At 42.6% G+C, this 70,543-nt stretch overlaps 3 protein-coding genes across 4 annotated transcripts; 1 reads left to right on the top strand and 2 right to left on the bottom strand.

The window, feature by feature from the left end:
* Positions 1 to 30,742: 30,742 nt before the first annotated feature.
* LOC103703820 (NEP1-interacting protein 1) lies at positions 30,743 to 33,020 on the top strand. Its single transcript, XM_008786827.4, has 5 exons — positions 30,743 to 31,037; positions 31,732 to 31,910; positions 32,176 to 32,259; positions 32,350 to 32,517; positions 32,622 to 33,020. The coding sequence occupies exons 1-5, from the start codon at positions 30,881 to 30,883 to the stop codon at positions 32,757 to 32,759; spliced, it is 726 nt and encodes a 241-aa protein (XP_008785049.1). The 5' UTR covers positions 30,743 to 30,880; the 3' UTR covers positions 32,760 to 33,020.
* An 8,474-nt stretch (positions 33,021 to 41,494) lies between these two features.
* Positions 41,495 to 50,869, bottom strand: LOC120108380 (protein CHAPERONE-LIKE PROTEIN OF POR1, chloroplastic-like). Its single transcript, XM_039121964.1, has 3 exons — positions 50,460 to 50,869; positions 43,140 to 43,500; positions 41,495 to 41,901 (listed from the first exon to the last, which is right to left on the bottom strand). Exons 1-3 carry the CDS (start codon positions 50,826 to 50,828, stop codon positions 41,726 to 41,728), a joined length of 906 nt encoding a protein of 301 aa, XP_038977892.1. The 5' UTR covers positions 50,829 to 50,869; the 3' UTR covers positions 41,495 to 41,725.
* Positions 50,870 to 53,603: 2,734 nt separating this feature from the next.
* On the bottom strand, positions 53,604 to 59,450 carry LOC103703818 (50S ribosomal protein L30-like). 2 transcript variants are annotated; one of them, XM_008786824.3, is made up of 3 exons: positions 59,179 to 59,450; positions 58,912 to 59,042; positions 53,604 to 53,952 (listed from the first exon to the last, which is right to left on the bottom strand). In XM_008786824.3, exons 1-3 carry the CDS (start codon positions 59,360 to 59,362, stop codon positions 53,944 to 53,946), a joined length of 324 nt encoding a protein of 107 aa, XP_008785046.1. In that variant the 5' UTR covers positions 59,363 to 59,450; the 3' UTR covers positions 53,604 to 53,943. The 2 variants fall into 2 exon arrangements, with proteins under 2 accessions (XP_008785046.1, XP_008785045.1); XM_008786823.3 differs by having other exon boundaries at positions 59,165 to 59,450.
* Positions 59,451 to 70,543: the final 11,093 nt, after the last annotated feature.

The raw sequence follows: 70,543 nt of genomic DNA on the forward strand, positions 1-70,543 counted from the left end.
AGGATTTTAAAGAGTTCTTGTTAACCTATTTATTTTTCTAGAAAAAGATGCAACCACTCATCAATATTTTATTAAGCTCAGGAAATGTAGTATAGAAATAAGGCAATTAAAAGTAGCAAAATAATCGTCATCACTTCTAAAGTTTGGTAAAACACTAAAAGATCTATGCTTTCAACTGGATTTATCTTCATTAATCATCAAGATATCAGATTTAGTAATAATTCTTAAAATTTTAGAATTTCTCCCTTTCTGGATTTTTCACCTAATACTAGCCACTAATATGTCCCAACCATGTGTAAGAATCCTTCAAATCAATAAGCTTTTTCTTCTTTCATCATTTTGTAAAGGTTACACCACTAAGTTTGATAAAACTAAAACATGTTTACCTTGTCTTTCTTTCGCTAATAACATTATAATTGGGTGATTAAATATTTCTCAACTTTATCAAGTAAGTGAAGAACACTTTAAAACCTTGCGATGTGGTTTTCCCAAATAAAAACCTTCTCTTATACTGCTAGTAATATGGTCTTGCAAGTTGCAATGCATCACACTCATCGACAACACTCAACACCTACCAATTGAATAAAATGGGTCGCTCGAGTAATCTTTGTGTCACGCCCTTTTTATTCTTCATCTTTTTGAAGGTATTTGTGATCTTCTTCTATCACAAGAACTTGAACTACCATTTTTTACTTTAGGAGAAGATATATGATTTGATGGATACCTCCCATGTTATTATCTTATGTCTTTTAAGATCAAACTTCCTTAATGCAAGACCTAACAATGTTGCATTTAGAAGATGCTAGCAAATTTACAAATTTTGCCTTGAGATTGGATCTGCTTTTGTTGGTGTCGGTGTGCTACCTCCATTATTTAGTAGCACAAGACTGCCAATGGACCCATCCACCAACAAAGAAAATTAAAAAAGAACACCATAAAACCTGCCACCCTGCAAATCAGCTTACCTTTTTTTAAATTTGGAATGAGGCAACTAGCTAAACCATCATTTCACATGGAGACCTACAAATATATTATATTTATATTTATTATTATTGTTATTATTATAGCTCCTCCTCCTCCTATTATTAGAGTAAATTACAGCAATATCTCTTCAAATTTGGATAAGCAAACTCTAAAATTAACTTTTCTTTAATTCGATATCATAAATTATTTTTTTGTTACAATGTGGTTAAGTTGTCCATTCATTCAACGTGGTTAATAGATTGTGAAACATATCTGTACTCTGACACTGTTAATAGATTGTGAAAAATATCTAAATTATTCAACAACTTCTTATAAATGAGATTTTCTTTGTTTTCTGACCCAATGATTGACCCAAACCAACAAAACCTGTCTTCCCATCACAACAACCGCCGCCACTAGCGTAACAAGAGGCATCATCGACGCCACGGCAACAGTCGCAATCACCATCTCCATCGCCCCAACAGAAGCCGATCCCAGCACTTGCTTTCAAATTTTTCATTTCTTTCGGACCTCTTTCAAGTTTTTCTTTTTCATTTGAGCAACTAAAAGAATCGACGGATCAAGCCTCCCCGACAATCGTGCGAAGAGAATCGGGCTGAGCTGGATTGCTATATCTTGAGGATGAAATCGCTACAAACCTGTACGTAGGGGCCGAATTACATTCTTAGAATGCTGTATATTACACGCCTCGATCCTCGCAAATTTTTTTTTTCAATCTTCTAATTTTATTCTAGTAAATTATTCCTTTATAATACTTGTATAAAATAAAGATATAACAATTTCAAGAAAAAAATACTTTTCTATAAGAATGTGATTTTGATTACACTAATAATTGCTATTTAATCATTTATTAAATTTAATTTAATTGCATAGGACTAAATTTGGTTTTTATTATATAGAATTAGAAAGCTGTAAAAGTTTTTTTTTCTCTACTTACAAAAATCAGTCATTTTAAGAAAGTCATATTGCTTTAAAAATTGTGCAAACAAATTTTTGCAACTTTAAAAACCGTACAGAAAATTTTCTGCATATTTAAAATCTTTGCAAAATTTTCTACATATTTGAAAATAGTGCGGAAATTTTCTGCAGAATAAAAATCTGTGTAAAAAATTATTGTATCTTTAAAATCCGCGTAGATTTTCTACAGCTTTAAATTTTATGCATATTATATTTTGCATATTTAAAATTTATACAGAAAACTCTTGTATTTTTAAAAGTCGTGCAGAAATTATTGTTGCTTTAAAAATTGTGCATATTGTTAGATGTTCTCAAAATACATACTATTAGTTTGAAAAATGTGCAAAATTACAAAGCTATATTATTTGTTATATTTCTTAGTGTTGTTATCTAATTGTATTGATATTGTTGCTCTTTATTGTATTTATTTCAAAACCTAGAATTTAACTCAAAATCTTATAAATCAAAAGGGTACTAATAAAAAGATGAACCGACATGTCTGGATTTGTTATAAATTTGTAAGACAACTCAAAAAAAGTAATGCCATTTTTTTGAAATTTGTCAAGTCTAAAAAAAACTTGATAGATCATTTAACCAAATGTTTGTCTAAAAGTGGAGTCCTAGAATCATCGAAGGGATGGGGCTTAAGCTTACTATTTAGTCACCGACAGTGGATATCCAATCTTTATAATTGGAGATCCCATGGAGGAGGTTCAATGTGGTAGAAACGAAACTGATTGAGTGATCGTATTAGAGCACATTTTTTGGAGTATATATCTTCCCATTCTTGTGATGAGTGTTCTTATCAGTGACAAAAATATATACTAGAAATATTAAGTTATACTCTTAATGAGTCCAAGATAGAAAATCTGCAGGGTATTAAATCATAAATACCTTTGGAGGACTTATCTATGTGAGAATTGTCGTATAGGCACGACTTGAGATTTGGGCTAACCCTAATAAAATTTATATAAAAAATTAAGGTACTAAGCGCAAGGCCTTTAAATGATGCTAACTGCATAAAGACCCAATTGATCTGTACTGTGTGTGTGATAAGTAGAAGTCTGAGTCAAAAGACTTAGTTCAAGGTTTAATGTACTATAGTTCCTTTAGATAGAAACAATTAACACTACGTGAGGTTCAAGTCCATGGGACACCTCACCTACGTTGCCTAATTTTTTTATATAATTTTTCTACATTTAAATCTTTTTTGGGTTTGTTGGAATTTTAACTTTTCAAAAAAAATTAATTTTAAAAAATAAATATACCAACTTCATCTTCTAAATTTTAGATATTTTAAAACTTTAAAACTTTTATCCTTTTTTCAGAGGTTTAAAAGAGTTGCGACTCTTTTGAAAAGAACGTTGGTTTCAGTTTCCGTAGGAATACGATATTTTTGAAATATCGTATCTTCGGAAATGCCGCAATGTATCGGTCACTGGACAGAGTTTATAAATAGGCTTTAGGTCCAGTATTTTGGAAAACTCAATCCAAATTACTACTTCTCTGCTTCCTAAGACGAAAGAGAGAATTCTTCTCTTCTTTTTCTTTTTCTCTTCTTCCAAACCTCTTTCAAGTTTTTCTTTTTCATTAGGTAACTTAAGGAGTCGGCAGGTCAAGCTTTTCCAGCAATCGTACTTGTTGCTGGAAATTGGACCCGGGGGCTACCGCGAAGCCGGGGAAGGAGGAGCTTCGCTGCAGGGACGGTGGTCGGCGGCGCGCCGACTGGTGACGTCCTCCTGGAGGGGTGTAAGTCCTGCAAAAAACCGGTGGCCGGGCTCCCCGGCGCCGGCCCTCCGATGCTTAAGTCAGAGGGGGGCAGATATGTGTAGAGAGCAAGGAAGAGAGTATATGGAGAAGACAGCAGAAATATTTGGATAAGATGAAGAAGATGAAGAGGGTGATATCCTCCATTGTGTCTGTGCTGTTTGCTTCTTTTCACCCGGTCCAGGAAGGTTCTGTCCGGGGGGCCTGCATCCTTTTCCCCCCAGGTTTTCTTTTATAGAAGAATTTTTGTTACCTGGGAGGTGACAGGAGGTTTGTCCTCTTTTGTAATAATTGGGCACGATTTGGCCCATTAATGGCGTAGTGGAGAACAGGACCGAATCGGACCGGAATCAGGGAGTTGTCACGGTCGATCGGACCTGTTGGAGTGGTTGAACCGCCGGCTGTGGTGGGCCTGGGGTCCGTGGATGGTAAGTGCATTTATTACCGAATGAACCGGCGGTCAGGGAGAGCCATACGCTCTGATGGTTCAGTGATCCGGAGATCGTCTTGGGCCGTGCTCATTAAATGACTGGGGGCATCGGAGACTTGAGGGAGTCTCATGCATTAATGGCAGGTCGTGCCGAATACCTGCAGAGATTTTATGCCTTGATGGCTTGGAGATAGTGGCAGGCTATAGTAGAGTCGCGTGTATAGCCGCCGGACCTTTCGAGAAAGCTTGGCGGGGAGGAGTATTAGTTAAGGCATCGGCTCGGCAAGGGTGCCGAGCCGAGCTGGTCGCCCAGAGGGGCGCCCTGTGGCGGGGTTGCTTCGAGTACTTCTGGTCGGCGCCCTTTGGGCGAACACCTTCTAGCCGAGCGCCTCTATTTGGCGCTGTCTCTAGTCAGCGCTTTCTAGTTGAGCGCTTATCTGGTCGGCGTCCGCTGGTCGGCTCTTCCTATCCGAGCATCTCTACTTGGTTATTTTGATTGGGCGCCTCTTGGCGCTCTCTCTCTGGTCGGCGCCCTTTAGTCGAGCGTCCTCCTGGTTGGCATTCTTTGGCCGAGCATCCTCCTGGTCGGCGCTCTTTGGCCGAGCGCCTTTCCGGTCGGCGCTCTCTAGCCGAGCGCCTCCGTGGCGGTATGACTTGGGGTTTTTCCCCCAATACTACCCCCCGACTTCCGAGTTCCAGTTGGCTACCAGCTGGAGCGTGGGAAGTAGCTTTAGTTGGGGCATTACGGATTCCGAAAATTTTAATTTGTTGCGCGTTTTGAATTATCGAGCGCTTTGAGGTGCCTTTAATAGGCGGCGTCTCTCTTTTCTCGAAGAGTCTCATTATTGGGACACTTTTTGCGAAGCGTCCTCTCGTCGTGGGCTCATGATGGGGCCGCACGATCCGATGGGGCGCTTCGGCGTCCGAAGCGCTAGCCCTAATTAAATGCGTCGTTCTGTCTTTTGGACCGACACGCGTCGCCATCTAAACAGGATACAGCATTTTTCTCGCTGATCCGGGTCATTGGGGAGGTCTATTTAAACTCTCCCCTGACCCTCTGTCCTCTTTCTATTGCCTTCTGCTTCTAGCTTTCTTCCTCTTAGCCTCTCTCAGTCCGAAGTTCCTTCTCTCCGGCGTTTCCCTCAGGTCCCTCTTCTTTTTGATTTCTTTTTCTCGCTTGCAATGGGTTCTCTCCCTAGCGAAGTTGAGTCCACCATGAGCGTCCTGGAGGTCGAGATGACCGAAGAGTGGTTCTTCCCTCTTCACGGGTTCCGTTTGGAGCCCGCCAGGCGGAGGGACCGGATAACCGATCCTCCGGTAGGCCAGATCGGAGTGCATCTGGAATCGCTCTGGGCCGGCCTCCGATTTCCTCTTCACGGCTTCGTGAATGAGTTGCTAACGGTGTGCCAGTTGGTTCTGGCGCAACTCACTCCGAACGCCTGGAGGACGGTGGTCGGTTTTCTATCCCTGTGTTTACTGCAGGGGATTCCGACTTCTGTCAACGTCTTCCGGCGACTTTTTATTTTTAAGTCGAATTCGGGAGACGGAGAGTGGCTGTATATCGCCCTTCGGGTGGGTCGGCCACTTTTTCATGGTGCCCCCTCATCCATTCATGGCTGGAAGGAGAAATTCTTCTTCCTTGGTTCTGCACAGTCCTGGGGGTTTGACCCACGGTGGGGACCGGCTCAGCTCAAGTCCATCAACAAACCCCCCAGACTTTCTCCACGTGAGCAGGGGATCCTCGACGCCATCCGCAGCTTCGGGGACGGCATCTTACTGAACGGCCTCATATGTGAGGACGCTTTGGTAAACGTGGGCTTGAGCTCGGCGCGTCCCCATGGTAAGAGTAATTTCAAGGTGTATTTATTTCCTTACTGTTCTAATGTTCTAATCCTTTTTGCCTTTGCAGATATCGCAAAGATGGTGACGAAAAGCGAAGTCCTCTACGCTCGCTTCCAAAAGAGGGCAGCCGAGCTCTCGGGCGAGCCCACCGAGCCGAGGAAGAAGCAGAAGGTCTCGGCGACCCCGGCGCCTCCGGCGGCAGCAGTGGCCGAGGCGGGTCCTCCCCGCTCACTCCGAGACGGGTCCTTCTCGCCCCGCTCACTCCGAGGCGGGTCCTTCTCGCCCCGCTCACTCCGAGGCGGGTCCTTCTCAGCCCGCGCACCCCGATGCTGGTCGGAGGGAGGGCGCGGATTCCGGGGGCTCGGGCTCCAGAGCCTCGATGGCGCCCCCATGCCCGGCGCCCTTGACGCAGATTTCTGGTCGGCAGGACGCTTCAGTTGCCGACCAGGGGAGGAGTTCTGCGGGTCCCGTGCTTGCACGCCCCGCCATAGTTGTGCGGCGGTCAGATCGGCCGCTTGTGCGACCCCAGCCCCCTAGCTCCGAGCCGGGGAGCAGTCAGGGAGCCTCGGGGTCGGCTCCGCTTAGGCCAGCCGATGCTGGCCCCCCGGGCCCATCGGGCTCGGTGGAACAGGTGCCCCTTGCACCCACCTGGTCGGTGCTCGAGGGTGATTCAGCCCTCGAAAACCCTCGAGTAGCGCTTGAGATATTCCGGGTCGCGCTGCTCCCAGCCGACCGGGCCATGATGCAGTCCATGAGCTATAATGCTTTCATGGACTTTACCCGCTGCAACGCCGTCCGGATAAGTAAAATTCTCCACCTGTGTAATCTGTATAGATTTTCTACTAGTGGCGCCTTATGTTTTTCTTTTCGTCTCTTTTACAGCATTTGCACGAGACGGAGATGCTGATGCACCTAGTACAAGAATACCGGGAGAAGGCCCGGAGGTGCCAGCGCGGGTATGACGAGGCCCAGACGAGGTACACGGCTGCCGAGGTGAAGTACCAGGCCTCCGAAGCGAAGTACCAGGCCTTTGAGGCCGAACGACAGGTGCTCCAAGAAAAGGTCGGAGCATCCGAGGGAAGGATTCGAGCCCTTACCGCCGAGCTCGATGAGGAAAAGGGCGCGCATGCATTGGCGAGGTCCGAGCTGCGCGCTGCTGAGGCTCGATTGGCCGAAGTCGAGCAGGCGCTGGCCTCCCGCGAGCAGGAGGTGGGGAATGCCCGCCTCCGACATTCGGAGCTCGAGCGGGAAATAAAAACCCTCGAGAAGAAGGCCACCTACCACGAGGCTCGGGAGCTCGAGGCTCGGGAGCAAGCTCAGAGCGCGGTGGCGCTCTTTCGCGAGTCGGAGGAGTTCCGCGACCTTCTGGAAGAGGAGGGCGTGAATGGGCTGATCCAAGGCTTCCGGGATTTCCGCAATCAATTGCGGCGGCTCCTCCCGGATTTTGATGTGAACTTGCTCCAACCGGGAGCAGGGGTCGAAAGGCCGGATGCGGAGGCGGATGCTCCGGAGGCCGAGGCGACCGAAGCCGCCCTCGAGGCTACTCCATCGCTGCCGAGGCCGAGGAGGTCCTGACTGCTGAGCCCGCCACTCCCGACACTGCCGAAGCCGAAGTGGTCGGGCTCGGGCCTTAGAGTGTAATTTTGTTTTATTTTGTAAAGTCGGGATGGCCTCCCGTACTTGTAAGGGCCGAACCCGAATTTTGTACTTAGCCTACGGGCCTTTTTGAAATGAATACATATTTTTGGAAACTATTCTGTTATAGTCCCAAGTTTTCCTGCTCGGATCCATTTTAGGCTCCAAGGAGATGGGCTCTATGGCCTTTAATTTCGCCCGCCACAGGGTTTGGGTTTAGGTTCGGCTTGCCGAGCTCCATTACTCGGCCCTTCGACCAGCGGTAAAGCAACGCTTGTGCTCAAAGGATTTGGGCTCGGAGAGTCCTTCCGAGCCTAGCCCAGATTTCGACCAAGCTCTAAAGCGGTCACTGGGACTTAAACTTTGGGTCCGAGCCCCACATTGCCGGGGCGGGTCAGATTCTTTTCCGATGAACGGGTTGAATACTCGTCAGCTCGTGACGGGGATTCACCGGGCTTAGTATAATTGTGCTGGTGTCGTGTGTTTTCACGCCGAGGCGACTAAAACATTCTGCTCAGAGTCTACTTTTTGAGGACGTCGGCAGAGAAATCCAAAACATATGTAGAAACATTAAATGAATGGGTACCTTGTACCGTGTGCGTCCTTGCGTCGAGGCGACTGAAGACGCTTCTCTGCTCGGACTCCGTTCTTTGGGGACGTCGGCAGAGATCCAAGAATGGATAAGATAAATGTAAAAATATTAAATAAATGGGTACCTTGTACCGTATGCGTCCTTGCGCCGAGGCGACTGAAGACGCTTCTCTGCTCGGACTCCGTTCTTCGGGGACGTCGGCAGAGATCCAAGAATGGATAAGATAAATGTAAAAATATTAAATAAATGGGTACCTTGTACCGTATGCGTCCTTGCGCCGAGGCGACTGAAGACGCTTCTCTGCTCGGACTCCGTTCTTCGGGGACGTCGGCAGAGATCCAAGAATGGATAAGATAAATGTAAAAATATTAAATAAATGGGTATCTTGTACCGTATGCGTCCTTGCGCCGAGGCGACTGAAGACGCTTCTCTGCTCGGACTCCGTTCTTTGGGGACGTCGGCAGAGATCCAAGAATAGAATAGACAATAGAGACATTAATGTAGAAACATTAAGTAAATAGGTACCTTGTACCGTGTGCGTCCTTGCGCCGAGGCGACTGAAGATGCTTCTCTGCTCGGGGTCCGTTCTTCGAGGACATAGGCAGAGAAATCCGGCGATGGAGAACGAGCCGAGCTCGTCGGCTGGAGCCGGCGGACAGCGAGCCGAGCTCGTCTTGGTCAATGAAGACCGCATCCCAATGCATCGGGGCATCCCGATAAAATGGGGTATCTCGACGTCTCGAGGCATCCCGGCCGACGTCGGGGTAGGAGCACGAGCCGAGCTCGTCCGGTCAGAGAGGACCGCTACTCATAGTCGATGGAGCACGAGCCGAGCTCGTCTGGTCAGAGAGGACCGCTACTCATAGTCGGTGGAGCACGAGCCGAGCTCGTCCAGTCAGAGAGGACCGCTACTCATAGTCGGTGGAGCACGAGCCGAGCTCGTCCGGTCAGAGAGGACCGCTACTCATATCTCGACGTCTCGAGCTTCCCGGTAACCGGGGCATCCCGATAAACCGGGGCATCTCGACGTCTCGAGGCATCCCGGCCGAGGTCGGGGTAGAAGCACGAGCCGAGCTTGTCCGGTCAGAGAGGACCGCTACTCATAGTCGATGGAGCACGAGCCGAGCTCGTCCGGTCAGAGAGGACCGCTACTCATAGTCGATGGAGCACGAGCCGAGCTCGTCCGGTCAGAGAGGACCGCTACTCATATCTCGACGTCTCGAGCTTTCCAGTAACCGGGGCATCCCGACGTCTCGGGGCATCCCGATAAACCGGGGCATCTCGACGTCTCGAGGCATCCCGGCCGAGGTCGGGGTAGGAGCACGAGCCGAGCTCGTCCGGTCAGAGAGGACCGCTACTCATAGTCGATGGAGCACGAGCCGAGCTCGTCCGGTCAGAGAGGACCGCTACTCATAGTCGATGGAGCACGAGCCGAGCTTGTCCGGTCAGAGAGGACCGCCACTCATAGTCGATGGAGCACGAGCCGAGCTCGTCCGGTCAGAGAGGACCGCTACTCATATCTCGACGTCTCGAGCTTCCCGGTAACCGGGGCATCCCGACGTCTCGGGGCATCCCGATAAACCGGGGCATCTCGACGTCTCGAGGCATCCCGGCCGAGGTCGGGGTAGGAGCACGAGCCGAGCTCGTCCGGTCAGAGAGGACCGCTACTCATAGTCGATGGAGCACGAGCCGAGCTCGTCCGGTCAGAGAGGACCGCTACTCATAGTCGATGGAGCACGAGCCGAGCTCGTTGGGTGATGGAGAGCGCACCACGAACTCACGGACATCTTCAGGGAGTCCACGCAGGTACTCCATCATCCCGAGGCATCGGGGCATCCCAACCGTGGTCAGGGAAGAAGAATAAACCTGATGCCATGAGATAATCAGGAAAATTGGTGAGCTCGGAATAAGTTCGCAAACCATCAGTTTATTGTGAAATGAAATTCATAGAATGAAATTCAATGGTTGAATAATGGGGAACCCCTTAGGGTTCTACTGGTGGTACACGCGGAGATTTTCAGAGCTCCAGCTCCGCGGAATGGGAGTCCCATCTAGAGACTCCAATTGATAAGTTCCGGGTCGGCGAATGCGCGTGACTCGGTATGGTCCTTCCCAACTCGGGGCCAGCTTCCCTTGCTCAGTTGGTCGGGAGGCTTCAGCTCTTCTGAGGACAAGGTCCTCTGGTCTGAAAGATTTGACTTCGACCCTGGCGTTGTAGTACTGAGCTGTCTTTTGCTGGTACCTCGCCATACGCACTCGGGCGACCTCCCTTGTTTCCTCGATCAGGTCGAGGTTGCCTCTGAGCTGCGAAGAGTTGGAGCTGGCATCGTGGTGCTCGACTCTTGGAGAGGGGAGCCCAATCTCTAGTGGAATGACGGCCTCCGTCCCATATATTAGGTTGAAGGGAGTCTCGCCGGTGGGGACGCGGAACGTAGTCCAGTAAGCCCACAGGACATTGTATAGGTCTTCGACCCATTGTCCTTTGGATTTGTCGAGCCTGGCTTTGAGACCCTGCAAGATAGTACGATTTGTTACTTCGGTTTCTCCGTTCGTCTGAGGGTGCGCGACCGAGGTGAAGCGATGGTCAATGCCAAGCTCGGAGCAGAACTCCCTGAAGTGGATGTTGTCGAACTGGCGACCGTTGTCAGAGATAAGGATGCGGGGAAGCCCGAATCTGCAGATAATGGACTTCCAGACGAAATCCCGCATCTTCTGCTCGGTGATCCGGACGAGGGGCTCAGCTTCCACCCACTTTGTGAAATAGTTGATGGAGACGACCAGGAACTTCCTTTGCCCGGTGGCCAGTGGAAATGGCCCGAGGATGTCAATTTCCTACTGGGCAAAAGGCTAAGGGGAGCTGATAGAAGTCAAAGGAGCCGAGGGCCGGCGCTGAACATTGGCGTTCCTTTGGCACCGGTCACATCTTTGGACGAAATCCATAGCATCCTTCTAGAGTGTCGGCCAATAATATCCTTGGCGCAGAATTTTATGGGCCAATGCTCGCCCTCCCAGATGGTTTCCACAAATCCCTTCGTGGACTTCGCGCAGGGCATAATTAGCTTCCGTTGGGCGAAGGCATCTGAGGAGGGGAGAGGTGAAGGATCTCCGATAGAGCTTTCCCTCGTATAGTATGTACCGGGTGGCGAGGCGCTTGATTCGGCGAGCCTCTCGTTCATCAGCGGGGAGGGTTTCGTCTTGCAGATAGCTGATGAGTTCATCCATCCAGCTTGGCTCGAGCTCGGTGCAGAGGGTCTGCTCGGGCTCGTCTGTGCTGGGCTTTTGGAGATATTCCAGTACTGCCTCTTTGGGAAGCTCGCTCATGCGAGAGGACGCCAGCTTTGATAGCTGGTCGGCCCTAAGATTCTCCGACCTGGCAATATGTTGAATGTGGAAAGAGTCCAAGATCGAGGCGAGATCCCGTACCTTCTGCAGATACTTCTGCATGGTCGGGTCTCTGGCTTCGAAGTCGCCCACAATTTGGTTGACGACGAGCTGAGAATCACTGAAGGCCCTCAAGTCCTTCACTCCTAGCTCTTTGGCTAGCTTAAGCCCGGCGACGAGCGCTTCATACTCCGCCATGTTATTGGAAGCAGGAAACTCGAGGTGCAGGGCCTGCTCGGCGACCACCCCCTCCGGGCTGGTGAGAATAAATCCTGCTCCGCTACCCCCCGAGTTTGAAGAGCCATCGACATGTAGAGTCCATGTCAAACTCGGGGTCTGCTCCAGCGGTGGCTCAGGTTCAGGCTTGACCTCATCCGGTATGGTGCACTCGACTATAAAGTCTGCGAGTGCTTGTGCTTTGATCGCCGGTCTGGGCCGGTACTCGATGTCGAATTCCCCGAGCTCAATGGCCCATTTAGTGATCCGACCCGCATGATCTGATCTCTGCAGGATCTGCTTGACCGACTGGTCAGTCAGCACAGCCACTGTATGAGCTTGGAAGTAGGGTCGGAGCCTCCGAGCCGAGATGACCAAAGCATAGGCGGTCTTCTCAAGCTTGGAGTATCGGGTCTCAGCGTCCCTTAAGACCCGGCTGGTGTAATACACTGGTTTCTGGAGTTTTCCCTCCTCTCGGACCAGGACCGAGCTTACTGCTACAGGGGAGACAGCTAGATACAAGTAGAGGAGCTCACCCTGTTGAGGCTTCGTGAGCAGGGGAGGGGAAGCCAGCAGGTGCTTAAGCTCTTCGAAAGATTGCTGGCACTCATCCGACCACAAAAAGTTCTTCGGCTTCTTGAGGGCTGCAAAGAATGGAAGGCAGCGCTCGGCCGAGCGGGAGATAAATCTCCCGAGGGCTGCCACTCGGCCCGTGAGCCGCTGTACCTCCTTGACCGTCCTGGGAGGCGTCATCCCTTGGAGGGCTCGGATCTTCTCTGGATTGGCCTCAATTCCTCGTTGTGTAATGATGAAGCCGAGAAATTTGCCGGAGGTGACCCCGAATGCACACTTAGCTGGGTTGAGCTTCATCTGGTACTTTCGGAGTGTGGAGAATGCTTCATTGAGGTCGGCTATGTGGTCTTGCGCCGCCTTGCTTTTCACCAGCATGTCATCCACGTAGACCTCCATGTTTCGGCCTATTTGGTCTTTGAAGATCCAACTGACCAGCCTTTGATAAGTTGCCCCGGCATTTTTTAGACCGAACGGCATCACTTTGTAGCAGTAGGTTCCCCCGTCGGTGATGAAGGCTGTCTTTTCCTCATCTTCTGGCGCCATGCAGATCTGGTTGTATCCGGAAAAGGCGTCCATGAAGGCCAGCAGCTCGTGACCCGAGGTGGAGTCCACGAGTTGGTCGATGCTGGGAAGTGGAAAGCTGTCCTTCGGGCAGGCTTTATTCAGGTCGGTGTAGTCCACGCACATACGCCACTTCCCGCTAGCTTTCTTGACGAGGACCACATTGGCGAGCCATTCCGGGTAGGATATCTCCCGGATGAAGCCGGCTTCAAGGAGCTTGCCGACCTCCTCGGCTGCTGCTCGTTGTCGTTCAGGGGCGGCGCCTCGTTTCTTTTGTCGCACGGGCTTGCAGGTCGGCTTCACCTGAAGCCGGTGGACCATGACCTCCGGATCTATCCCCGGCATGTCTGCAGGCGACCATGCGAAGACATCCATATTGTCCCGTAGGAAGTTGACGAGGCGACTCCTCTCGTGTTCGCCAAGGCCAGAGCCGACCTGCACGGTTAGCTCAGGAAAGTTCTCTCGTAAGGGAACTTGAATTAACAACTCACCAGGCTCCACCCGCTCTTTCTGGGGGTTGACCCGTGCCTCCATAACTTCAGTTGAGGGCTGGTCAGTCGTTGGGGCAGGCACCTCGGCTGGTCGTCTTGCCTCGTGGGTCGCTAGGTAGCATCGCCTTGCCACCATTTGGTCCCCTCGGACTTCACCGACTCCCTGGCTGGTAGGAAATCGCATCAGCAGGTGGTGAGTTGAGACCACTGCTCGGAGGGCGTTGAGTCCTGGTCTTTCGAGGATGGCATTGTAAACCGAGGGCAGGCGTATTACAAGGAAGCTCATACCCACGGTACTTTCACGAGGGGCGAGCCCGGCTGTGACCAGAAGGTCGATCTCGCCCTCTACTGGGACTGAATCTCCAGTAAATCCAATTAACGGAGCATTCATCCTCCGCAGCTGTTCTTTTGTCATCCCCATTTTACAATAAGCACCAAAATACAAAACATTCGCCGAGCTTCCATTATCAACCAGGATGCGTTTTACATCAAATTTATTTATGATCATGGAGATGACCACGGCATCATCATGGGGAGTTTCGACTCCCTCTAGATCATCATCTGAGAAGGAGATGGCTTCAGAGGTGCGCGGGCGCTTTGAGGAGGCTTCTTCCCCTGAGGCTTCCTCAGCCGAGGTCCCGCCTCGGATAGTGTTGATGACGCCGGCGATGGGCCTGTTGGCATTTGAACCTTCAGGCTGTGCTGCTCCTTCGGCTGGCTTCTTCCCTTCACGCCGGCCTTGCACAAACCGATCGAGCGCCCCTCGGCGAATGAGTGCTTCGATCTCATTTCGGAGCTGATAACAATCCTCGGTATCATGGCCGTGATCCCGGTGGAAACGGCAATACTTCCGGATATCACGCCGGATTCTGGTGTCTGGCTTCGGAGGTGGGAGCCGGATGCAATCCCGACTCTCAATCTCCATGAGGATTTCAGCCCGAGGAGCATTGAGGGGAGTATACTTTTCATACCTCCCTTCAGGTGCACGGGCCTGCAGTGGGAACCTCGGGCGGAGTGGTGACCTCTGCTGCGGAGGTGGGAGCCGAATGCAATCCCGACTCTCAATCTCCATGAGGATTTCAGCCCGAGGAGCATTGAGGGGAGTATACTTTTCATACCTCCCTTCAGGTGCACGGGCCTGCAGTGGGAACCTCGGGCGGAGTGGTGACCTCTGCTGCGGCGGTCCTCTCAACCGGGGTGGACTCTTCGGGCGGGGCGGATTCTTAGCTCGTCGCGGAGACGGGCTTCTGGGCCGGCCGCGCTCCTCGCGGCGTCTTTTCTTGGGGTTCTGCTCGGTCCCACCCCGCCTAACTGCCACGGCCTCTTCTGCCTTGGCATACTTCTGCACCCGAGCGAACATTTCGGTGAGGTCCGTGGAAAAATTCTTCTCGATCGAGAAGAGGAATCTGTAGGACCGGGCTCCAGTCTTTAATGCCGACATGGCGATTGACTGGTCAAGCTCCCGGACCTCCCATGTTGCGGCGGTGAACCGGTCCAAGTCTCCTTGAAGGATTCTCCCTCCGTTTGTTTGATATCAAGGAGGGAGTCGGATGTCCGCCGCTGGGGCTGGCTGGCGGCAAAGTTGCCAGCAAATTGTCTGCCGAGCTGCTCAAAGGAAGAGACAGTACTCGGCTTCAGCCCGGTGAACCAAAGCCGGGCTGGTCCTCGGAGTGTCGCCGGAAAAGCTTTGCACATCATGGCCTCCGAGGCTCCTTGTAGGGCCATTAAGACCCGGTAACTCTCCAGGTGGTCAAGGGGATCGGCCTTGCCGTTGTAGGGCTCCACCTGGGGCATCTTGAACTGTAACGGAACCGGTTCATCTTCAATCTCCGGGGAGAAGGGCGACTTCGTAGTAAACTCAAAGTCGCCATCGCGCCCCGATTTCCTGCCATGGAGTGCCTGGTGTTCGTCCTTTCCTGTCCACCTAAAAATATGCTAGACAAATCGTTGTTAGAACCGACGAACAAAAGTTAAATTTAATTTACTCTTACCTGTTCTACTCGAAGAATAGTGGTTGTAAGAGGTCGATCCACAGGGAGGCGATTGGAGTTGCTTAAAAATTAGAACGTTCACTCGGATTTGAAATCGATTTTTGAATGATAAAAGGAAAACATTATTTTGAGGATGTTGAATGTTTTCTAATTGAAATTAACTAAAAGACAAGTACTTAGATTCGAAAAGCATTTATTTAATTAATCAAAATAAAGAGCTTTGGCATAAATTAAAATAGACGACACTAAGAAGATTGAAGCCTGAAACATAAATTTCATAAAAGAAAATTAAATATATTGCATCAAAGAAAAATTAAAAGATTGCATAAAAGAAAAAAAATAGAAATTAATTTGAATCTAGAACAGGGATTGCATGAAAGAAAATTGATGGATTTCATAAAACGAAAAACTGATTACAAATAAAAATGGAGATTAGAGGCCTAATACTCCTTCTATTTTGCAAATCAAATAAAGAAAGAAAAAATAAAAACAAATTACTTCTCTTCTCCCTCTCTCTCTCTCTCACGGTGGAACATAAAATACTAATTTCCCCTTTTTTTTTTTCTTTCTTCTTCCCAAAAGAACAGAGCATCCCCTGTTCTTTTCTTTCTCTCTTCTCTCCCAAGCCGATGGCCTCCCTTCTCCCTGGTTCTTAGCCTCCACCGAGCACACCCTTCTTCTCTTCCTCCTTCTCCTTTTATAGCCGCGGACGGGCGCTTGATGCGGAAGAGAGATGGCAGACGCGGTGAGGACGCGGGTAGGAGTCGATCACGGGATGCTTGCAGTCGGACGCGGGGATCACGGGATGCTGTGATCTCGGCTTGAAATCGAAAGGGAGGAGATGCAGTGGGCGGACGGGATGCTTGCAGCGCGTGAAGAACGCAGGCGTTGCTGGCATGTGGTGGAGACGCGGTGAAGACGCGGTGCAGACGCGGTGAAGACGCGGTGCAGACGCGGTGCGGGATCGCCGGAGATTGGATCACGGCTGGGGCTTCCTTCTTCGGATGCTGGGATTTCGGGCGTTGCTGGCACGGTGGAGCTGATGATGAAGCGTGATCCGTGGACGATGGGATTCCGGGAGGTGGGGACGCGGATCCGGGCTGCACTTGAAACGGGCGGAAGGGATGGGACGGATGCCACGGCTGGGATCACGGAAGAGCTGAGAGCGTGATCGTCGGGAGGAAGGAGACGCGCGGGATGATGCCGTTGAAGATGCGGACGCGCTGCTGGCACGCGGTGGGTGGCACGGTGAGAACTTCCTTCTTTGGTAGGTGGCCTGCGGTGCGGGGATTTGGTCGCAGACGGCTAGAGACACGGTGGCGACACGCTGCGGGACCCCTGCTAGCATCACGGAAGAGCTGGCAGCGACGGGAGAAGAGGAAATGGGTCATGTGCCTGCAATGGAATTGGATTTGGAGGAAGGTCTGGGAGATATCAAGTTCTGTCCAATTAGATAAAAAAGAATAGTGTGATATGGAATTTGGCTTGTAGACGGACGGGTCATCTTTCAAGTCATGGGTTACCCAGCACCTTATGGCAAATTTAGATTTGTCCAAAATTATTTTCCAAAGGCTCAAAAGAAATGGATCCGATTCGGACCCGAACCCGACTCGGACCCGATTTGAATTCAAATTTATACTCAATGTGCATTTTATCTCTAATTTATACTAATCTATGTTAAATCCAAATATAATATTAATCTAGTGAATTTATTATTATCGGTTAACAATAACACTCATTTTAGTAACATGTAGGTCGCACTTTTGTGCTCTCATCACACCCCCCAAGTAGCTTATTGCTAGTCTCTAGCAATTCAGTGCGAAAATGATAAAATGAGAGAGCAAAAGTGTTATTTATTATATAAATATACTAAGATAAATACTCACTTTCGTAGAGCATTATGATTGCACTTAGCATGTGCAACAAGCCGTTAAACCCCTAGGTTATCCTAGGGGACGAGTGTTGTCTCGTGAGGGTTTGCAGTGAAGTTACCCACAAACTTCATGAGTCAGGGATTTCCAAATTTTAACTCGAAATTTGAACAAGTATTACTGTATGAAACTAGAATTGCAAGGACAATAGAGACTTGTTGTTATCATATTTAAATAGACTCTAACTCAAATTTCATTACACCCCATCTATCTGCTAACAAGTCAAGAATGTAGTGAGGTGCAAGATAGTATCATATAAATGAGTGGCTTTTACTTTACTTCCAACATGATTACTTTAGTTTTCAAGACTTTCTAGAGTTAAATGGTAATGAACACCCCGGATTTATTTATTCATTTTTTTTTTCATCATGTTTTTTTCAGACTGAGTGCTAAGAAGAATGACTTGTGCAATATCTAGCCTTATTAAGCTTTCTAGCTAACCCATATAGCGAGTGTTAGGCCAATGACTCCCGATCCAGATGGCTCAGGGCACTAGGTGTAGAGACACCCTAACAGGCTTAATAACTCAGGTTAACTAGGCTTCAAGGCCAAATTAGTTACTCAGAGTTTACTCTCAATCATCCTCACCTTTTTACGCGAACACTCGCTGCTTGCCAGGCAGGAGGCCCGGTTACTCAGTGAGAAGACTTAAATTAAACTCATTATTTTATTTTATTTTGTCTTCTTTTTTTTTTGGTTAGGCTAGGGTGTTCATGACACATATAACTCTAAATTATCCCAAAAATTAAAAGTATTCATATTAGTCGTAAGTTTACATACCCCACTATTCATGTGCTTACGTGTAGGTGCTAACTCATCTTGTATCATGTTAGCAGAAGATAGGTGGGATGAAAACTTAAGCTAGAACTGCTATCATATTTCTTAACTCAAAGCTATTGTCAGAGCAATTCCTAGTTTGTACAGCCAAAAAGATTAGAGTTTGAGTTAAAAATTTGAAATCCCCTTTTTTTTATTATTTTTTTGAAATTTTAATAATTTTTATTTTATTAATTTTTTTTTAATTGCATAAAAAAAAATCAAAAATATTCTCTCCCTTTTTCTTTTTTTTTTGAAGAAAAATCAAAAATATTCTCACCCCCATACCTAAATCTAACATTGTCCTCAATGTTAAAGAAAATTTAAAGCAGTAAGAGGACAGAGGCGAAGGTACCTGATATGGGCGGGTAAATTGGGGCAAAATACCCCCAAACCTGCATTTTTTTTTTTTTGAGAATATTTACATGTTGGGTTGCCTCCCAAGAGCGCTAAGTTTTATGTCTTCAGCCAGACAATTATAATTCATTCATGATAAACAGGGTCGGTCAGAAATGTCTCCTCAACTTCTGGACTCAGATACTCAAGGTATGGTTTTAAACGATGTCCATTGACTTGAAAGGACCTACCATCCTTGGTATTGCATATTACTACTGCACCATGCGGGTGCACTTTCTCTACTGTGTATGGGCCAGTCCAGCGAGATTTAAGTTTTCCAGGGAATAGATGTAATCGAGAATCATATAGAAGGACTTTTTGTCCTTGGTGAAATTCCTTACGAATGATCATTTTATCATGCATGATCTTCATGCGATCTTTGTACTTTTTGGCACACTCGTAAGCATCGTTTCTAATTTCTTCAAGCTCATCGAGTTGAAGCTTCCTATGTTCTCCTGCTTTGTCAAGATCGAAATTTAAATGTTTAATAGCCCAATAGGCCTTGTGCTCTAACTCAACAGGTAAATGGCAGGCCTTGCCATAGACAGTTCTATATGGAGACATTCCAATTGGTGTTTTGTAAGCCGTCCGATATGCCCACAGTGCATCTGTTAGCCTAAGAGACCAATCCTTCCGAGATGTATGAACAGTTTTTTCAAGGATGGTCTTGATCTCCCGATTGGAAATTTCGACTTGTCCACTTGTTTGTGGATGATATGGTGTACTGACCTTATGATTAATGTTGTACTTTCTCATAAGGGCTTTAAAGATTTTATTACAAAAATGTTTTCCGCCATCACTAATGATAGCATGAGGGGTGCCAAAACGAGCAAAGATAGATTCTTTAAGGAACTTGATCACCACTTTGTGATCATTGGTCTTACATGCGATAGCCTCAATCCATTTTGATACATAGTCAACTGCCACAAGAATGTACTGATGCCCAAACGACATAGGAAAAGGACCCATAAAATCAATACCCCAAACATCGAAAATTTCTATAATTAAGATAGGGTTCAGGGGCATCTCATTCTTTCTCGAAAGTTTTCCTAATCGTTGACATCGATCGCAAGATTTACAATAGTCATGCGCATCTCGAAAAAGTGTGGGCCAATAAAATCCGCACTGCAAAACTTTTGCAGCAGTTTTCTTCCCACTAAAATGACCACCACAAGCATGGTCATGACAAAAGAAAAGGACATTCCTTTGATCGTGTTCGGGGATGCATCGTCTAATGATTTGATCAGGACAGTATTTGAACAAGTATGGTTCATCCCAAAAATACCACTTCACACGAGCTAGGAAGCGAAATTGTTCCTGTTTGGTCCAAGAGCTGGGCATTTGTTCAGTAACAAGGTAGTTGACTATGTCAGCATACCATGGAACATTGGTGTGGGAAATCATCATTAGTTGTTCATCCGGAAAAGTTTCGGATACAGGTAAGGATTCCGCAGATGACTCAACAATCAGTCTGGACAAGTGGTCAGCTACTACATTTTCAGACCCCTTTTTATCTCGAATTTCGAGATCAAATTCCTGGAGCAATAGGATCCAACGAATGAGCCTCGCCTTAGCATCCTTCTTTGTGAGAAGGTACTTAAGGGCGGCATGATCAGAATAAATAAGGACCTTGGATCCTATAAGATAGGGATGAAATTTGTCTAGAGCAAAGACAACAGCCAACAACTCTTTTTCAGTGGTAGAATAGTTAAGTTGGGCATCATTCAGAGTTTTGCTCGCATAGTGAATCACATGGGGCAGCTTCCCCACTCGCTGACCTAGGACGGCACCTATTGCATAATCGGATGCGTCACACATGATTTCAAATGGCAAACTCCAATCAGGGGACCTTATGATGGGTGCTGAGGTTAGTTCAGACTTTAGTCTTTCGAAAACAGTTATACAAATTGGCGAAAAATTAAAAGTAGCATCTTTCGCCAACAAATCGCATAAGGGTTTCGACAATTTACTGAAATCCTTGATAAAGCGGCGGTAAAAACCCGCATGCCCTAAAAAGGATCTGACTTCCCTAACAGTCTTAGGATGTGGCAATTTAGCAATTAATTCTACTTTGGCCTTATCCACCTCAATTCCTCTTTGTGACACAATGTGTCCCAAAACAATACCTGATTGGACCATAAAATGACATTTTTTCCAGTTAAGAACTAAATTTTTCTCTTTACATCGTTCTACAACAAGGGTCAAGTGATGCAAACATTCATTAAAGTTAGATCCAAATACAGAAAAGTCATCCATAAAAACTTCTAAAAATTTCTCCACCATGTCGGAGAAAATACTCATCATACACCGCTGGAATGTAGCCGGTGCATTACATAACCCAAAAGGCATGCGACGATAGGCAAAAGTACCATAAGGACAGGTGAATGTGGTTTTCTCTTGATCCTCACGTGCAATTGGTACTTGGTTATATCCAGAATAACCATCAAGAAAACAGTAATGAGAGTGGCCAGCTAGACGTTCTAACATTTGATCAATGAAGGGTAGTGGGAAGTGGTCTTTCCTAGTCATGGCGTTAAGCTTCCTATAGTCGATGCATACTCGCCATCCCGTTTGGACTCGAGTAGGGACTAACTCATTGTGATCATTTTTCACCACAGTGATGCCAGACTTTTTAGGTACGACTTGAACTGGGCTTACCCACTGACTATCAGAAATAGGATATATAATCCCTGCATCTAACAGCTTGATGACCTCAGCTCGAACTACGTCCTTCATGATTGGATTAAGTCGCCTTTGTGGTTCTCTAGAAATTTTTGCATCTTCTTCTAGATGGATTTTATGTTGGACCACAGAAGGACTAATCCCCTTAATATCAGCTATAGACCAACCGATAGCTTCCTGATTCTTCCGAAGGACACTTAACAACTTCTCTTCCTGTTCTTTAGTTAGATTCGATGCAACTATAACAGGTAAGGTCTTGTTTTCCCCAAGAAATGCATACTTCAAGTTTTCGGAAAGGTCTTTGAGTTCTAGTTGTGGAGGTTTGACATTGGATGACACTAGCTGAGATTTCGAAATAGGCAATGATTCAAACTTGGTGGCCCATCTGCTAGTATCCATCATAGGAATGGAATCTAACAATGCATTAACCTCTTGACTTGACTCACAATCTTGACCAAAATTAGCCAAACATCTTTCTAATGGGTCAGAATAACTCGACTCTTCAAAAGAACTGCTAATTATATTCTCAATCATGTGAATTTCTTCCAAATCGTCCATCTCAGTTGACTGACTACTACTATGAAAAACATTGAGCTGGACAGTCATGTTCCCAAAGGCTAGAGTCATTATTCCATTTCGGCAACTAATCACAGCATTTGAAGTGGCCAAAAATGGTCTACCTAGGATCACCGGGATGTGACTTTCTGGATTTTTTACTGGTTCAGTTTCAAGGACTACAAAATCCACAGGGTAGTAGAATTCATTAACTTTTACAATCACATCCTCCACAATTCCTTTGGAATACTTCACAGTCCTATCTGCTAATGACAAGGTAATATTTGTGGACTTTAATTCCCCCAAACCTAGTTCGGTGTAGACAGAATAGGGTAATAGGTTCACACTTGCTCCTAGGTCTAATAGGGCTCTCCGAATGATGGTTTCTCCTATTTTAATTTCAACAGTGGGGCAACCAGGGTCCTTGTATTTTGGGGCAATCTGTTGTTGAATAAGAGATGAGGCTTGTGCCGCCATCACAGCTTGCCTAGGAATGCTGGTTTTCCTTTTCACCGTGGTTAGGTCTTTTAAGAATTTTGTATAGGAGGGAATCTGTCTGATGGCATCTAGGAAGGATAAATTTATTTGAACATTTTTAAAGACTTCCATGATTTCATCGTACTGAGATTTTTTCTTTGAGTCTTGTAGTCTACTAGGAAAGGGAGCCTTAGGTGTGTAAGTTTCTATTGGTTTCTCCTCTATTCCTTGTGTTCCCTGTTCTTGTGCCTTTTTCTGGGTGGGATTTGGTTCATGCTTTTCTTCTTTTTCTTGCACAGGAAGTTGGACTTTGTTGTCCACTTGCTTGCCAGACCGTAAAGTGGTAATTGCCTGGACTTCATGGGTAGGGTTTCCATTAGAATCAATCTGAAACTGGCCTCTCGGCCCTTGATTCTGTTGTCTACTAGGGTTAGGTACTGGCTGACTGGGCAATTCACCTCTCTTCCTATCCCCTAGAGAGTTAGCTATTTGGCTCAGACTAACCTCAAGTTTTGCAATCGCTTGCGCATGGAATTGATTAGTCTGGGTTTGAGCTATGTTGGTCTGTTGTTGCTGTTGGATGAAGTCTTGTTGCTGCTTCATCATGTTAGCCATCATGGCTTCTAATGATGTAGTTTGCTGAGGGATAGGGGCACTATAAGTAGGAATAGGTGGAGCCAATGATTGGTTTATTTGTGATGGACCTATCCTAGGAAAATTCTTCTGAAAACCTGGTGGACCTCCTTGATGCTGAATAGGTTCATTTTGCTTGTATGAAAAATTTGGGTGGAACCTATTATCAGGGTGGTAGACTGGGCTGAATGAATTGGGAGTGGGCTTCTTGAAGGCACTATATGAGTTAAGAGCATTTGCCTGCTCAGCCTTAATGTTGGGTAAACTAGGACAACACTCCACTAGATGCTCAGAACTATTACATAAGATACATAAACTATGTGACTCGTGATCCACTTTCATGATTGGATTTAACTCTTTATATGAACTCGGACTAGTGGAAACAGTGAAAGCATCAAACTTTTTGCTTAAGTTGTTCATTCCAGTCACCAGATTGGACATGACATTTTTGAGTTCTGGGTCTGCTTTCATTTCATAATTACCCGGTTTTCTAGACCCGAACTCATCTCTATTTACTTCCTCACCATAGCTACTCCAATTTTGGGCATTCTCGGCTAAGTCAACAAGAAATTCATAGGCTTGATCCGGGGTTTGGTTCATGAACCTACCCTTGTGCATGGACTCAATCATGTTTCTATGTGCTGGAGGTAGTCCTTTATAAAAGAAGTGGACCAGATCAGCCTTATCAAGCCCATGGTGTGGGCATTTGACCAACAAGTCATGGAATCTTTCTCAAAGTTGGGAAAATTCCTCCTCAGATTTGCCTCTAAAAGTTCTTATGGCATCCTTAATTTTTTCAGTCTTTACCATAGGATAGAACTTAGCCATGAACTTCTTAGATAGTTGTTCCCATGATGTGATGGAATTTGGAGCAAGGGAATACAGCCATGCAGCAGCACGATCCTCTAAAGTCATGGGAAACAACCTTAATTTAATACCCTCTTCATCTAAGTTTTGGTTTCTAAACGTTTGACAGATTGTCAAAAATTTGTTCAGATGAATGTAGGGTTGTTCACTCTCGAACCCATGAAACTTGGGTAACATGTTTATTGTTGCAGCCCGAATCTCGAATTGGGCTGCATTATTGATTGGTAATACTATGCAAGTAGGGGGACTAGCAGATGCGGGTGCGAATAATTCATTCAGGGTTCTAATATGTTCACCCATTGTAGAGATCGACGGTTGGTTTACAGTTCGTAGGTTATGATGAAAAGTTCTGTCAATCTCAGGATCAAATGGGGTTAACTTATCCCTTAATGACCTTCTACCATGCATACATTTTCCACAACTTAATTAGACTCAATTTTTTTTTTAAACGAAATCCTAAAAGATAAGAAGAAGGGCTAGACCAAGATGACCACAATCAACACCACACAACAATTTGACCCTATTAGTCTTAGAGCTAAGTGAGGTTTAGTAGGTTCTTAAATCTAGTTGCATAGAGACTTATCAGGTTAAAAAAGTTCCTGAAATTCTCTCTAGATTAGACAACTCCTAATCTCCCTTTCAGATTAAGCTTGAGCTTACCAGTTAAGTGATCCAGTAACCAGTGACCAGGAAAGTCCCGGGGTGTGCAGTGGTGCCAGAAGGGATACACCGATACCACAATACCCGTAACAGTTCTCACTATTGTAAAACTTTCCTAGACATCACCAATTACTAAATCCTCACTGGAGTGGCTTTCAGCCGCTTCTTTCCAAGAGCCTAATTGAGCTCGAAAACCCTAAGGCCGACGTCTAATTTGATTTTAATTTAATTTGGCTTAGGATAAGTATGCAAGGTGGTGATTTTTGGGCTAAGGACAGGTAATGACTTCCCGACCTTATCTTTTTAATGGGTTTTGCCCTTAATTACTTTATGCAAATGCTTAATACTAAATGCAGCAAATAATCAATATTTTTTTTTAAAGTTTATGCAATGTCATTAGGTTGTACTGATTAAATGAGCAAGCAATTTTTTTTTTATTTTTTTTTATTTTTCTTAATTTTTAATTTTAATTTTATGTTGTTTTTTTTAATTTTTAATATAGGAATAACTTGAATGTAAACTAAAACTAATCCTTATGCGTCAGTCAATCTCCGAATGCCCGTTGAATAATCTCTGAAGATTATTCCATGAGGAGTCCCAATAGAGGTATGATCACCTCGGAGGATTGCACCCTATCAATTACTAGCAAAAATAATATTTTTTTTGAATTTAATTATTTTTTTTTACTTTTTTTTTTAAATTTAAATTTCAAATTTCGAATCACAGAATTCAAATTTTGAATTTAAATTTTTGAATTCTTGAATTTTTTTTTTAAATTTTTTTTTTACTTTCTTTTTTAGAAAACTTTAACTACGAATTTCAAATTTCAGAATTTAATAACTACGAAATTACTAACTAAAATAATCAAAATAAGAAAAATTAATAAAAATAAAAACTTACTACCGGAGTGCGTTCACTCCGGGCATCCATAATCTAATTTGATCTTCGTGATCGTTCTTGCTTCTCGATTTGCCTCCCCGGCAACGGCGCCAAAATTCTGTTCGTCCTTTCCTGTCCACCTAAAAATATGCTAGACAGATCGTTGTTAGAACCGACGAACAAAAGTTAAATTTAATTTACTCTTACCTGTTCTACTCGAAGAATAGTGGTTGTAAGAGGTCAATCCACAGGGAGGCGATTGGAGTTGCTTAAAAATTAGAACGTTCACTCGGATTTGAAATCGATTTTTGAATGATAAAAGGAAAACATTATTTTGAGGATGTTGAATGTTTTCTAATTGAAATTAACTAAAAGACAAGTACTTAGATTCGAAAAGCATTTATTTAATTAATCAAAATAAAGAGCTTTGGCATAAATTAAAATAGACGACACTAAGAAGATTGAAGCCTGAAACATAAATTTCATAAAAGAAAATTAAATATATTGCATCAAAGAAAAATTAAAAGATTGCATAAAAGAAAAAAAAATAGAAATTAATTTGAATCTAGAACAGGGATTGCATGAAAGAAAATTGATGGATTTCATAAAACGGAAAGCTGATTACAAATAAAAATGGAGATTAGAGGCCTAATACTCCTTCTATTTTGCAAATCAAATAAAGAAAGAAAAAATAAAAACAAATTACTTCTCTTCTCCCTCTCTCTCTCTCTCACGGTGGAACATAAAATACTAATTTTCCCTTTTTTTTTCTTTCTTCTTCCCAAAAGAACAGAGCATCCCCTGTTCTTTTCTTTCTCTCTTCTCTCCCAAGCCGATGGCCTCCCTTCTCCCTGGTTCTTAGCCTCCACCGAGCACACCCTTCTTCTCTTCCTCCTTCTCCTTTTATAGCCGCGGACGGGCGCTTGATGCGGAAGGGAGATGGCAGACGCGGTGAGGACGCGGGTAGGAGTCGATCACGGGATGCTTGCAGTCGGACGCGGGGATCACGGGATGCTGTGATCTCGGCTTGAAATCGAAAGGGAGGAGATGCAGTGGGCGGACGGGATGCTTGCAGCGCGTGAAGAACGCAGGCGTTGCTGGCATGTGGTGGAGACGCGGTGAAGACGCGGTGCAGACGCGGTGAAGACGCGGTGCAGACGCGGTGCGGGATCGCCGGAGATTGGATCACGGCTGGGGCTTCCTTCTTCGGATGCTGGGATTTCGGGCGTTGCTGGCACGGTGGAGCTGATGATGAAGCGTGATCCGTGGACGATGGGATTCCGGGAGGTGGGGACGCGGATCCGGGCTGCACTTGAAACGGGCGGAAGGGATGGGACGGATGCCACGGCTGGGATCACGGAAGAGCTGAGAGCGTGATCGTCGGGAGGAAGGAGACGCGCGGGATGATGCCGTTGAAGATGCGGACGCGCTGCTGGCACGCGGTGGGTGGCACGGTGAGAACTTCCTTCTTTGGTAGGTGGCCTGCGGTGCGGGGATTTGGTCGCAGACGGCTAGAGACACGGTGGCGACACGCTGCGGGACCCCTGCTAGCATCACGGAAGAGCTGGCAGCGACGGGAGAAGAGGAAATGGGTCATGTGCCTGCAATGGAATTGGATTTGGAGGAAGGTCTAGGAGATATCAAGTTCCGTCCAATTAGATAAAAAAGAATAGTGTGATATGGAATTTGGCTTGTAGACGGACGGGTCATCTTTCAAGTCATGGGTTACCCAGCACCTTATGGCAAATTTAGATTTGTCCAAAATTATTTTCCAAAGGCTCAAAAGAAATGGATCCGATTCGGACCCGAACCCGACTCGGACCCGATTTGAATTCAAATTTGTACTCAATGTGCATTTTATCTCTAATTTATACTAATCTATGTTAAATCCAAATATAATATTAATCTAGTGAATTTATTATTATCGGTTAACAATAACACTCATTTTAGTAACATGTAGGTCGCACTTTTGTGCTCTCATCACCTGGATTTGGTGCTCCAGCTTCTCGACCTTCCTGTCGAGTTCATCGTTCTGGAGGATTGCTGCAGCGGTTCGCTCGGGTGCGGGTTGCCCTGGAACCGACTCAGCTTCTGAAGGTTGTGGCCAGCCTCCATGGCCTCTGACGGGGTGCTCTCTCCAGAGGGAGGCCTGGACTTGAGAGTCCTGACCTCGAAGGGGAAGTCCGCTTGCAGGAGGCTCCGGTTGGACTGGAGCCGGAGGAGGCGGTGCCGTTGGGATGCCCCTGGGTTGCAAGCTTTGGACAGCGGTAGCCAAGGCTTGCACTTGCTGCACCAGGGCATCAAACTGCTCCGGCCGAACTTGAGGGGTTGACTCGGCCGAAGGTGGTGAGTTCCGGACGGAATGCTCAGGAGTGGGTGGAGGACGTCGAGAGGCGTTGGAAGCCCCTTTGCTTCTTAGCTTCATGGCAGCGAACTCGGGCCCTTCCTCTAGCGCCAACTGTTGCTGGAAATTGGACCCGGGGGCTACCGCGAAGCCGGGGAAGGAGGAGCTTCGCTGCAGGGACGGTGGTCGGCGGCGCGCCGACTGGTGACGTCCTCCTGGAGGGGTGTAAGTCATGCAAAAAGCCGGTGGCCGGGCTCCCCGGCGCCGGCCCTCCGATGCTTAAGTCAGAGGGGGGCAGATATGTGTAGAGAGCAAGGAAGAGAGTATATGGAGAAGACAGCAGGAATATTTGGATAAGATGAAGAAGATGAAGAGGGTGATATCCTCCATTGTGTCTGTGCTGTTTGCTTCTTTTCACCCGGTCCAGGAAGGTTCTGTCCGGGGGGCCTGCATCCTTTTCCCCCCAGGTTTTCTTTTATAGAAGGATTTTTGTTACCTGGGAGGTGACAGGAGGTTTGTCCTCTTTTGTAATAATTGGGCACGATTTGGCCCATTAATGGCGTAGTGGAGAACGGGACCGAATCAGACCGGAATCAGGGAGTTGTCACGGTCGATCGGACCTGTTGGAGTGGTTGAACCGCCGGCTGTGGTGGGCCTGGGGTCCGTGGATGGTAAGTGCATTTATTACCGAATGAACCGGCGGTTAGAGAGAGCCATACGCTCTGATGGTTCAGTGATCCGGAGATCGTCTTGGGCCGTGCTCATTAAATGACTGGGGGCATCGGAGACTTGAGGGAGTCTCGTGCATTAATGGCAGGTCGTGCCGAATACCTGCAGAGATCTTATGCCTTGATGGCTTGGAGATAGTGGCAGGCTATAGTAGAGTCGCGTGTATAGCCGCCGGACCTTTCGAGAAAGCTTGGCGGGGAGGAGTATTAGTTAAGGCATCGGCTCGGCAAGGGTGCCGAGCCGAGCTGGTCGCCCTGTGGCGGGGTTGCTTTGAGTACTCCTGCTCGGCGCCCTTTGGGCGAACACCTTCTAGCCGAGCGCCTCTATTTGGCGCTGTCTCTAGTCCGCGCTTTCTAGTTGAGCGCTTCTCTGGTCGGCGTCCGCTGGTCGGCTCTTCCTATCCGAGCATCTCTACTTGGTTATTTTGATTGGGCGCCTCTTGGCGCTCTCTCTCTGGTCGGCGCCCTTTAGTCGAGCGTCCTCCTGATCGGCATTCTTTGGCCGAGCATCCTCCTGGTCGGCGCTCTTTGGCCGAGCGCCTTTCCGGTCGGCGCTCTCTAGCCGAGCGCCTCCGTGGCGGTATGACTTGGGGTTTTTTCCCCAACAGTACTTGTTAGAAGAGGATCGGACTGAGCTGGGTTGTACCTTAAGGATGAGATCGTTGCAAATCTGCATGCAGAGGGTAAATCACATTCTTAGAGCAGTGTATATCACACGTCTTGATTCATGCAAGCTCTTTTCAATCCTCTGATTTTATTCTTGTAGATTATTTCTTTATAATACCTTTATAAAATAAAGATATAGCAGTTTTTAGACAAAATATTTTTTCAACGGAGAGCACAAGGAGGAGGAAGAATGGGATGGTTGCAAGGTGGCAGGCAACAACGACAGTAGGGAATGATCAAGGAAGGCTGATGTTTGTGAAGGGAGGGAGGGAGGGAGGTTTGAGCTGCAGGACTTGCTCTAGTCCAGGCTGAGGTGCTTGAGGACATGGTGGCTGGGTAGGCACTGGTGATGAGGTCCTCCATGCACTCCTTGTGGAGGTGGGTGGCGTCGCGGTGGGAGCGTCAGATGTCATGGATCCTATCTTCAAGTCTACCAACCGCTTCCCCTTCACCTCTCTACTACCCTCACCATTCACACGCCACAGTCACAATCCACGCCACCGTCATCATGTCCATTGTCTTCACCTCCCTCTCTCTTCTCCATTCCTCCCATGTTACGTTCTGATTATTCTGAATCATCAGTGTATATATGAGCCACTAATCTGTTTATGTTATAGTAGCTTGTCATTTGTTGTTCTTCCCAAAAAAAAAAAAAAAAAACTCTGCTAATCCCAGTGGGAAGGGAATTAAAAGAATAGGGGCCCAATTTTTTTATCAGGCGACAATCACGTGATCATGGTTCCTAATAGAGATAGATGGATGGATGAACCACATTGCAACGAAGAAATAACTAGGACTAAAATGTTTGCCTTCCAAACCTGAAAGGGTACCGGTGTAATTTACTCTTCTTATTATTATTGTTTGGTAGGATGATGCCAAATACGGAAAAAATTTAGATATTTCTTTGGGTGCACATGTAGGGGTTGATTGTGGTCCAACATTTGTACTTGTCAATGAACTTGTTTATACTTATAAATTTTGTTGATTTATGTGGCAAGAAATTTTTTTTTTGTGAAGAAAAACATTACAAGAAAAAAGTTGTCACACTATTGGTTCGTAGGTAACGTAGCAAGCAGCAAAATTAGGTGCATGCATTGACCTCAACTAAAGATCTAAGAGGCCGAGAACCAACTACAAATATATATATATATTTTTTTAGATAAAAACGTCTACTCATGTCATATAACTCTAACGTGAGTACATCCTGCCAAATCACGGAAAAGTAAGAAATACAAGAACGAGGAACATCTGATGCAGACGTTCAAAGAAACTTCCCGAAATACCGGACGACAAAGGAGGCGACTCAGTCTGCTGCCCTGTTTACCTCTCTAAACACGTGTGCTACCTGAAAGTCGCCCATCATTTGAGCCATCCTGTGAGTCTTCCGGATAAGAGGATGACCATCATCATACCTATCCGCCCTCCGGATTCAATCGATCATCATAGATGAATCTTTCTTGAGGTATATCTGCTTGATATCAAGTACCAGTCTCACATAGAATACACCCTTTCAGACTGTCTGTCCTCTTCCACAGTCATCTTCATACGAAACGACGGCCATCCAAACAACTTGAAAGGCTCTCTACGGAGTTAGAGGGTCTCATAGCTAAAATTAAAAGTCTCTGAGATTTCCAAGGCACATTAAAACTACAATAACTGCGCGACTGGTCCCTTTTTTCTTTCCTCTACTGTATCCCTCTTCTTCTTGAAGGCTCCTTTTCTCCTCCTCTTCCTCTTCTCCTCAGCACTCTCCCTTCTCCCACTTCCTATAAATCTTTTGCAATTCCTCCACCATTGCTTAATTCCCTCTCAACTACCCCTTTAACATGGATTTGTTTACTTCTTCTACTCCACCATCTTCTTCTTCCTTTACTTCTTCTTCTGGGATCGGTGGAGAAAGAGAAAGTGGCAGCTACAGCTCCCTTGTTTCTGAGATGCTTGGAAGGGTGATTTGTGCCATAGCGACCTGTGTTTTTGCCATAGGTTGGTTTTTTTCTCTCTCTGATGTTCTGCCCTCCAATTTGTTCTTTGTAATGGTGTCTGGCTAGTTAGTCCATCTGTGATGAGATTTTTTATGAAGATGGCAGTGTTCTAGAGGTCTCTTTTGGTTCTTTGTTTGTTGTTTCTAGTTTATCTGTTGACTTGTTGGAAATTTCTCTGGCATTGAAGCAAGAAGAAGGTGATGAAGTTGAGCTCTGCTTCTTTGGTAAAGTTGGTTCTCTCTGTGTATCAAGTTTTGATTTCTTATGTGGGTGTTTGCCAATTTTCTATGGGTTATACGGTTTGCTTGTGCGATCTGATTTGATATTTTGGATAAAGGGCGGGCAATGCTCATGAATTATTTCAATGAGATAATGAAATGAACTACACCATATTTGAAACCCAATCATCAGAATGACCGTACCAATTGATCAAAAAATACACATGCGATCTTTTTTTTTTCCTTGGTTGATTTCATGATTATAGTTTCATAAGGCCTTTTCTTCCCAACTTGCTTTGTTTGCCATTTTCTGGGTTTGTAATATTGTTTTTTTCCCCCCTCTTTTCTTCGCCTGTTAGATTTGCAAAAGTTTTTGCTTTCCAATTACTTTTTGCAGAAGAGGAGGTAAATGAGACTTGCTACAAATTCTTTGCAAAGCATTGGCTGATAATTGTTTTTCCTTTTGTTTTGGTGTAGTTGGTTCATTCATAGGGGCTGTCACAGGTTCTTTGATTGGCCTAGCCACCGAAAGTGGTTTATTCCGAGGGGCTGGAATTGGAGCTATTTCTGGAGCTGTTTTCTCAATCGAGGTTGTCGAATCATCTCTTGATCTCTGGAACTCCAATGAATCAGGGATTTGGAGTATCTTATACCTGGTAAGTCAAAAGCATTCAAATGAGTCTTTGGAGAGCTAAAAGGCTGAAATTATCAAACATTCGTAGGGAGCAACCTATTACCATCTGCAAACTAAGTAGCTGCATTACTCCTCTAATTCAGCAACAGACAAGGTCTAACATTTTTCAAGTCCTCCTTTTTATATTTGAGAGAGAGCATTGCTTATCTCATACTAAAGCCTCACAATAGAAGGAAGATTGATTCAAAGCCATGTTAGATATTTTACTGTAATTTGATTCTTAACAGATGGACATTGTCTCTAGTCTTTTGAGTGGAAGGCTTGTTCGAGAGAAGGTTGGACCAGCTGTCCAAAGTGCAGTGCAGAGTCAGGTATCCACTTATTTGGAGATGAATTCTAGCACTTGAAATAAACTAGCTGTTAAATTATCTTGGATAATTCTGGATGTTCTTTGAGTGAAGATGAGTGCCCTGGACTCACCCTACATAGAGGTTCCTGATTTCTTTGAAACTGGAGACCCGGTGGGCATGTCGAAGGATTCTGTCGACAAGCTCCCAAAGATTGAAATTACTACAGATAACAATGTGGATGCCTCAGGTGACAGAATCTGCTGTTCGGTATGCCTGCAGGTTGCAAATTCCTCTTTGTAAATTATTTGGATGCCCAATAATTTGATTGCGTGTTAGCTTCCTAATTAATTAGTATCGTCTAAGCGACTGGATTTACTTTGTAGGACTTCCAAATTGGAGAGACAGCAAGGAGCTTGCCTGAGTGTCGGCACATATTCCATTTACCGTGCATCGATAATTGGCTTACTAGACATGGTTCTTGCCCTCTGTGCAGGAGGGATATTGAGATCCTTTCCCTGTAAACGAGGGTAGATGCTTTCTTTGCAACGTCCATATAAACAAATATGGTTTTGAATCTGTTTTTATTACAGACAAGTTTATTTGTGGTTTAACAATTTTTAAAAGTTTTGCCTGCCATCTGTATCAGCTAACTATTTCGTGTATAATTTGTTGTTAATATTTCCCTTCTTAAAATCAGTAATTGTATAAAGGAATGTAGTGTCGTGTGGACTGCAATATCTACCTTAAAGAGAATATTGTGTCAAAGTAAATGTTGGATAAAACTGTGAATTTTGTAGTTAAAAATGATTATATGACAGGAAAATTAGGGACTGTATCATTTGAATTATTGGAGAAACTGCCCAAATTGCATGCCCATGAAAAAATTATTTAAGCAGGTTTCAGCAAATGTGTGGCTTGGTTCGATGCTGAAGTGACAAGAAAGAGGGGATAAATGGAAGTTGTGAGGAAGGATTAGAAAGAGCCACAAGATGATCCTTAGTAGAAATTAACGACGAACAAAACTTGTGCAAGTCGAACATGGATAGCAAGTCCTGTTAGTGTTAAGCTTGGGTGATGGCAGAGCTGTTTCACAGTTTGGATGCCACAATCAAATTTTCCTCACATTTTCAGCTGTTTCTGTCCTGAAATTTTGTAGTTCTTCTTGAGTTATATTTATGCACTTTGCAAACCAAATTCTAAATAACTGCTCAAGTAAAACTTTGTCTGAAAAATTAATTTTATGGACCACTCTCCATGGCATCATGGTCGGCCATGTCTGAAAGACTTTTCAACTTGACATCATGGTATGGTTGAGAACTGGACGTCCTACCGAATTCATGATTTTTTACTTCCATCTTCTTGTTGGGTAGTCCATAAATCCACCTGGCCGTCTTCTTCATGACAGGGATTGCTGATAATGATAGCAAGCCAAACTTGTTATTTTCTGATCTTGATTTCTAATCTTCTGCTTTGCAGAGTTGCAATCATATTTCAGGCATAGTTGATTGACAATCATATTTTGCTCTACAAGCAGGCATATCTTGATGGCATAAATCCATCTAAAATTATTAAAGCAGGTGTAGTTATTTAATGTGCACGTGGGAATGTCAGTCTCTCCATATTGATGAGTTAATGCATCTTCAAGTTGCAACTTATATTTATATATAATTTCATTTTAACTATTCTAAGTTTGGATAAATAGGGTACAAGGGGAAATGGGGGAGGTCCCATTAATAGCATGCAATTAAGAGCAAGGATTTAAGACAAGTGATGCAGCAGAATATTAGTAGATGGAATCTGCCCTTGTACAAATGGTTTAGGAGAATTATTAGATTTGATATAGGTATTTTGATTACTAAGATTTGAATAGGATTCAGAAGCGAGATTTACTATAGTAAAAGCTGAGATCCACAATAGTAAAAAGCTGAATCACATGCTAAATTTTTAGGGGCTTAATTTGCTTTATAGTGGATGATGAGATGCTTTTTTTTTTTTAATTGGATAACTTTTCAAATTTTACAACATGATGTCATCTCATTAGAATGCAAATAATCATGTCCAAATTTTTATCATTTGAGTCTTGAAATTGGTCGGTCAAATTGATCCTGTATTATTTGGGTTTCTTGATCCTGTATAAGTACTCAGGATCTATCCAGCATATAATCGATGTGGGATTAAACATATACCCGTATGGGTCTTCATATACTCATCCCGTTCAAGCCTTGACGTCCTCGTCAGGTTAAGGGTTCAAATCTATTCAAATTTAATCACAAACACCACGATCGGTCTGTGATCAGCCCTAATAGAATCATGCTGCAGTGTCCCCTAGTCCATATAGGTTATAGGCTGGGTCCGCTCTGATACTATTGAAAATAATTGAGGATCTCATCCAAAAAGGCTAGCCAGAAAAAAAAATTTAAAAAAATTGGTATCTCGGACATGTGCTCCATCACTCCGCACCCAGGAACTCAAACTCACTAATTGGTACATTGAAAAGGAAAGCCAAGGTCAGAAAACGCTTGGGTTTCAAGTGAAGACTTGAAGAAGATGGATGAGCTACTTTGGCATGATCTAGATTCCAACCTGAAGTCAAGCTCTTTTCGAGCATGGAAGAAAGATGCAGGAGCACAGCTTGCAAATTATATTTCTGGTTGTAATTTAGAATTTCAATGTTTTATTTTGAGGTACAAATTCTTATTTACTTACTTGTAGTTGATTGTCATTTAAGGAATCTAGTTTGATTGTCTTTTGGTATGCTTTGTGTGCTTACAAAGTTGTAGACTAGGAAGTTGTTTTGCATTCTTTGTGAAACTTGACTAGTGAGCCAAGGCCGGCTCGAGCCTTAGGCGACTACCCCCCAGCTCATGGAAGGCCCCGCTCTGCCCGTGGACTCGTGAAGAGTCTTTTTTTTTTTTTTTGCCTGCATAGCTTTAAGCTTTCACATCCGAAAGCTAGCAGGGTGACGAGCGACGGCTATGCCGCTACAATGTGTCCCCATCTCCCCGACGACAGACAACTGAGATAGGCTACGGCCTGGGCGACGGGCATGGCTACAAGCCTACGTAGCTGAGACAGCAATGAGCATTTCCTCCCTCCTTCTCTGCCGGTGCTTTTTTTTTTTTTTTTGCTAAACGGCTGAACCTTCCGTTCTTCTCTCCCCCCAGTGCTTCTTCACTTCAGTTCTTCGACCCTTCCCTAGTTCCCTTCTCTGCCGACAGCCGGCAGGTTCGACCGTCGACAGCTTGAGGGTCGACCGCCCCTGCTTCGGACTCTGGAATTCGGATCTCCTCTCCAGCTCTACTCGCAGTCCTTGGCTCCTCCGACCTCCAGCCTTCGACCTCCGGGCTCCGGCTCCTCGGCTCCGCTCTAGCCTCTAAACTTCTAAAGGCCATCGTCCTCCTCCTCCGGCTCCAAGAAGGCAAGAACCCGGCGAGTGGCGAGCCGCCGGCCGGATCTCCTCTCTAGCCCTTGGGTCGCCCCTGCTCCGGAGTCCAAATCTCCTCTTCAGCTCTCCTCCTCGCCGTCCTCGGCTCCTCCGACCTCAGGGCTCCACCGCTCCGCGGTGCCGGCCACGTCGACTCCTGTGGAGTAATTGAGTATTCCCTAATTGATTTTGATGAGTACAAAGCATTTTGAGTATATCTTATGTTGTTCTAATGAATTCAATTTAGTGTTTCAGGCAAATATATGTGAATTTCTGTTTCAGTGCCTCGAGCTTTGGTTCAAAGTTATTTTGCTAAGTATTGGACTCAAATTGAACCAAAGTCTGCATCACAAGTCGACTCCGGAACTTTGCGAGTCGACTCCGGGACACTTAAAGTTTCTTGCATAAACTCGAGTCGACTCCAGGACTATCCGAGTCGACTCCGACTAAGAACAGACAGAAAGACAGAACGATGAATTTTAGACCCTGTTAGCAAGTCGACTCCAAAAGGTTTCGAGCCGACTCCGATGCTTGGCAAGTCGACTCCAGATGGTCCCGAGTCGACTCCAAAGGGTAACAGACAAAAAGACAGAACGATGGATTTTAGACCCTATTACCGAGTCGACTCCAATTCTTGGCGAGTCGACTCCCAGAGGAAAGCAGTCTGAAAAGGCAGAGAATCAGCTTTCGGAGACCCTATGAATGAGTCGACTCCAAGTGTTCCAAAGTCGACCCCCAAGATAGTCGAGTCGACTCCAGTAAGGTCCGAGTCGACTCCAAGGTAGAAATGTTCAAAAGACAGATAATCAATTTTTCGGTCTCTGAGAACGAGTCGTCTTCTGAAAATATCGAGTCGCCTCTCAAGTCAGCCGAGTCGACTCCAAGTAAACTCGAGTCGACTCGAGGAAGAAAAACAGAAAGTTGAGTTTCTGGAATCTTAAGAACGAGCCGACCCCAAGTGCCCGAGTCGTCTCCAGCTGTTGGCGAGTAAACTCCAGTTTGGTCCAAGTCGATCTCAGGACGAGGCATACACTTTAATTCAAATCTGGAACAGAGGGCGAGTCATCGCCAGTAAAGCGCGAGTCGACTCCAGTAACAGCCGAGTCGACTCCAGATCGTACGAGTCGACTCCGATCCCAACGGATACATTATCAGATTGTACAGACGGATCGAAACAGCTCCAAATCACTCTCTAACGGCTAGTTTTCGAAAGGAATCACTTAAATAGCCAGAGTGAACAGTAGTAGAAAATAGGAGAGCTATTCTATCTGAGCATTAAAGCATTTCAACCACCAAGAGCTTTCGTAAAGTGAATCCAAGAAAAAGAAGGAAGAGGTGTATTCATCTCAAACCAAAAAGTGCTTCCTTCGCATTCAAGGCTCTACTACTGTTCTCTATCCTTTGGCACATTCAAGAGGAGACTCAGAAATCGAGAAGCCCCCACTTCCTCATCTAAAATCTGTTTGAGGGCTTCTAACTCAACTTTGTTTATATTGTCTCACACTTGCTTTTTTGGAAGCTTTCTTGTGAACTATAAACTCTTCTTTTTGAATACTTGATTCAATCAGGGGATTGAATCAAGGATTGTAAGGTTTGTTGGTGAGCCAAAAATAAAACCAACGGTGTAAGGTTGTGGTTGGTGAACTGGAAAAAACCAACTGGGTTTGATTGTGAACCCGGAAAAACAATCGAGTGGTTCTAGTCGGTGAGCCTGTCAAAACCGACCGAGTTCGTTGTGACCTCGTGAAAACAACAAGTTGGGTTGTGAGCTTGTAAAACAACCGGCTGTAATCCTAGGGATTATAGTGAACTCCCAAGTGCGGCTTGGGGAGTGGACTTAGGAGCAAAAGTTGGCTCCGAACCACTATAAATCTTTCTGTGTTTGTATTGCACCTTGTCTCTTTCACTCTCTTCACTCAGTGCATCTAGTGATCTAACTAATTCACTTGCAATATATTTAGTTAATCACTCACCTTATTTTTAATTGATCAATAATTAATTAAAACCCAATTCACCCCCCCCCCCCTCTTGGGTTGTCTCCTTGGGCAACAGCTCCGCTTCAAAGTCCACCATCCTCCGTTAACATCCCAAATCTCAATTCCCAGGCAGTGCTGCAGTGGTGAGCGTATCTATTGACTAATCACTAATTACTATTTCACATGGAGTTACATAGTAATTACTATTTCACATGGAGTTACGTAGTAATTACTATTTCACATGGAGTTACATAGTATTTGTTATTTTATTATCTAATAGTTATGTGAGCACCGAGTAGTTGTATATGAAGAGAATTTCTTTCATATGCCATCAGTTTTTCTCTGAGTTGTTGCTATTGGGTTATTGCATTTAATGTTATACAATAATGGAAAAAACCAAGGAAATATATGGCCAACTGATTAATTTTTTGGTCCAATTGATTTTGATTTAGTCAAGTTAGAGACACTACAATTGATTTTTTTTAGTCTAGTTGTAGGTTGGTTGTGACTTCAGCGGTTCAGCCTCTTCTCGCCGTCAAGTTCGGCACTATTCAACCTCTTCTCCCCGTCAAGTTCGACACTACTTGTCGGAACTTGAGTTCGTTTTTTTTTGACACAATCAAATTTTATCATTTTTAACTTTTTTATAATTTAATTTGTTTGTGGTGTTTTTTTAATTGCTTTGTTTGATAATATTATTTTTAGATTAAAATGTCTAATAGAAAATATGAATGTGGGTATGAAAAACTCAAAAAGAAAAGAAAAATCGATAAACTCATTTAATCTCAAAAAGGAGCTCTAGATAGATTTGTTGTCACAAACAAGAAAAAAACCATATCAAATTCAACTCAGGAATTAACAACAGAGCATGCATCTGAAATAGAGTTAGAAAATGACATAAAAAGAATGAAACAAAATGAGATTGACAACCAAATTCATAGTAGTATTCAAACATCTACTGAAACAATATCTAGTGAAGAGCACAATGAAGAATCAGATAGAGATAGGATAAACAAGAAAAAAGATTATGAAACTATTTCTATTCCTACAAATTTATATGATCCTGGTCAATGGAAAAATATTGATACAAAGTTGAGAGATTTAATAGTAGAAAAAGGTCCGATTAGAGATTATGATCTTCATTTTCCTAAGGAAGAAAACAATATACACTTCTCTATGATACATTACATTCGTAAATTACCTAATGGTGAAAAATATGATAGAAGATGGTTAGTGTATTCGAAGGATTTGGATAGGATATATTGTTTTTATTGTAAATTATTTGATTCAAAACCTAGCACGAGTCAATTAGTCAATGAAGGAACTAGAGATTGAAAAAATCTAGGTATCAAGCTCAAAAGTCATGAAATAACTAATGAACATATCACTAGCATGAATAGGTGGATTGATTTACAAGTGAGATTGCTAAAAAATAAGACAATTGATAAAAGTCTCCAAGAACAAATAAACCAAGAGAAGGATCATTGGAAAAAAGTTCTATTGAGAATTATTGCTATCGTGAAAAATCTTTCAAAAAATAATTTAGCATTTCGAGAAAAGAACAAAAAGATCTATCAAAGCAATAATGAAAATTTTTTAAGTCTTATTGAAATAATTGCAGAATTTGATCCAGTAATGCAAGAATATGTTTGACGCATTCAACATGGTGAAATTCACAATCATTATTTAGGTGATAATATTCAAAATGAATTGATTCAAATATTAGCATCTAAAATTAAAGCTATAATAATTAAAAAGATTAAAGAAGCAAAATATTTTTCTGTAATACTTGATTACACTCCTGATATAAGCCATCAGGAACAAATGACCTTAATTTTAAGATGTGTAGATACTTCAACAAGTCCAGTAAAAGTACAAGAATATTTTTTAGAATTTTTAGAATTAGATGATACCTTTGGAAAAGGCTTTTTTAATGAACTTATAAATATAATAGAAAAACATAAACTTGAAATTAATGATATAAGAAGACAAGAGTATGACAATGGGTTTAATATGAAAGGAAAACATCAAGGTGTATAAAGAAGATTATTAAATATAAATTCTAGAGCGTTTTACACACCATGTGGATGTCATAACTTGAATTTAGTATTATGTGATACTGCTAACTCATGTTCTGAGACTATATCTTTTTTTGGAGTGATACAACAAATTTATAGCTTATTTTCTTCTTCTACAAAACGATGGAAAATTTTACAAAATAATATATCCATATTAACTCTTAAACCCTTGTCACAAGATACGTTGGAAAAGTCGTATTGAAAGTGTCAAAGTAATTAAAAACTAAACTCCTAAAATAAGAGATACTTTAGTTCAATTAGCAGAAACTAATGAAGTTCCTAAAATAAAGAGTGAAGCCACATGCTTAGCTACATATGAGACTGAGAATTTTGAAGTCTTATTAGGCATGAATATTTGGTATAATATATTGTTTGCTATTAACTCAATTAGTAAGATTTTGCAATCTGAAGACATGCATATTGATGTTGCTATAGATCAATTAAAATGCCTTCTTTCTTATTTGAAAAGTTATAGGAAAAATGGATTCATGAACGCTTTGAATTTATCTAAAGAAATTACAAATGAAATGAAAATAGAACACACATTTCGTGAAAAACGTGTGATCCGTAGAAAAAAATATTTTGATGAAAATAGTGTTGATGAGACAGAAAGATCAGCTAAAGAATCTTTTAAAATTGATTACTTTTTATATATAGTAGATCAAGCTATTTCTTCAATTCAAAATAGGTTTGAACAATTTACCATATAGAAAAATATTTTTGATTTTTTGTTTAATTTTAGAAAGTTAAAATCTTTGAATGAAGATGATTTGAAAAAGTGTTGTCTTAATCTTGAAATCTTTTTAAAGCATGGTGAATATTCTGATATTGATGGTCATGATTTGTTTTCAGAGTTAAAAGTTTTAAAAGAAGTTTTACGAACAGAAACTAGTACCCCTATTGATACTTTAAGTTTTATAAAACAAACATATTCTTTTCCAAATGCATGCATTGCTTACAGAATATTGTTAACAATACCTGTAACAGTTGCTTCTGCTGAAAGAAGTTTTTTAAAATTAAAGTTGATAAAATTTTATTTGTGGTCAACTATGTCACAAGAAAGATTAAAAAGATTAGCTATATTATCAATTGAAAATAGTATTTTAATGGATCTTGAGTATAAAAATTTGATTAGTAATTTTACATCTCAAAAAGCTAGACGAGTTATTTTTAAATAAAATTTTAAAGTATTTTACACTTATTAAAATTTTTTCATCATTTAAAAAAAAAAAAAGCCTCCTCTAGTGAGTTCGCCTTAGGCCCCCAAATGTTTTGGGCCGCCTCTGCATCCATGTAGCATCTCCAGCAAAATATCTGAATAAATATTGCAAAATTTGGATATGTAAAATATCGCTTTTTTACTCTCTCTCTCTCTCTCTCTCTCTCTCTTACTCACACACACACACACACACACACACACACACACACACACACACACACAAAACTCACGCATACGCACATGCACGCACGCCGGGTGGGGGCTGGTTGCAACGATGGTCATTTAGCGCATCTTAGCTCTACTCCATTTCAAAAATGAAAATAAAATAAACTTAATTCAGTGGTTCTGGTACATGATATCAAAAAGATTCAGGCCAAATATATTATACTTGATTGACAAATCATTGACAACAATTCTCTAATTCTGGTTCCAGAAAAGAAATATAATCCCCACGAGCTAAAGCTAATGCTATTAATATCCATCATTTCAAATTTCATGGTCAGCCACTCTCCCTCCCTCGATTACCTTTGCAGGAGCTGCTTCAAGTAAGTTCTCAAACTATCATGGATCAAGATTTGATCCATAAAACCAAAACTGGTATAGATGAATGAAATTTGTAAGTTACAATCAATGCCCAACTTAAAAGACAGTATACAATGTGTAACCGTGACCACTATACAATTTGCTTCACATATTAAATACATTTTAAGTCACCATGGATTTTGCTGAAGCATAAGTAGGACAATTGACATTAGTTAATAAATAGGACCAGGTACAGGATCTTTTTAACCTATCTCAGATAAAGTGACACCAATAACTGTGAGAATAGAATAAATTCACTTACAATCACTGCAGGTGAATGGATGCCAAAAAAGGGCACTATATCCACCTGCAACCATTTCTCGACCACTGATCCCACCACTGCACCCACAGCAAGGCCCCCCACAGCAATTATTGTTGCTTTTCCTGTGAAAGAAGGTCCAAACAATTCATTCACACATGAGGAGAAGCAAAATTGTGCATAAGCAGCTTCAAAAAGAATGTAGCATAATGATGCAATCTTTTTTTTTTTTTGAGAAGAGAGTAATGATACAATCATGGCATCTCATATTTTTGATTAGGAGAAAATAGCAGGTAGCAAGCAGTAAGCCTTTAACAGGCTTGCAACCAGTACCCCTTCCCGCAATCTTATGTATCGACTGGAGCTCAGCATATGTCATCATAGAATACAAGGTTATCTGCCGATGTACTCAGCATTCTAAAGTCCAGAATAAAAGCAATAAGATATGAAACATTTTAAATAAACAAGTAGAAAATATTGACAAATTAGATCTTGTAGTTACCTTATACTAGCACTCTCTTTCAAATATAGATTTAATGCCACGACTACCAGAAGTTTTTTTAATAAGATAACTCAAGATCATGAGATCTTGTCATTGATATATGTAACTAAGCAACCCAGCATTTTTCTAATGATGGTCATGAAAAAAGCTTTGGAAAATCTAGAAATAACTGAGGTTGTGGCTATTAGTCGAAACTAATCGCAAATCAGGATATGTAACCCTATGGAAATAGTTGGAAAATATTTGCTGGTTATGGTTCACTTGATTCCTATGACAAACTCTTAAAACTTGTTGACCATGTGGACTAATAAATTCGTTAATCTTCTGTTTACTGAACTAGTCCAAATTTCATCCCACTATTGTTATGTCAATTATCTTGAAAATAAAAAATTCACAAACACTTTGACTATCGATAGGTTTCTCTTTTATTAGCTACTGAAATGGTGGATCAAATGTAAGCTGCTTAGTAGCTGCATGAAAATTTTCACATACTCATATGACTAGTCCAAATTCGTTAATCTTATGTTTACTGAACTAGTCCAAATTTCATCCCACTATTGTTGATGTCAATTATTTTGAAAATAACAAATTCACAAACACTTTGATTATCGATAGGTTGCTCTCTTCTTAGCTACTGAAATGGTGGATCAAATGTAAGCTGCTTGGTAGCTGCATGAAAAATTTCACATACTCATATGATTCAATGCACATGTTTTTTCTGATCTGTTTTGCAGCATAGCAGTTAATTTATATTAATATTGAAGCATGATATCCACATATTTACAACATGAATCATATATGCAAATTTATGTGTTATTTAGCTGAAATAAACAGGAAAACATAAACTGCCAAGCTCCTTACCTAGGCTAATGCTCTTCTTGGTCAAAAAGTACAATGAAGCTCCAAAGCTTGTAGCCAAAATTATCCCAGGAACATCGGCCCCAGTATATGTCCCAGCTGAAGATGTGGAGGTACCATTAACAAATGTGAAAACCATCAAGGCTCCATAAACCCCAGCCTGTACACCCAAATTGCCAGTAGATGGAGCTTCAACCGAAACAGGAACATTCTTGACTGTTGTCTGTAGCCATTTTGGCATTGCACCTGCTCCTGCACTCCTAACAGGTTTAACATCAGCATACAGGATCCTATTATTTACAACCTTCCCAGCCCTGCGTTGTGATAAACTCTGCATGAGCAACATGTCATATGCAGCCTCAACCTGAAACAGAAAAATCAACATGGTTTCAGAGATGACTGCATAAGAACAACTGGCATAGGAAAGCCATGGAACACAATTCTAAAGAAATTTTACATTATATACCAACAACTTTTATCCAAAATAAGATATATGTTTCGGCTTTACAGATCAGGATATGGTCCATCAAAGTTTGAGCATTCTTCATGATAGGCTTTCAACCTAACATCAAGGCTTTGAAATGCATGGTACACCGTACCGGCCCGAACCAAGTGGTACGGGGTGTATCATATTGTATCAGTTTGGTACCGATATCCAGTACGGGTGGCGTACCGATAACTCGTACGCCAAAAAAATCTTATAGCATACCGTACCGACACTGTGCCAGTGTGGCACTGGTACGAGATCCGGTACCAAGACGGCAAACGTTACTGAAATTGATGAGATTCCTAGTCTATGTAATTATGGGAGCAAAGGGGCTTGCGTGAAACACTAATGGGAAGGAAACCTAGCATATAAGTTACATCATTCGACTTCACATAGTCAAGGGATAATGTTAAAAGGTTCCCCTAGATTTTTGAAGAGCCTGACAAAGAGGTAAGAAGGTTCAGAAATAGCGAACCTCATTCATCTCTATAAAGCATAAATAACAAACAAAAGTGCCAAACAAAAAGATAGACAACTTCTAAGAAAATTTGATGGAAAGGTGGGTTGGATCTTAGGAGAGGCAAGTCAGGGAACGAACGCATAGCCAAATCTGCAATCAAAATTTAATTCATGATGTTCAGCATTTAAATTGGTACAGATGCCAAGTTCTACCTTAATGTTGGCATAAATTGTACCAGAGACCAAGGTATGCCGAGCCGGTACCGGTAGGCGACCGAGAGACCAAGGTATGCCGAGCCGGTACCGGTAGGCGACCGAGAGCCGCATACCGGTCGCCTACCGGACCGGTTCGGTACTGGTCAAACCGCTACCAAACCGCCAACAGCGTGCGCAGCGCTCTGTGGCATTAAAAAAAAATAGCCACAGAGTGGAATTTACCCGAAGGCGTACCGGTGCGAACCGGTACAAAGCGGCACTAGACGGTTCGCACCGGTATGCCCTTTTTACCGCTCGGTAGTGGCCGAAACCATTTTCTGCCGCTGTACCGAACCGGTACGGTACGAGCTGAACCGGTCGGTTCAGCATACCATGCCAGAGACAACATACAACCGTCATTCAAGGAAAAATAAAAAGGAACTACACAAAAAGAAATGAAGAATACAATCAAAATGATGCATCGTAATTCCCACTATTATGCTCCGACAAATACAAAAACTGAAAATAAAATATAATCTTTTCTTTACCCATCTCCTTTCTCACTGATTTCGGATGTCAAAATCTAAAAAATCATAAGGATACCTAAATAAAGGCAGTCACATAAGGATACCTAAATATCATAAAGGCTGTCCCACAAGGATACCTAAATATCATATACGAAGAGTTTGTGAACTGATTGTTTAATCGGTTAAAAAATAAAACAGAAATTTTGGACAAAATGACCGAATTTCACAGCACATTTCTTAGATGGCCATCATATAGACAGTTAATACATTCAATGAACACAACACAAGCATCAAAATCAAGATGGATAGAGTTCTCTCCAAAAAATTTTCTAAAGATACCTGGGTCTGAATTAAATAAAAGGGCAAAATTGCTGTGGTTAACCACCATAAATTACACGGAGCACATAAGACAGTGTAGTAAACATGGATTCTGGGTATCCTTTGCATTCCTTGAGTTGTGGAATTTATACTTCTATGCCAATCATACGGCCTTTGCATCATATAAATACTTATACAGGTCATACCTCATAAACGATTTTTGAGAAAATGTGAATCCTTCCACAGTTTTCTGAATAACATGCTAGAAGCACTCCCCTTGGCTTCATGTAAGAATTTTCAGAGTGATCCAGAGATTAAAGCTTCTGTTTCTCATCTACATTGCTTGATATGTAGGTGATACAATACTTGAAATTTGGAACTTGACAAGCAAGGTTATAAAGGATGTTGATAAATGATATCCACTATGATGGGGCCTGAGCAATATATCATTTTTATTTCATTACAAGGGGCTTGGATCCTCACATGTAAATATAACACATGCATATAATATATATAAAAATACAATATGAGATATTTCTAATACCTCGGTAAAGGGTCATCTGATCATGTCACACCCCAAATTCGGGACAATATGGCCATGCTACCGAGGGGTACAACCCACGATAACACGAAGCCAAACATTTCATTTAACTTCCAAATTCATATCAAACAAAATATAATAAATAAAAAGACCAATTTCATTATCCATTAAATACAACCAATACTGATTTAGAGCGTCTAAATCCAAACACAAATACCAAACCCATAATTCTCAATATTTAAAAAATTATTAACTACAAATTCATAGTCAATTTAAAATACTAAAATTCTTCTACAAAATCGTCAAGCTTACTAGCGCGAACTCTAAGCCTGGACCATCCTTCATTCCTATCGACCATATTCATCTCGAGAAAGAAAAATAAAAATAGAGATATATGAGCGACACAGCTCAATAAGTAAATCTTACTCTACCTTACTAGCTCAAACATAAGTTTTTTCATTTCAATGCATCATTTAAGAAAAGTAATAGATATTACAAAATAAAGCATTTCGTAGTACAGTATATTAAAACAAGTTATAAAGCCAAATATGCATGCATAAATCATTCATATTTCATAAACATGATTCCAAAAATAAATTTATAAATCATCCCTCTGCCATTTAGCCATATCATAATTTAAAATATTACTCACAAATATTTATGCTACGGTCACTTTATACTTATGATAGGGCTCGTGTCCATAATCGATAAAAATTGTTGTTTCGTATGCCAACTTTATATCCGCCGTAATGGCGTACTGAGCCGTAATGGCAGTGGATTGGAACAGTTCTGGCCTTCAAGTCGAGAAACCAACAAAAGAGAGAGAGAGAGAGAGAGAAGGAAAGAGAGGAAGAGAGAGGGGGGGAGGGAGAGGGAGAGGGAGCGTGGTGGACAGCCGATGGAGGTTGGTGGAGGGCCTAGGAGGGGTACGGAGGGGTAGAAGAGGGGCTCTATCCTTCAGTTTTTCTGTTTCATTCGAAACAAGAATCCCAGAGGGGGCCACTTTTTAATGTTGAAGAATTTAAACAAAGTTGGCACCCCTTGCCGACTTTACTTAATATTTTCAAAATATTTTTTTATTTTTAAAAAATTAAGTAAAAATAGTAAGAAGGTTGCTGACTTTACTTAAATAATTCAAAATAAAAAAGGTCCTCCTTTCAGAACTCCTATTTCGAACAAAACAAAAAAGCTGGAGGGCGGAGCCCCTTCTCTACCCCTATGCGCCCCTCCTCGATCCTCCGCCAGCATCTGTCGGCCGTCCGCCACCCTCTGTCCCTCTCTCTCCCTTCCTCCCTCTCCCTCTCCCTCTCCCTCCCTCCCCTCTCTCTCTCTTTCTTTCTTCCATTCTCCCTCTCTCCCACCCTCTCTGTCGTGTTAGGCTGCACTCCGCTGGCCTTCTCCATCCCTTCATCTCTCCCTCCCTCCCTCTCTATCCTTTCCTCTCTTCTGTTCTCTCTCTCTCCCGCCCTCTCTGCTGTGTCGGTAAGGACCTAACATAGAACAGCATAGGGGCATATCGAACTATGCTACTGGACAACCGCTAGGTGCCTAGTATTGACACAACTATCCTTGCTACTAATATAGCATGAAGACAAAGTGAGGACTACTTATAAATCTATATGAAAAGATCACTAGGAAGTCTAACACAAAATTCGGCAATATCAATGCACAAATGGTAGTCTGTTTTTTTATTGAAGCAATATCTAGGTGATATAGGATGGGAAACCAAGAGGATTGCATCAAATGGAGCAGTAGAAAGTCCAAATATGCATTTTTGAACAGGAGACTCAAGAGGAAGAGCGTGTTCATAGGGAGCAATCCTGAAGTAATAAGGAGGAAGAATCAAAAGAGGTGCAGGAGCAGCAAGGGTGGGAGAAAATATGGAAAAGACTTAAGAACAGATGAAGCATAAAGACACTTAAGACAAAAGATCTAAAAGAGAAATTTTTTAAGCAAATAAAGTAAAAGAAATCAGATGCTTCAAGTGATGAAGACCAAAAATATCCTGCCTCAAAGACTCATGCAAAGGTCAAAGAAGCAGCATCAAACATCATAGCCAACCCTACCTTAAATTGATGGCTAAGCATGAGTGCATGGAGGCACTTAAATGTTTTTAGTGTTAGGATGCATTGTAGGTAGCAGCAACTTCAAAAATTCACCACAAATAGCATGGAAAGAATTTTAGCATGAAAAGTTCTCCAATACAACTTGCATCACCTTAATCGGAGGTTGGATGAGAAAGTTATAGGCAAAATAAGGAAGCTCCATTCGGGCAGTCTGAAGGCTGTGAATCGAGATGGTAGGAAACCCACCATCGAAATAGTTTGGATGGAAAAAACTTGTCATTAGTTGGATTTTTGAGTCCGAGTCAATTTGGGAGTACTCATATGGCAATTAGTGTGTGTTCCAATCATATCCAGACGCATTTAGGTCATTGTCGGATGGTTTTTAGCATCTAGAAGCATCTTAAGCGTGGAATTTGCTTTTAGAAGCCTTAATTAAGTTGTTCTTCAAGTCATGGTTGAATTCCAGAGGCTCTCACAAGTTCTAGTCAATATAAGGGAACCTAGATCACTAATAAATACATTAAGTAACCTCCTCTTTTGCATCATATTGAATTGCATTGAAATTTTTTCTTGGTGGTGTGACTTCGCCTCGCTATGGTGCAACTCCATTACAACCTTCATGTGACTCGAAGGCTCTTCTTCTTCCGGTGCAACACCAAAAGGCCCTACGTGAAGCCAATTCAATGTTGGTGGATACACGAGAAGCTCAGTGAAGACTGATGCGACTCTAGTTGGATCAAAAGATTTGGTCAGTAAGAGTCCAACTAGTTATCCTTGTTATTTTGTTTAGCCATTGCCTTCTACATTAGCTTATCTTCTTTGCTTTCTGCTTCTAGATTAACCTTTTAGTTAACTGATTCGTTTCTGCCGATAAGCTCCAAGTACATCATAGGAACTACAAAAATTCCCGGAATTCCTTTTTTTGGTCTATCTACATTCCAGGAAATTCATACGCTCCATGGACAGAGCAAAAAGTGGAGTGTTGGTCAGAATAACACACATAGAGTTAATGGTATTTCATAACTAATAGATTGAGCAGCAGCTCGTAGACCACCCCTTTTAGGTCAATAGGAAGAATCTTATCACGAATGAAGACAGACCAGCCTGAACAGACAATCTTGGTACTTAAGATGCAATTCCCTTTTTGGAAAGTGCTAATTGAGCCGTAGATTGTGAGTGAGCTTATCATTATTATTTTTTTTGGTTATTTTCTTTATTTTTTCCTTCCAAAAGATAATATCATTTTATTTCTTCTCATTAGAAAATTTCTTTTCCCTTCCGAGATAGGAGAGGCTGTGTTTGCATCCTACTAGAGTTATCCTTGTAGTATTGAGCATCCCATAGGAATCCTTGATCCTATGCTTCTGCAACCTCTAATTAGTGAAACCCCTTTGCTTCCGCATGCTTACTCTGACCTTGCATAGCCAGATCCCTAGCCCTGTTGGTCCTAGCATCATCAAGATACGAAGACACCAAGTAAATGGTTGCAGCGACATTATTCTTTGGAGGTATAACCTAGAGGGAAACACCTAACAGCTTAGGAGAATATAACCTAGAGGGAAACACCTAACAGCTTGGGAGGCAATGATTCGAAAGAAATGAAATTAAGTTTAAACATGCAATATCATAAATCTCAACAGTTTACAAGCAACCAAAATTGGATTTTCAGCTCAGATCAAAAGCAGATTTGTCAATGGAGGGGATAAAGTGCAATCTAAGTCACCTAAAGGTGTGAACATGCCTTGTATGAAGGTCCAATAAAACAAAGACACACTTATAGAGAATGCACAATGCAAGATTCACGGAGGAGTGTGGTTAATAAGGTGACTTTAGACAGATAGGACACATAAAAGAAGAGAGGTAATGCACAACTAGCATAAAAAAACTGTCAACATCTGTGAACAATGCCTTTTTATATATGTACTTGAAGATGAATATCCTAATGAAGGGTTCCATAAAGGATGACAATTTCATAAATCATAAGAAAGAACTACTATAAAAATGTAGGGCCTTAATGGGGAGGCTGATACAGGTTCGACTCCATGGTAAAGTTCCAATAAAAGAATTAAACATGAGGAAAACATGTCGTCATGAACGATCAAATATCACGATTTCATACCGGCTTTGATATTCTTAAAAGTCTCCAATGTTCACTTTTCTAAAACAGAGAAAGAGAAATTTTCATTAAAAAATTGGATCCTTTAAAGGTTCAAGAAAAACTACAGGAGAAAAGACACTGTATCCTCCTAAACAACTAAAATTGGATGATCATATAAACCTCGAAAATACAATGAACAAATCCTAATGATTGACACATGAATTTCCAATTTTCAGCAGCCATGTTCTACACTAGACCACTACTCAATGCCAAAGATTCCCAAAATCCCTGCTTTTAAGAGGTAATACATGAGATATTCAAAAAAAAAAAAAAAATCATCGCCAGTAAGTATTAAAATCGCCTCAATCATCCCTCCGTGAGACCCAGCAACCGAAATTTCGACCATATGTTACTTCCAAAAGAACCCTAACACCCAAAAGGGTAAATAAAGAAAACACAGAAAGCTTTGCATCACGTTATCATCTATCATCGATTCATCACCAAGATTACTATTTTCCGAACCCATGAGTCTCAAAACCCGAACCGAATTCAAATCAGATCACATGTGTAGACCAAAAAGAGCCCAAAGATCGAAAAGGATATAGAAGAGAAGAGATGAAGGGGGGACCGACCTGGGCGACGGCCTCCTGGTCGTCCTTGCAGGAGGCGAGGACGGCGTTCTTGGCGCGGAGGATGTCGTCGAAGGAGGCGCCCTCGGAGACGCCGAGGAGCTTGAGGGCGCTCTCGACGGACATCTCGAACGGGGCCGAGGAGTCGTCGGCCCGCGACCCGGCCTCCGGCGGGGGCGGCGCGGTGGCGCGGAGGCGGAGGAGTGGGAGAGTCGTTGCCGCCCCCCAACACCTTCTCCTCCGCCGCGACTGGAGCGTCGTGCGGTGGTGCGGCGCGTGCCTGGCGGAGATGGCGGCGGCGGCGGCGGCGGCGGTCGGCGTCGAGGGGTTCTTGTGGAGGATCGTGCCGTTGAGCGAGATAGGGGCTGCCATTCCTTTTTTCCTCCTCTCTCTCTCTCTCTCTCTCTCTACCGATTTTTTTATTTTGTGGGAGCAAAGATATTGGAAACAAGTGAGATGACATCATCGTATCATCTTAATCATTATCACCAACGACTTTAGATATTTTGATCCAAAAAAAATAAAAAAAAACAGCTTACCATGTGTGAATTCTTCCATTTTGGTGGAAATGGTTCTTTGCATCTCCCGTTTATTCTTTGCCACGCTCTATTGATTTCTTGCTAAGGTCATAGTTAGTTAATAATCAGTTTCTTTGTCAACTGAACTATATTTTATATATATATATATATATATATATATATATATATATATATATATATATATATATATATTTTGTTGTGCAGGCAAAATTATTAGTTAGATTAAATCTACCAAGTCAGCCATAGGCTAGCCAAATAAAAATTCACTTATTTTTTCTTTCAATGTTGCTTCTTTAAAAATTAACTGTGGTTAATCATAATTAGAGGAGTTAAAAAAAATATATTCAAGCACGAAACCTTCTTCATCCCTCATTAGGTAAAAAAAGAAAAAAAAAACTTGTCCATCCCTTATCTCCTCCTTGGAGAGTTCGAATCACGAGCAAACTTACTTCTCAAGTTTCAGCTTCAAAGCACTATTCACTGATAACCAAAAAAACTAAGAGGACTGGGGAGCAATTCTTGTAAATACCAAGATTTCGAGCTCATGGGTACTCTGCATCTTGCTACTGCGAACCTACTTCTCAAGTTTCAACTTCAAAGCATTCGTTGATAACCAAAAACCTAAGAAAAATTGTTGAGTATTCTTGTAAATACCAAGATTTCAAGCTCATGGGTACTCTGCATCTTGCTACTGCCACCTTTTAACGACACAACTAGTCTCTAAAGAAACAATCTCTAGGAGCACAGTGCCCATGGGAAACTCCAGCATGCCACCCAAGAAGGCTACCTCTTATTTTGCAAACAAAATATACATCATAAGTGCACAGAGTCTAACAACATAGCCAAGCATGCATGTCCATGTTCCTTTTCCAGCTGCATGTAATTTGAAATCCTGTAGCACTTCAGAATTAGCAGGCAACTCTTTTCCAAAGTACCTCACTGAATATTAGCCCACAGCCAAGTGCTTTTGTGTATCATTCTTTTCTAGCCAAGCACCATCCACCATGGCCATGAGTGTTCACTTCATACTATCTTTGCTTAGACCAGTAAAATTTTCAGGTTGCTGTAATGAAAAATACTTTTTTCTCCTCATTTTCGGAACAGTATATGACTCCATATTCTAAATTGATAGACAGTCATATCTCCAGTCATAGCATGTCACCCTTCATAAAAGCCAATTAGATTATATGCCAATAATTCTTAATGCATTGATAAATAAATGCATTGCCTGCGGTTGCTTAACACAGACATTGTCGATGTCGAGGCCAGCTTCTCCTGAAAATATGCAATAGCAGTATGGCATATCAAATTCACAGTGAACTTTGCCAGTTGCCACAAACTCCAATGGAAAATAACAGTGGAAGAACACAAATTCTAATATTAATCCAATAATCAGAATGGATTCTGATCACGATCTTGTAGAATAAAGATCACATCCGAACAGCTGAACTACCTGAAATCCAAACTTGTAAATCCCAGTGTTGGCCTGCAGAGTCAACGACAGAGATTCAAAACATTAATAATTTCACACCTTTTTTGTGCATTATGCCAATTTTTGGCATGCAGCGACCTGAACAATTTGGAACTTTGGTAACCTCAGCAGTTTCCTAGAAAAAAGGAAAAAGAAAAAAAAAAATCTGCTTTTGGAGTTGAACAAAACCATTTTTGCTTTAGAAGGAGAGAGGCATTTGTAACAATAATACACCTATTTGGTTGCATGTAATTATCCCACATGATAGAATTAAAATCTCTGCCCCCATAGTGCACCCGATTGGGAGATACCAGGGGATGCATCCACAGTTACAATATTGTCTGAGCTAATGATAAATTCTCAAATTATTCTAAATTTTCTCTTGACAGAATAATTCTCCGAATTATTCTCCAAAATGAATCAATCCAGAACTATTCAGTTATTCTCAAATTATAAACAATTTTAATAAATTGTTCATGAGTTATTCATGACCAATTAAAAAATTTATATTACAAATGAATGGTACCATATATTGTTGCTGGGAGTGATGTTTTGTACTATCATTTATTATTTCTGCATCCCCCTATTTCGCCAATATTATATAAATAAATTTACATATATTTTAGAAATTATATTGTTTCAGTTTTCTAATTTTTGCTCATTCATACTCGAATTTTTGATGTTTTTGCCAGATTCTCCAAATTCCGGATCATCACCTCTAGCTAAATTGTTTCCAAATACCAAATTTGTGATTACGAATGCACCTCAGAAATCTGGAACAATTTAAATGTTCTGCAACCAGCGAAGGAATCAGTCAATACATTTCAACTGATATCTGACAGAAACTTGACTGGTACATAACTAGAATATCCAGAACATTTGTATAAATATAAACACTTATACAGAATTGTCTAATATAAAACAATTTTATTTCGTTGGCCTTCATGTCCTCCACTAGTTCTATTCAGCATAGCATCAATGAGATGAATGAAATTCCTCATGTACCGCTCACCACACATTCGAAGCGTATAAGAAAAGAGACAGTATGCATGTTTTATATGATATATCAGGATCCTGATGCATTTGCTATCGTACTGCTTTGCTCAAGTCACCCATTTAAGAACTCATACACTGCCATTTTATATTCAAAAGGTAAAGATCAATTGGAACCCATGACCTCAATGTATCAAATGGCCTTGTCAGCAGAAGCACATATGACTGGGCAGTGTGAAGGTTTCCAAGAGTTGATGTTAACAAGACAAGTTTACTGTACATATTTATATAAGAAAAATCACAATGAAATTTGCTACATATGAAATTGATAAGCATACGAGTACAATAATATTATCTGAATACTGATTATAAAGTAGCTTTGCATGAAAGAAAACAACAGTCTATCCACTGACAGCTGATTATGTTGATTTACGTATCCAGAGACTAGGTGGCAATTATACAGCCAACCTAAATCCATATGCCTTCAGATGGCCTGCATAAATGACCAAAGCCATAGAAAAAATTTAACAAGAAATTATTTAGAAGAAAATCCTTTATAAATCAGTTCTTTGAAAAGAAAATTTATCAATGAGATCATCCACAGGAAAGAAACAATAGCCTTCAATATTACTAACTCAACTAACAAAAAAATCGCAGATAAAACTAGAAGGAATTGCCAAAATAAACTTGAACAACTAGCAGACATGTATGCCTTCTTGATTGTTCAATGAAAAATCAATACTTCGGAGATGCATGATAAGCTTTTACGTAGAAATTCCACTTCAAAGGGCATAGGAAAAGATCGATCGAAAGCCATTTCCTTGCTGTGTGGCCTGCTTCATAAGCTGGCCACTGCATTTTATTGTATTCCTATAGTCATGTACTGGATGCTCAAGACTTCTTCTAATCAAAAGCTGAGGTCGTTGAGTTCAAGAATACCAATGAGCACCTACTGACCAATGTACTGAGCTTACCTCTGCCCTCTTTCATATCGATCAAATTTATATAAAAAATAAAATTCGAAGCAATCAAGTTTATAAATATAAAATTCAAACAATCATGAGATTTCCAATAGATGATTTTTTTCACAAGGGTGCATCAGCTTCAAAATTAGTGAGTAAAAGCTTTCACGAAGAATTCACAATACCTAGCAGTATCATTGAAAGCCATTGTGACTAATTATCATAACCTGTTAATCCAGTTGGATAATGATGTTCCACAACTTCAACATTCATCATATCACCATAAACTAGTCACCTAACATGTCACAACTGGGTGTTGGTTTTTTGAATTCTTATTTGCCCATTGTTCTTGTTAAAGACAACTTCTAGTGTTACTTCCAGTTGTTCTGCATCCTTCTCAGAACTTCCATCCATTTTATTCTAGGTCTTCTCTTTTTAGTCCTTTTAACCAAGGTTCGCCGTCTCGGTCCCGGATCCCGTACCAGTGCCACATTAGCATAATATTGGTACGGTACGATACGAAATTTTTTTGGCGTACCGACATGCCAGTATTGGTACTGAATTGGTACGGTATAGTACCCTCTGTACCGCTCGGTTCAGGTCGGTACAGCATACCATGCTTTTAACACAGTTTTAACTCTCGAGTCTTGAGCATGTCCAAGGTTCTAAAAAGCAGACCATGTAGGCGACTGGTCAAGGTAGTGCTAAGCACTAAGACATGGCCACTTTTATATTTCTTTAGAGAAATGAGAGTATACTGTGAAACAAGTGGATGTACTTATCAAATATGCAGGTTTCTACAACGAAAGGAGGCATGAGAGGAAGGGTGGGAAAGGGCTAGCAGCCACATGTGAGACTGAGTCTATGAGTGCTACATGAAAGACTTCACGTCCACCTCTGGTCAGATATGAAGCCTTTCGTGTATGTATATTAATAGATTTGGCACCAAGGTTTAAAAGTTACTTGAGATAATAAGTTTGGAAAAACTTGTTTGCAAACTCAAAAAAAAAGGTCTGGAGAAGGAATATCCTTATTTCACCCTTTGGCATGTTATTTAGCAAGATGGATCCATGATGTTTGTTCTGATTCTTGAAGTAGGTTGAATTGAATGGAGGCACGAGAGAAGCAGAGGTCATAATAAATAATTAAAAGCAGATGCACTTAGGTGTATAAGGAAAAGAAAACTTAGATAATGCAAAATGATAGGAATTAACTGTTTCCATGATTGTATCTCAGAGGATACAGTATACTTAGATTGAAATATGACTTCTACCTCAAGGTTCATCAGAAGTTGCAGCTGAGCTGCAGTTTCAAAGGAAAGATGGTACCAGTGTTACCTAGACATTTGGCATGGGTGCCAAGCATCCAAATGTCCTCAAGTGTAAGACATGACAGCATCCACCAAAATAAGCACAAGGATAGGGCATATTTATTGTGGACATGGCTTGAGGACACGTGTTGTGCTCAAGTGTTGTCCTCAAGTATCCTGATAATTAAATGCATATTAAGATACAATATTAACATTATTTGGTTTATATTTCATGTTTGTTTTTCCACCAAGGAGAAGATCAGGTCTGGATCAAATGTGCCTCATACATTTAAATGCAAACCCAATGTCTTTGTTAAAAAAAATACTGAATTCAATCAATAAGTTTCATTATAATTGTAACATAGTAATCCTCAGTATGTCACATGTTCGAAGAATGAAATTTTGAACTTTTCCTCCATCTATGTTGATATAAGTGCTGTCATCTTCATCTTCCCTTAATCTATCCAACCTGTCATGATCAGCATATTCTGTAAGAGCAATCTTGGTCAAGTTATAGAAATGTCATTGGTTTCTTTCCATGGTTATAATACCATAGAGAATTACTCAAATGTTCCTCTTAAATTCATGTGGAATCTTATGTAACTGCTTTTGTAGGGGAAACATAAAATTTTTTTGATGAGCATGTGGTCTTGAAATAATTTTCTTTATAATATGTTTCTTCATGCTTCATACTTACAAGCAACTGGAGCATCTGATGCATGCTCTTCAACACCATCCTTGTGCCTCAGCATAGGAGCTACCTCATGCTCTGGGTTTTTCTACCTAGCTGCCGATTCCCAAACTTTTTTAGCATATATGCTGACCTGAGTTTTCCATTTTATGTAACCAAAGGAACTATAAAAAGTCATTCAATGTAATCCAGGCTACACCTTGAATTCAAGGCCTGTTTCATTGTAATTCCGTATGCCAACAACTCTAATAACAACCAAGCATTCCTATTTATGCAACCTCTTTGTGCAAAAGAATATTATATCTTTTGGCCCTAGGACAAGTACACCCAAAAGACGATCTGAACTAGTAATGACAATCAAGAGTTACTAGCTTCTAGAGAATGTTAAGAAATAAACATAGTTTCTCTCTCTCCATGTCACCATTTATATATTGGTTTTGTTGATCTTGGGAACCAAGACCGAATTATGATACAAAGACTACATTATGATTAGGAGTCAATGTATATTTACGGAAATGGGATCTACATGTTATGCACCAATCATGGTACCTAACTCTCAGGAAAAATTATGAATACACGTACAGGCAACTCTTCCAAGCTAAGGAATAGAGGAAGAAAGTATAAGATTTATTTACATTTGTTATATGCACCACCATATATTTAGTATAATAGATTAAAAATGTATCAATAATGAACATATAAGTGTCTCATGCTAAATTCACTCACTTCTGGATGCAGGTCCATGGTAAAGTTCATATCCTTCAATCCTTATTGGATATGGATCAAATCATATAGATTTTACAAGATCAGACTCCTAGAAAACTAATTTGACCAAAATCCACCAGTCAACACCCATAGGCCCACCTCAACATATTTGCAGGGGATTGCTTTCCTCACCATGTTTTTTGCTGTATAATGCCCACACGTCTTGAAATTGAATCCAAATTAACATTCTAGAAGATGAGGGAAGAGTATCTTCGATATCAGCATGATTTTATTGTTCAATGATTTCATTCATTCTTGCAAACCTCTCATCCACCTGTGCAAAAATCCGACTAAGAAGCAACCATTCTTCAAGCATCCTTAGAAGTATCACTTAATGCAGGTCCATACCTAATGTATGTACCTACCGGAGAAGTAGGGCCATGGTACAAAGGTATTTGCTTCTGCACTGCATGACTGTCCACATGGGTCTGTACTGGTGTATGCCAGACTGGAACACAATAGCATGCACTTATTTACATTGTTATCATCCCGGCATATGACTGATGGCATGCACTAGCACAATCTAGTTTTCTAATTGTCTGGCCCTGAGTAAGCATCGAATACTAGTGTATCACCCCAGCCTACGACTTCTCATGCAATATTTTAAACATTGTGTTCAACTTTCTTTTGCCATTCAGCATGCAAACTTAATCTTCCACTACAAGGTTCTACAACCTTTTGATTTAACAGAATCAGAAGTTTGTTAGATTGGTGCAGAAATTGCAAGAATATGACACGATATTGCTACTTTATGCAAAAGCAAGAAAAGAGAAACTAATAAGTAGGAAGAAGAAAGGAAATAGAAGAGGAGAAAAGAGTACTATCAAATCCATCACAAATATCAAAAAAACCTCCTTTTGAAGATAAATAGCGCACTTTCTGCAAACGCCAAATCTCAGCTTTGTTCTTCAAGCAAGGTGGATTATAATACCCAAGATTTATTCAACAAAATTAGAATAAGTACATCAAGAAGTATTTTTAATTTCTTATAGATATCTAACTTCTCCTTTCTCTCGATACCGAAGTTCGCCGTCTCGATACCGGACCCCGTACTGGTGCCACACTAGTATAGTGTCGGTACAGTACGGTATGCAATTTTTTTGGCATACCACTACTCGGTATGCCACCGGTACCGAATCGGTATGTTACGTTCAGTACCGTCCAATTCGATACGGTACAACATAACATGCTTGATACATAAGCAAAAAACAAACAATTTTTGCAGCTACCATTATCAATGATTGTCAACCAGCAGAAAAATAATAATAATAATGCACTAGAAAGAAAACCTCTTGATAGCCCAGCTCTAGAAAGAAAACCTCTTGATTCGTCCTGCCTGCATGCATTCTTAGGCACACCAAGACATGAGACTAGATCATCATGTTGTATCAAGCTGCTATAACTTGATGCTCTTGATGCAGCATGCATCCTATTTCCAGAGAACACGATTGGCAAGAAATGTACCAAGAAACAGCAAAGCATTGTGCACTTTATTAATTGCAAGCTATTCCTATATTAGAATATATTTTGCAACAATTTTTCCTACAATGAAGCGCATGACACGAACCGACTACACGCACAATTAAAATAAAACCAGAGAATACTAAGAATGGTTCTATAAAAATTTAAAAAAAAAAAATCATAAAGCACAAAAAGATGAGCATAAGTAAGAACAGACTCTAAATAACGGGAAGGAAAGATGCCGTGTGAATACCACTCACTTACCATCATGACTGATCGGCAGCAGGGGGCGGATGACTGACGACGATGGGAGGGCGGAGAGATCGGTGCTCCGCCTCCTGCTCCTTCCGGGCATTGTACATCTCCTCGGTCTCCACCGCAACCAACCTCTTCACCTGAACCACCACAACACGGTCGCAATTAGCAACTTGAAATCGTTTTATTTTTTGAAAGGGAAAGAAGATGAGGAGGAACAAAAAATTTTTTGAAAGGGAAAGAAGAGAGAGAAAGAGAGCACCTGGTTGAGCATACCGAGGAGGGAGGGGGTGGTGCGGTGGATGACGGTGCGGTTGCAGCGGCGGAGGCGCATGGCTTCGAGGGTGCGGCGGTGGAGGCGGCGGGTTCCCGGGAGACCGCGCACCAGCGTGATGTACAGCCGCGGGCTCCACTCGATCGGCACCCGCGCCTTGAACGCATTGAACGCGCTCCCGGTCATCCCCACGGCGACTCTTCTCGCTCCTCCCGCTCCGCCTCCAGCTACGGCAACTGGAACTCGAGCGCCGCCGAACCTTTGGAACCAGGGGCCAAGACGGTAGGGCTATTTCGGGAGCGGGTAAGCGGATCTTTTAACAAAATTGTCATCCGATACCCGATACGATCTAGTTACTAGGTAACACGGCAATCAGACCGGTGATACGAGATAGACCAATCAAAAATTTAAAACTGAACCAAACCATTTTATTAAACTGATAATCTAAGTTGATTTGTAATGATCTGAATCAAATTAAACAGATCAAATGGTTAAATTTTGCATCCTAATTTCTTAGTTGGAATCCCACTTTTGACTTTCATTTATGTTTGAAAGTGAGATTTTTTTTTGGATTTGCTTCAGATTTAGGGCCATCTGAACGGATCAAGAAACTAACTCTTTTTTTTTTTCAACTTTCTAATATCAATATGAGATCCATGAACCAATTCTTATCTTAATGCTTTGGGTATACAAAGATATGAAAGACAACATTGTGAATTTGCACCAAGCATCTAAAGAAACAAAGAATGAAGATAGCATGTCATTATTTTTCAGCAATATATTTCTTTACCATTGCAATCATCATCTAACTCTACATTCGACAGAAGTTCTATTTAACATAATAAAAAATCTATTAAAAGAAAATATTAAATGATAAGAAAAAGATGAGCTATTTTTTTAAGAAAAAATATATGTTTGATTGGACACTATGGAATCTCTCAATTAAAATCGCATACTATTGATTATTGGCTGGATGCGCATTTGCATGTACACATTCACTAATAATATTAAATGGGTAGATATTGCATTTCAATATCATCTTTGTAAATTCCAACGTCAACCTCCGTTTTTCAATTATACCAAGAGTTTTGCTCCCAATGATAATAATAAAACAATAATAGTTATTGCTATATATTATAGTATTATTGTACTATTTTTTTGGACCAGAGTGTGAGAAAGGATTGATATGGCACATCGAGGGATTGGAGAAAGGGCGAGAAACTTTCTCCAAGATTTCTCCCTCCACAGATAACTGAGAGACCGGAGGGAGAGAGGACGTTTTCTCCATTCCTCTCTTCCCCAAGGACTAGGAGAGAAGGCCACGTTCGCACTCCTCTACAAATCATTTCTAAGATTATTTTAATCCATATTTGTGTGGCTAATATCTTTTCTCTTTATTTTTTTTAAAATAGTTTAAGATAGTTCATATGTCACTACCATCCTCGCTGTTCACGGGATAACGAGTGGAACTTGAAACCGTGGTGAGTTGAAGAAGCTATTGGAAATGCCAAACTAGCTTCCGCTTGTTTTGTTTCTTGCTTGAGATGGAGGGAAGGAAAAAATGGGAGAAGATGGACCGAGTTTTGGTGCAACACAATCTTGCCGGCCAGTCATGGCTGAGGAAGGCTAGGCTCGGGGATGGCGAGGCCGAGCTCCCGGCATTCCCGAAGCCTCGCAGGCCTGCATTTCCGGCTCTCTCTCTCTCTCTCTTTCTATGGTTGGAAATTCGAATTTGGCATGGCAAGTTAGTAACATTCTTTTTGAATGCAGCCATGTATGTCTTGGTGTATACATTCTTTGAGACATGTATGCACACATGTATGTAAATACCAGCATCTTACAATATCTACAAATGTATTTAGCTCAGTCTTTATATATGTATACTAGAGAATGACATGAGCGATGCATGTAATAAGATTGGAGAGTCGGCATACGTCGCAATCCAGAATCTCATCTAAAAAGACTAAAAATATATTATTTGGGTTCTTTGGCCCGGCATAAGTTTCTAAGAGCTACCTAGTATATAGTCGACGTGAGACTAAATATACGCCCATACGGATCCTCACATACTTTCCCCGTTTAAGCTCCGGCATCCTCATTAGGCTAAGGGTTTAAATTTATTTAAATCTAATCACAAGCATTATGATCGGTCCGTGGTTAGGTTCAATAAGCTTGTGCTGCAATGTCCCTTAGTCCACATAGATTATTGATTGGGTGCTCTCTGATACTATTTGTCACGACTAAGATCTCACTAAAAAAAACTAGTTGAAATTTATTATTCGGATTCTTTCGCCTTGTATAAGTACCCAAAATCTATGTCGTACATAATCGATGTGGGATTAAATATACGCCTGAACGGACTCTCCCAGCATAAACATGGAGCTTTATGATAAATGAGTTTTTTGGAATTTGGACTATATAATATAATACATATACATAAACAAATATTCACATATACACGTTAGAATGGATTTATAATGGTTGCCTTTTGACATATGCAACTTAATTTGTTTTTTCATTATTTCCTTCATCCAGCCATTCCAACCATGGAAGGAGCAATGCTGTTTTGGCAATGATATCAAGCAAGGTTAGAACTTGAACCTTGATTTTCCTTGACAAAATGGTCGTCAAAGGTTGGTTTCGGTCTTTCCATTGCTTTGTGGACTTAACAAAGTGATGGTAAAGCATCGTAACATGCTATATTTTGTTATAACAACATATGTGACGATGAGTAACAAAACATGCTTTGGTCAAAGTTCACAATTCAAAGCATCTTACATCAAACACAATCATGTTGTACATTATGTTAGAAATCCTAAGCAAACACCGCAAAACATGTCAATCTAAATCTATGAGGACTCATGTGGAGCCTTCACCAATTTCATGAGTAGCTAAAGGCATGTCGCAAGTAGCAACAAAATAATGTATGTTGCCGCCGAATCTGGACTGAGGTCGGAGTGCAGCTCAGACAACCCTAAGGTCATCTAGAGACGAGCTAAATAGGCTGGTCAAGGTGCAGGGGGTGGATCTCCTTCGGATGTGGCCTGCAAAAAATCCGCTTGCCGAAGAGTTTTCAGCGGAAGACCCTCCGATGCCTAAGTCACAATAACGAGGCAACAACGTAGAAGGATGAGAATTTCAGCCGAGTGTAATCTTTGTGAGTAATATTATATGCATATCTGAGGTCTTCCGGACTGCCCTTTTATATAGGGGGCCTATCTTCTCGTTACCTGGCCTAACATGGCATGCAATGATGGCCAAGTAACAGTTGAGGAGTGGGTGCCAGTCCACTAGGTGGCAGACAGCATTGGAGGGGCACATGCCATGGCACTGCCATAATTGTGGGCTGCCAGAGTTGTCGATTGTTGGGATTGTCAGTCCTTTTTGACACGTGCTAATTATAATCTTTGGCTGATGGCTCTTCGGCCGGGGCTGAGGTAGCTCACTTCGGTTAGTCGGCTACTCGGCTGGGGTCGAGGTTGTTCTCTGCAGCTTACATCCGAGATAAAGGGGTAGGTATGGCCCGAGATCAAGATGTCCAATATTTCTCCTAACACTTACCTCCCACTTCTGTCAAGTCGCATCTCAGTTCGGATGACAGAAGTCAAGTCGCCATTTTGATGGAGGACGAGACATTTATCATGGGCAATAAATGCGCTGATCTATCTTTTCAAAGCATCAACGAATCTAGACCATTTCGAGACGTCATCGTTGTGGGGTGACTTTGAGATGCTATTAATGCAGTGATCCGGCGGATCGCCCCTGTCATGTCCTATGTTGACACATGGCTCGATTTGCTTGGGTAGCCGGATCAGTGTTTCGATAGGGGCCGTCTGCGCCCCTATATAAAGGTGTTCCCAACCTTCGGTCTCTACTCCTTTCTCCATTTGCTCCTCCATCCAAGTGTTTGAGTGTCTAGGCCCCTAGGTGGTGCTCCGACGAAGTCCTTCGTCTCCGGCATCCTCCGTGCTTCTCCATTTCTGGTAGGTCTTCAATCTTTGGTTGCTCAACCCTTTTTCTGTCTTCTTCTTCTTCGTCTCCTCGTTCTTTTTCTTGATATTTTCCTTCGTCTTTCTTTGGCCACCATGAGCAAGGTTGAGGCCAATGCCTCGAAAGAGAGTTGGTCATCTAACTGCTCTTCTCAAGGCTCGCAGCTGTCGCCTTTGGGTGAGGCTAAGTCTGTCCGGTCGGGCCTGGAATATGAGGTATCCATCCTTACTCGGGGGGAAATTGACCTCATCTAAGCTTAGCATTTTGTGTCTCCCGAGTTCACCCTTGAGCTCGCTAGTTCCAGTGACCAGGTGACCAACCCGCACCCTTCTTGGCTTGGCTTGAATGAGAAGACTCTACAGGTCGGGCTAAGACATTCTCTCCACCCCTTCTTTGTGCAATTAATGGGGTCTTACTATCTTATCCTGACCCAACTGGTGTCGAACTCCTAACGGGTCTTAGTTAGTTTTCTTTCTCTTTGTCTCCTTCGAAACATTTGAGCCTTGGTGTCCTTTTTTGATGGTGCTTCACCTTGAAGAGGCATCCTCAGGATAGCAACTGGTGGTATTTTTCTCTTCGAAAAGATTACCAGCTGCTCTGAGGTACTCTCTATTCCATCCATAGATAGAAATGAAGGTTTTTCTTTGTTCGCTTCGAGCAACCATGGGGTTTGATACCGTAGGGAGGGGCCTCGAAGAGATCTGAATCAACCTCCGAGGTTGTTTGATGACAATCAAAGGACCTTGGACAAGCTTCTAGAATCTTGATCTGAGATCCCTACCCTATAGAATTTGTTGTTCGAGGAGGCTCTGATTAAGGCCGGTCTGAGCCTGGCCGACACCTAGGGTAAGCGTCTCCTAGATTTTTCCTATCTCTTTACCTCGGTGTCACGGGCTAACTTTGTCTTTGTTTTTGCAGCTCTTGCCGCCAAGAAGACTAATTTTGTGCTGATTCATGAGAGAAGAAAGGTGAAGAAGAAGTTGGCTGTGGCCGCTGACGGTGAGGCCTCTCAAAAAAAAAAAGTCGAGGAGGGAGTCCTCCTCGACTCCTACTACCAAAGCTGCTGTCAAGACCACTGTCGAAACCTTAGGGCCTAAAGTTCCTCCCGAGGTGCCCGTACCTCAGGGGGAGATCATAGAGCTCGACCCTGAGGTCGAGGTTGTTCATCCAATTAGGTCAGTCTCTTCGGAGGGGGTCATCCTCACCCAATCCTATCCTACCACCATGCCTCCCCGCCAACCATTTCCCAAGATTCACGCCTTCGCTCGATTGGATCTGGGTCCGTCTACTCCAACTAAGGAGGACCCCTCAACCTTGTTCCACATCTCCGGGACTTGTTTCCTAAAATGGGCGATCGAAGAGTCTGACTTGGTTCTAGAGTCTGCCGAAGTAGCGACGGAGTTTGTTCGAGCCATGTAGCTTCTAGCTAACAGGGAGTTCATGCGCTCCCTTGACCCCACCGAGTTCTTCGATGGGGTCTTCACCATGGTCCTTGGGTAAGTTTCATAGATCTTCGTTAAGTCGCTTTCCTCGAAAACTAATCCTCCTCCTTCTTTTTAGCACGCCCTTGAAATCGACTGCATGCATGAGAGGATTAAGATATTCTCGAGGAGCATCTTGAAGTACAAGGTGAGGGCGGAGACCACCGAGGAGCACACATGTCTGGCCGAGGCGGGGGCGGAGGCTGCCGAGCGGGCTCGGAGAAACTGAACTAAGGGTGAAGGCGGTCGAGGAGCACAGGCCGAATTGAGGGCAAAGGCAATCAAAGTCAAAGTTGAGTCAGCAGAAACCCTTGCTTTGGCCGCACATACCCAGGCCATGATCATAGAGAGGCAATTGTCCACTGTCAGGGAAGCCTACCATATTGTTGAGAAGAAAGTCGCAGAGCTTTTTGAGAAGTTGGTTCAGGCCGAGCGGAAGGCTACCAAGGCTAGGGAGGAGGCCATTTGTGCCGAGGCGAGGGTAACGAAGGCGGTCAAGGAGTACCATGCCTCAGAGTAGTTTCGAGAGGAGACCTTGGAGAATGTAGCCGACGCATTCGGAAAAGGCTTCAAGGTATGTTGAGCTCAAGCTCAGCGGCTCTTCTCGAAGATAGGCTTCTCTGGCCTCAACGACGACGGCAACAGCAGGGGTGGCGCTGATGGCGGAGGCGATGACCTCAACGTTAGTAGAGGCGGCGAGTTCTACAGTGGTGGCAGCAACAGCGAAGGCCCTAAGGAGGCCGCTGGAGCTGATCCGAGGGAATGCCCTTCTTGTCTTGGATCTTCGCCTAGCCCTAAGGAGGTCGTAGGAGCCGATCTCGGGGGATGCCCTCCTTGTCTTGGATCTTCGTCTTAATGTCGCGGATGGTGTTCGAGGACCCAAACCCCCGAGCAACGGCCTTATCGATGAGGATCTTCACAAAGATCCACATCTTGCAGGACTAGATTGGGAGCTCTTCTTCTCAACCGAAGAAAAGTGGATGCCTTGGCTGGTGACGACGGTGATGGCGAAGGCGGAGGATGAAGCCCCACCTTTTTTGCCCTTTTTGTTAGTTTTCTCTTTTTAACTCAGGTTGGCTGAGCTTGATAATTCTCATTTTGTTTGGCCTCTACTGAGGTCAATGTAAAAATTCACGACTTTAACGAGAACGAAGAATTTCCAAAAGTACCTGGCTTCAATTTTTGTCTATGTTGTTTTTTCTTTGTCCGAGTTCAAGTCGCCGCTATAAGCTTCAACCTTCTCTTATAGCTCTTTTTTGCTCGAATTCTACCGAGGTTGATGTATACATCGAAAGTTAATAAAAGTAAAGGAATTTCCAAAGTACCTGACTTCAACCTTTTCTTGTGTTCAACCACTTTTCGATTTGAGCTTGGGTCATCACGTCAGGTTTTTCTTCTTGTGGAGCTTTAGCTTATCTTGGGCTCCTCGGTCAATCTTTTCAGAATTTGGCCTCCTGAGGAGTTTTGAGTGAGCTCGGTCTTTTTCATCTCCAGACTAAGGTCACAGAGGCATCTCTGGTCTATGGACCTAAAGGAATCCAAGAAGGCTCAGCCTTTAGGAGGTCGACACCTTCTTTCATCTTCGAAGTATGCTTCTGGAGGCATATCTAGGATTGGCTGCTAGAGAAAATTCAAGTGGGCTCGGTCTTCAAGAGGTCGGTGCCCCTGCTTATCTCCAGAGTATGCTTTCGATGGCATCTTTAGGATTGGCTACTAGAGAAAATCCGAGTAGGCTCGGTCTTCAGGAGGCCGGCACTTCCATTTATCTTCAGAGTATGCTCCCAAAGGTATCGCTAGGATTGGCTATCAAAGAAAATCCGAGTGGGCTCGAGCTTCAGGAGGTCGGCGCCTCTGTTCATCTCTAAAGTACACTTTCGGAGGAATTTTTAAGGTTAGCTACTAGAGAAAATCTTAGTAGGGCTCGGCCTTCAGGAGGTTGGCGCCTCCGTTCATCTCTGGAGTATACTCCTGAAGGCATCTCTGGGATTAGCTACCACAGAAATCTCGAGGGGGCTCGATTTAAGAAAGTTGGCACCTCCGTTCATTTCTGAAGTATGTTCCTGAAGGCATCTCTGGGGTTGGCTACCAAAGAAAATCTATGTGGGCTCAGTCTTCAGGAGGTTGGCGCCTCCATTCATCTCTGGAGTATGCTTTCGAAGACATCTCTAGGGTTGGCTGCCAAAGAAAATCCAAATAGGCTTGGTCTTCAGGAGGTTGGCGCCTCCATTCATCTCTAGAGTATACTCTCGGAGGCATCTTTGAGTTGGTTACTAGAGAAAATCCGAGTAAATTCAATATTCAAGAGGTCGGCGCTTCCATTTATCTCCAGAGTATGCTTCCGGAGGCATCTTTAGGGTTGGTTACCAAAGAAATCTCGAGGGGGCTCGATTTAAGGAGGCCCTAGGTGTCCCCGGGTTGTCTCCCTTATTGAGGCCTAAGTGGTCTCTGGGTTGTTCCAAGTCGAGTTCGCTTGTCATAATTGTCTGATCTAAATACAGAGAAATAACATAAAGATTTTTTTATTAAAGATAAGCCCAGAATACAATGGATCTCACTGATAGTAGATGTACAAGTTGTCGCAGTTTCACGTCTATGGGATTTGGAGCATCGTCGAGCTGCTCCAGCCTATATGTCCTTGGTTGCAACTACTTTAGTCATCCAGTACGGGCCTTCCAGTTCAAGCTCAGCTTTTCAAGTTTCTCTAGCTATGATGCTTCGGTCTTCCTTAAGACGAGGTCGCTAGGTCAGAAGAGTTTGCCTTTAGTCTTAGAGTTGTAGTACTAGGCTGTTTTCCTGGTACGTCACCAGGCAGACTAAGCTTGTTCTTTGGTTTCTTCCAACAGATCGAGATTAACCCAGAGCCGATCTGAGTTCATCGGATCATTGAAGCTCTCTACACTGAATGATGGAAGCACGATCTCCAGTGAGATCACTGCCTCCATTCTGAAGGCGATGTTGAAGGGCGTCTCTACGGTGGGAACATGTGGTATGCCCATAGGATATTGTACAGCTCCTCCGCCCACAACCTTTTTCCTCGTGACTTCATGCTGGTTGTTTCTCCTTTCGATGGATGTCGATGTCGCTAGGGCTGGGTATCCTTCCTCTAGTGCCAAGCTGTTGCTGCTAGATTCGAGCTAAGGTCGGAGTGCAACTTGGACGACCCTGAGGTCGACTGAAGAGCTAAGCAGGCTAGCCAAGGTGCGCGCGGGGGAGGGGGGGTGGTTGGTCCTTCGAATGTGGCCTGCAAAAAGTCTGCTTGCAGAGAGTTTCAGGCAGGGGACCTTTTGATGCCTAAGTCAGAATAACAAGGCAACAACATAAAAGGAAGAGAATTTCAGTAAAGTATGGTCTTTGTGAGTAATGCATGCGTACCTGAGGTCCCCAGGCCGCCTCTTTATATAAGGAAGCCCATTTTATCGTTATCTGGCCTGATGTGGCGTGCAATGATGGTCAGATAACGGTCGGTAGTACGATCGAGGCGTGGGTGCCAATCCGTGTGGATGGTGGGCAACGCTAGAGGAGCATTGGCCATGGCATTACCACGACTATGAGCTACCAAAGTTGTCGGTTGTTGGGATTGTTAGTCCTTATTGGCATGTGCTGATTGTTTTCTTTGGCTGATGGCTCCTCGGCCGGGGCTGAGGTAGTTCACATCGGTTAGTCAGCTGCTCGGCTGGGGTTAAGGTTGTTCTCCTCAGCTTAGGACCGAGGTAAAAAGGGTAGGTTTGGCTCGAGATTGAGGTGTCCAATATTCCCCCCCAATAATGTCAATGGTGAAAGGATCAGAAATATAATTCCTTATCAAAATTATTTTAGTTTAACCATCTCTATTTTTTGGTGTAAATGAATCTGTGAATCATTTACAGGAAACCATATAACTCAAGACATGTAAGGATAATTCATGACAGTTCCTTCCCATGCCCATCTGAAACCTGAAGGAAATATAATAGAAAGCTCACTAGCATCAGATTGCCCGTCTATCTCTTAAAATTGAAGCCCAGATTAACAAAGAAAAATCAATATTTGGGACATGGCAGAATAAATTTCAGATTACATCTTCCATTACCTGAAAGGTCAGCAGTTCTGCTCTTGTAAGTATCGAAATTGTTTTCACATGGAGCAACAAGTCAAACTTAGATGGCATAATTAACACAGAATTTTGTTATGGATGACTATATTACATGAAGCCTGAAGCAGTATAATGGAACTGCCACCATGAAATTTGATGGTAAAGCATAGGTTTCAGTGAGGTACATGACTAAAGGAGGAAGTATGATGTGATTTGCCACAGAATGATGCAGGAAAAGAATCTACAAGCACAGGATGCCCACCTCCATGTTATTGTGGATCTCCTCCAAGCAGATCAGATAAACCATTCGTACATGATGTTCAGTTTGTCCATCAGGCGGAGATTCTTTCACCACACCCACAGGCCAAGTTGTTTGACAGGCTTGCTACTTAAGCTGGTGTTCAACAGGAGCTTCTGTTATAAGATTGACAACTTGATACCATGGCAGACAAAATTGAAGCCCTCTAAGAGATCAGCCAAAGAGTCTTTGGATAATAATTTTTAAAAAAACTTAATTCTAGAGATGTAATGATGATAAACCTAACAAATAAAATTCCCCCCCCCCCTTTAAAACTTATGTGGGGGGCAGTTTTGGCCAAAGAGCTCTGTATATATGCAGCAATGGTGATAATATTTGTTGTCCATTACGTGTGTATGTGTTTAAATGCATGTCAAACAGACTTGAGAATTATGATGATATTCAGATGCGATCATGCAAATAATACTCTGAAATGATGTGTCTCTACTTACCTGATGGCCATTGATATGAAAAATCAACTAGTAGTTTCCATTAGCTAATTTGTATTCTCAGAACTTCATTGCAGATTCAACACAGTTATTAAATGGTTTAACTTCTCTCTATGTCACCTTAGGTTGATCCCATTTTTTTAGTTTTTCTGCAAAGAGAATCATCATCTGAACTGAGGGTAAAACCTTTCTAAGAAATCTTGTTAAGCTTAATTATGCTTAAAAACAATATCAAAGCCAAGTGATCATTGTCCACTATGAAACTACTATCAAATGCTTACTGCATTTGATCACTGACTTCTGTTTGACTGGTGATACATTGTATAATCTAATGGGAATTAATAAATTCTATCGATATTACTCATAAACAAAGTTTGCTGCTTCATGTTTGCAATTAGAAGCCTAATTACTGCAACAACCCCTGTATACACACGGCCAGTCATTTTGACCCCTACTTGCTAGGTTACTATTCCTCTTGGAAAATCCTCTTCCTTTTCTCTGTGCCTTATAAAGTTATACTTTTTTCGGCTAACCTACTAACTTCAGTATAAATATTAGGGACTCAGTTGTTTTCCAACTTCTGCCTATTTGCATCAAGCTGATACATGAGATATATCTATATTCTTTAATTTGAACAAGAAACAAAAGTCCTATCTAGTTCCTTCCCTGCTCATGTCCTGCTCTCCTCCCACCCCCACCCTAATCCACATTATACTGTGGTCTGTTCTGCTCAAGACTACAAGATCATTCCATGTAGAAAGCAATAGTTAAGTAATAATATCTTATCTTATGCTTTTTTTTTTGTAGAAATATCTTGTGCTTTTGTTACTTGGGTTCTTTGATACCGTGTTACTGCTACTATTGTTTCCCAAATGTCTCTTGTATAACAACATTTACACTTGAATGTTGTTGTTGTTGTTGTGCCCAAATGCTTCCTGCCTATCAACATTCACACCAACAACTGAAAGTCAGAGGTCAGCTTCTTTATCGAATGTGGTCTGCATATCTGCTTTATTCTCTGGCTTGTGATTCTGTAATTTTCTAAAATGATGAAGTTTGACATGGCCACCAAAACCACCA

This window comes from Phoenix dactylifera, unplaced genomic scaffold (genome assembly GCF_009389715.1).
Source record: "Phoenix dactylifera cultivar Barhee BC4 unplaced genomic scaffold, palm_55x_up_171113_PBpolish2nd_filt_p 001305F, whole genome shotgun sequence".
Lineage (NCBI taxonomy): Eukaryota > Viridiplantae > Streptophyta > Magnoliopsida > Arecales > Arecaceae > Phoenix > Phoenix dactylifera.

Coding starts and splice junctions, on each gene's coding strand:
- LOC103703818 (XM_008786823.3), bottom strand. CDS start 59,362: ATGACCGGGAGCGCGTTCAATGCGTTCAAGGCGCGGGTGCCGATCGAG. Junction 59,043..59,164: donor TCCTCGGTATGCTCAACCAG/GTGCTCTCTTTC, acceptor GTGGTGGTTCAG/GTGAAGAGGTTGGTTGCGGT.
- LOC120108380 (XM_039121964.1), bottom strand. CDS start 50,828: ATGGCAGCCCCTATCTCGCTCAACGGCACGATCCTCCACAAGAACCCC. Junction 43,501..50,459: donor ACCAGGAGGCCGTCGCCCAG/GTCGGTCCCCCC, acceptor TTTCTGTTTCAG/GTTGAGGCTGCATATGACAT. Junction 41,902..43,139: donor CAAGAAGAGCATTAGCCTAG/GTAAGGAGCTTG, acceptor CTTCTTTCACAG/GAAAAGCAACAATAATTGCT.
- LOC103703820 (XM_008786827.4), top strand. CDS start 30,881: ATGGATTTGTTTACTTCTTCTACTCCACCATCTTCTTCTTCCTTTACT. Junction 31,038..31,731: donor GACCTGTGTTTTTGCCATAG/GTTGGTTTTTTT, acceptor GTTTTGGTGTAG/TTGGTTCATTCATAGGGGCT. Junction 32,518..32,621: donor GCTGTTCGGTATGCCTGCAG/GTTGCAAATTCC, acceptor TTTACTTTGTAG/GACTTCCAAATTGGAGAGAC.